The 69,816-nt window shown below is 45.1% G+C and overlaps 3 protein-coding genes and 1 long non-coding RNA gene across 7 annotated transcripts; all 4 read right to left on the bottom strand.

Annotated features, from left to right (window-relative positions):
• Positions 1 to 900: 900 nt before the first annotated feature.
• LOC138846273 (leucine-rich repeat-containing protein 37A2-like) lies at positions 901 to 22,357 on the bottom strand. Its single transcript, XM_070061611.1, has 6 exons — positions 22,263 to 22,357; positions 21,568 to 21,648; positions 13,140 to 13,211; positions 12,518 to 12,592; positions 4,473 to 4,591; positions 901 to 3,045 (listed from the first exon to the last, which is right to left on the bottom strand). Exons 2-6 carry the CDS (start codon positions 21,585 to 21,587, stop codon positions 1,244 to 1,246), a joined length of 2,088 nt encoding a protein of 695 aa, XP_069917712.1. The 5' UTR covers positions 21,588 to 21,648; positions 22,263 to 22,357; the 3' UTR covers positions 901 to 1,243.
• An 11,704-nt stretch (positions 22,358 to 34,061) lies between these two features.
• On the bottom strand, positions 34,062 to 41,608 carry LOC138846278 (leucine-rich repeat-containing protein 37A3-like). The gene is made up of 3 exons (XM_070061616.1): positions 41,470 to 41,608; positions 38,574 to 38,692; positions 34,062 to 37,146 (listed from the first exon to the last, which is right to left on the bottom strand). Exons 2-3 carry the CDS (start codon positions 38,674 to 38,676, stop codon positions 35,345 to 35,347), a joined length of 1,905 nt encoding a protein of 634 aa, XP_069917717.1. The 5' UTR covers positions 38,677 to 38,692; positions 41,470 to 41,608; the 3' UTR covers positions 34,062 to 35,344.
• Positions 41,343 to 58,560, bottom strand: LOC138846272 (leucine-rich repeat-containing protein 37A2-like). Of its 4 annotated transcripts, none has more exons than XR_011383745.1 (5): positions 57,438 to 57,553; positions 49,412 to 49,530; positions 46,219 to 47,984; positions 41,673 to 45,914; positions 41,343 to 41,583 (listed from the first exon to the last, which is right to left on the bottom strand). XR_011383745.1 is itself a non-coding variant. In XM_070061610.1 (5 exons), exons 2-5 carry the CDS (start codon positions 57,461 to 57,463, stop codon positions 45,714 to 45,716), a joined length of 2,112 nt encoding a protein of 703 aa, XP_069917711.1. In that variant the 5' UTR covers positions 57,464 to 57,512; positions 58,061 to 58,560; the 3' UTR covers positions 41,343 to 45,713. The 4 variants fall into 4 exon arrangements, 2 of the variants coding, with proteins under 2 accessions (XP_069917711.1, XP_069917710.1); XR_011383744.1 differs by having other exon boundaries at positions 41,343 to 41,809; positions 41,890 to 45,914; XM_070061610.1 differs by adding an exon at positions 58,061 to 58,560 and having other exon boundaries at positions 41,343 to 45,914; positions 57,438 to 57,512.
• A 49-nt stretch (positions 58,561 to 58,609) lies between these two features.
• On the bottom strand, positions 58,610 to 67,581 carry LOC138846290 (uncharacterized). Its single transcript, XR_011383755.1, has 3 exons — positions 67,481 to 67,581; positions 66,786 to 66,866; positions 58,610 to 58,974 (listed from the first exon to the last, which is right to left on the bottom strand). It is a non-coding gene; the product is annotated as an uncharacterized lncRNA (long non-coding RNA).
• Positions 67,582 to 69,816: the final 2,235 nt, after the last annotated feature.

Here is a 69,816-nt window from a genome sequence, read left to right as displayed (position 1 = left end):
GATGGGCTGACTTCCTCAGCATACTCTGAGGGCTGAGCTGTGGCATCGTTTTGGGTAGAGAAAGGTCCAGTCTCCTCAGGGAGATCTGAGGTCTGAGCTAGACCCTCTTGAGTCCAAGATTCCACCCTCCCAGGGAAGTCCGGAGTCTGCACTGGGGCCTCTTGTTGGGCTGAGGGGAGTCCCACTCCCTCAGGATGCCCCAGAGGCTGAGCTGGAGCCTGCTCCGTGCTTGGAGTAGACTGAACTTCCTCACCTGCCCCTGAGGCTTCTGTCAGCTCCGTGTCTGCAGGTTTCAGTGTGACGCTGGGGAAGTTTGCTTGGAGAGCTACAATCTGAGGTGAGGATGGAGTGTTAGGATCATGATACACTGATGCCTGACCTACTACTTCTGCAGTAGCAAATGGATTCTGAGCGGGGGCCTCCTGCTGCAACGGAGATGCTTCTTCCTCGGGCTGCTGCAGGTCTGCACCTGGGCCCTCTTGCTGGGGTGAAGAAAGTTCATCTGGTTCAACGGGCTGTGGAGGCGGAGCTTGTTCTTCTTGCTGTGCAGAGGAGGATTGGATGGGCTCCTGAGTCTCTGGATTTTGAGTCTGGCCTTCCATCAGGAATTGAGATGGTTCAGCCTGCTCAGAGGGCTGTGCAGGTTCTCCTGGGTTCTCCTGGGATTCTGTAGGAAAACCACCAGGATAGACCCCATAGTCAGCCAGCAAAACTTGATTTTGACCCTGAAGCTTGGCCGCTTTGTCTGGAGTTCCAACAACAACCTTAGGAAGCCGTTGACGCCGAGCTAGATCTTTCTTGGGGGTCAGGGGTGAAACAATCAACTTGTTTCCTTGTGAAGACTGTCTAGAGGCGGAACGAGTGCTTCCAATGACTGGTGAGCATTTCCTTCCAGTTGAGGAGGCAGAGCCGGAGGCTGATCCTGATCCCCGTCTAGCACGGGAATCGCCTCTGGTAGCCTCTGTTGTCGAGTCAGCCTATTGAAATACTGCTTTGGAACAGCAAGCTGTTCTGGCTCTGGGGGCAGTTCCAGAAAAAGGAAGCAAACTCACAGTGGACTCTTGAGGCGAGGTCAGCACCCGGGAGGGAGCAGAAGACCCCAGGTCATCAAAGCCGCCAGGGTCTGCCATGGGTGTGAGCGAGTCAGGCGATTCAGGTGGGACATTCAAGGAGTGGGAAGACCAGGGCTCAGAGAGCCAAGGGATCTGGACTGGGAGCCCCTGGTCTTCCCGCGTGGGGTCTCCTAAGTGATGGGAAAGTGCAGGTCTCCTGTCCTCACCTTACTCGACTCCTGCTCTTTCTGTCCACTCGGGGCTTCTGTACTCTCATTGATATAGGTCTCGGTCCTCCACTGCTCTGCGTCCCATTCTTCCTTGGCTATCTTTTCTTCCTGCTGCTCACTGAGGAGCTTCATCAGGATGCCTGTTTTGGAGGTGAGCTTGGCACAGGGCAGTTGCACCTGGGCCTCAGAGCAGTCCATTTTCAGAGTGCGGATGACGTGAGAAATGAGCTTTTTCATGTCCGTGTTGGGGATGAGGGACTGTAGCTGCGGATTCAGCTGAATTTCAAACTGTTGCCCCTGGGACAGCATCACGGGGTAGGTGAAGCCTGCGGGCGTGGTGGGGGCTTCAGTGCCCTCGCTGGGGTATTCCCACTGTGTTTCCTTGGTTTGGTCCACAGTCGGCATTAGGTCGAACTCGGTCCCAGCAGAATCTGTAGCTGAAGGATCTGTGTGCATTTTGTCGCCAGGGAGCGTTTCTTCATGTGCAGTGGTGTTTTCTGGCAAAACGTTTTCTTCAAAAACACGACCTCCGGAATGGTTTTCCTCCCTAGTGTCTTCTATAGAAGGTTCTCTCAGAGGAGGACTCCCCTGAGAATGCAGGCCTCCAGGGGATGAGAAAGCCTCTCCGGAGGGGGAGTTTATGAGACTCCGCAGTGCAGGGAACGGAGGCCTCTTCCCAGCCGTCAGCCTGTTGAGGGAATTTTTCCTTCTGAACTTCCGACTCAGTTTGGCCTTGGGGGTTCGGAGGACCAGGTGAGAGCGAGTTTTGTGAAAGCGGTAATTTTGTCTGGAATGCCAGATTGGTTTCCCTGCCGCCTTATTTTTAGCTCTAGCATTGGCATCTTCTAAGACAAAAATGGTGTAGGTTAAGTCTTTTCCTTTGTTGTTGATCTCAGAGAGAGATTTTGCAGGGGAGGTAGAAGGCCTGCCCAGGATGTGTTTCTTCAGGAAAGAGGAGGCTGCAGCCTCACGTTCCTTTGTGAGCAAGGGCTCCGTGTGCAAGGAGTTTCCGGCCACCTGCCTGGGCCTCTGAGCCACTTGAAGCTCCTTCAGCTCCCTGGAGCCTGCTCTCCCAAGCCTTCTTCCCCCAATGCTCTCCGCAAAGGGCCAGGTGCCCCGTCTCCTCCCGAGGCTCTTCCTCATCTCCTGGAGGTGCCTTTCCCGTAAGCCCTTTGGCCCCTTGATGACTTTTTTCACTCTCTGCAGCCTGTACCCCACACTTGGCATGGTTGCCAGGCTGTTCTCCTGTGACGGGGCAGTTTCTGATTTCTTTTGGAGGATTTGAGGGTTAAATTGAGGACCTAACAGGATAGGCTGCATAAGCATGGCCTTTTCTTCCTTCTTAACCTCATCGATTTTTTCTTGAATTTCTTCATCTAACAAATTCTGTAGAAAATAGAGCTTTCTCAACTTATTTCTGTAAGGATGAGAGGGCCTCCTTATGTGGGTTTTCACGTAGCTCAGGGACTTATCTCTATCTTGCACATTTGAAAAAAGCAGTGTAATGAATGGTAATAATGTTGATTCTACATTTTGTAGAATTTCCTCTGAGAAATAAGGCAATATGTAATTCAGTGCACTAATAATGTCACTTTCATTGTTGAAGTCCCGCTGTTCACTCATATGGCCTGGGAAGTCCACACTGTTTCTCTCTGATACTGGGTTCCCTGGCTCAATAGTCAGCTGCTTGCTGGTGTTGTTCTTCCGGGCTTGCAATATCTTCATGAATGCCCCCTTTGGGTTCCCTATAGATGCTTCTTCAACTGTCAAAAAAAGAAGAGACTGCTTTTTGGTACGGAAGACTGATGGGACAGCTTTATGTCAGTCCACAGCCCTACACTCTGATCAATTAAATTAGGAGTCAAATCCAATATTTGGGGTACCATTGAGACTTTAGAGAGAAAAGTAAAACCAAACTCAAACCTATGAAATGGCAACAATAAAGGAGAAAAAGATATTTTTGAGAGTGGCATTCAGAAGAGTTCGCAGTGTTAAAAAGCAGTAACTATGATCAGTATTATTTCATTGGTTTCCAATGACCAACCACTCCAGGCTTAGAATAAGGCTGGAGGACAAATGGCCCCACCCAGCTGCCCCTTCTGTGGCTCTGCCCCTGCTTCTCAGCCACATCATTCCACAGTCCTGCCTCATGCTGAGGGAGCCCAAGGCTTCCTCCCTCCCTCCCTCCCTCCCTGTGGCCCTATGTTCTTGCTGCCATCACAGGTGTCCATGGCAAAAGATAGGCATGTAAGGGGAGCGAGGGCAGAGATGGTCAAGCCAAGGGGCCTTGCTCCTCACCTCAGTGTGTTCTTTCCCACCCTTGTAAAGGGAGATTAACAATGCTTGTCCTTCTCACCTCTTGAGACGAAGGGAATAATATAATTGGTAGGAAACTGGTCTGGAAGGTGAGCAACACTGTGTAGATGGGTATACAGTTATCACTGTGCTAATGCCTCAGATCCCTGACTGAGATCCGAATTCAAGCTGTCTAAGGAAGAAAGCGGTCACATTTTGGAAGTCACGACATCAGTGGTAATAACCCTCATCTACAGAAGGATACTTAAAATTACCCGAGTGTTCTGTGGATAGAAAAGCGTGAGACTCAGAGCAGGTTCAGAGTTGGACAGTCTACAAGTGCATGGAGGAGCCTTCCGACTCCATCAGAGGAGCCAGGCAGCCATTTCTGGTTATGGAACCAGAAACTCCCCGGCTCCAAATAAAACAGCATCACTTGTACTCTTTTATACAAGTGCAAAAACAAACAACCGCGGTGAGCAGTGTAGACCTGTTCTATAAGACAGAGGGCCCTTGAGGCCCAACACGTAGAAAACCAGTTTATAGACTGTGTGCAAATGAGTTATCATTGAAAAGCAAAGCACCCAAGAGCACAGAACACCACGTGTGTGGTTCCCAACATTGCTTCCTTCCCCTTCCACCTCTTTTCCATGATCCTTTGTGCATATGTAAATTACATAGCGGTAACTATGTTATTAAATTACATAGCGGTGATTGCAAACCTGACTTTCAGCAAGGGAGCAGTGTAGCAATTTAGGGAGTTTAAATCTGAATGAATGAATAAAAATTCAGCAATTAATTACATTGTTACTTTAAACTTGACCCTAAAATTTTAAAATAAGAAATTTAAAACAAATAAATATTAAAAAAAGATCCTCAGGAAGTTCCGACTCACGGCAATGTGTCGTATTTGGCAGGCATTCATTGTCACAGTGAAGCTTGACGGTGTTGCAGACAACCTCGATAGTATGTTTAAATTGGCAGAGGCAGCAGGCCATATGGCTGGGTAAGATCCTATGAATAGAGACAGAGAATTAAGTTACCTGTAAAGGGGTTCCTTGGGTGGGTCAAACAGGTGAGCCAAGGTGCCAGCAAAGGCGTTCTTGAGGTATGTGTGTGGCCAGGGCATTTGGGTAGGAGCCTGGTGGCCAATTGTTGGTCTTGAATATGAGAATAAAGGAAGGAGGGAGAGGTGGCCCAAGGAGGCATAGGCATGGAAGTGGGTGTGGTGTATCCAAAATAAAGTCAACAGGGTGAGCATTGGGCACCATGGATCTGTCGTTTGACTCAGGGGTGTCTCCTTCCAGTTCACAAGTCTCATTGTGGGTTGGGAGTGCACAGGAGGACTTCCCCCAACCTCTGGAGTACTCTTCTCCATCCCTGTTGGAAGTGTTCACTATTAGAAACTACTCTGGTCCCAGAAAAATGACTGACTGCAGTAATTGTTGGAAAAGATGTGGAGAAAAAGGAACACTTGCTCACTGATGGGTGAGTGAAAGTAATTTGACCAGGCAGGTGTTTAGCCCAGCCATGAAGATGCTGCTTGGGACAAGCACATCCCCTTCTGGAGTGCCTGGCTCCATTTCTGATCCCTGTTTCCTGCCAGGGAGTGCCCTGGGATGTGTCAGGTGGTGCTTCCCTAAATACCCAGAAATGGAAAGGCTGCAACTTATGGTAGGTGTGTGTTTTTAAGAAACTGTCAGTCTATTTTCATTATATTTTTTTTTTCAAATTTATCATTTCGAAAGTTTCTGTGGAAGGAAGAGAGAGAAACACACACAAACACATCTTTTCTTTTTTTTTTCTTTTTGACAGGCAGAGTGGACAGTGAGAGACAGAAACAGAGAGAAAGGTCTTCCTTTTGCCATTGGTTCACCCTCCAATGGCCGCCGTGGCCGGCGCATCGCGCTGATCCAAAGCCAGAAGCCAGGTGCTTTTCCTGGTCTCCCATGCGGGTGCAGGGCCCAAGGACTTGGGCCATCCTCCACTGCACTCCCGGGCCATACCAGAGAGCTGGCCTGGAAGAGGGGCAACCGGGACAGAATCTGGCGCCCCGACCGGGACTAGAACCCAGTGTGCCAGCGCCGCAAGGCGGAAGATTAGCCTATTGAGCCACGGTGCCGACCACATGTTTTCATTAGGTAGTTTACTCCCCAAATGTCTGCGACATGCAGGGCTGGGCCAGGCCAAAGCCAGGAGCTCAGAAACTAGTTTGGTTTTCCATGTGAGGAGCAAGAACTCAAGTCCTTGGGGCATCACCCACTGCCTTCCAGGGTACATGTTAGCAGGAAGCTAGGGTGGAGCAGAGCCGGGACTTGGATCCAGGCATTCTGATGTGGGATTGGAGTATCCCAGGTAGTGGCTTAACGGCTGCACCAAATGCCTGCCATCGTAAACAGTTTAATTTTTATTTGTTTTATTTTTTAAAGCTTTTATGTAATGAATGCCAATTTCATAGGTACAACTTTAGGAATATAGTGTTTTTTCCTCCATACCTGCCCTCCCACCCCCACTCCCGTCCTACCTCCTACTCCCTCTCCCATCCCATTCTTCATTAAGATTCACTTTTGATTGACTTTATATACAAAAGAGCAACTCTATACTAAGTAAAGATTTCAACACTTTGCACCAACCCCCCACCCCACAACATAAAAAGTACTGTTTGAGAACAAGTTTTGCAGTTAATTCTCATAGTACAGCTCATTAAGGACAGAGTTCCTACAGGGGGGGTAAGTGCAAACAGCTTCATTTCTAATACCCCCAAATTGGAACAACCTAAGTGTTCACAAATAGGTGAATAGATAAACTATGGTAGGTTACACGTAGTGGGCCAGGCTCTTTCTAACCAATAGAATAACCAATGGTTGAGTTGTTACAGATGACTAATGTTACTTCTTTGGGTCCAGGGAAAGCTTCATATAGAAAGAAAAAAAAAAGAAATTATCAACTCCCAACTTGACTCTCACTGGGATTAAACATGACAATAGGTCTGATCTGATTTCATCATCATTTAAAAAAATCATCTATTATTTTTCACTTTATGTTTCTGTGTGGGAGCAAACTGCTGAAATCCTTACTTAATGTATACTAAGCTGATCTTCTGTATATTAAGATATTCGAAAATGAATCTTGATGTGAATGGAAGGGGAGAGGGAGTGGGAAAGGGGAGGGTTGTGGGTGGGAGGGACGGTATGGGGGGGAAGCCATTGTAATCCATAAATCGTACTTTGGAAATTTATATTCATTACATAAAAGTTAAAAACAAAACAAAACAAAAAAAAAAGAAAGAATGCACTCAGAATGCTAAGCTAGTGTTTTACTAGACTTCAATTCTAACAGGAAATTTTCGTTAAGTCCTTTCTACCCCTAACTTCGTATTTTGAAAATTTTCAAGCCTACAAAAATATCCGAAAGATTGGTGTCATGAGTTTACATGTTCTCTCACTTAGATTCAACTGTTGCTAACATTTTGCCACATTCACTTTCCACGTGTGTGTCTCTATGCACTTCTTGGACAAACCATTTGAGAATGAGCTGTAGATATGATGACCTTTTCTTGCTAAACCTGAAGTCTGCGTCTCCTAAGAACAAAGGCATTCTCCTGCATATCCACAACACTATTATCACCCAGTCAGCTTTAACATTAACATCACCGTCTATTGTGGTCCACATGCAGGTGCTCTCAGTTGTCCCAAACATGTCTTGGCTACTTTTAAATCAGGCATTGCATTTTATTTTCATGGCTCTTTAATTTTCTTCAGTTTAGAACTGTTCCTTTTTTGCAGTGTTTCATGGCATTGGGATTTTTGAGGCATTCAAATCAGTTGTTTTACAGCATGCACCTCAATTTATCCTTCTAAGACCAATACTGAATATAATCACCAGGGAACATTTATTTTTTTGAGTGGCTAAGATTTTTTTTAAAAAGTTTTATTTATTTGAAAGGCAGAGTGATGGTTGGGTGCAGGAGAGAGAGAGAATGAGTGGAGGGAGAGGGAGAGGGAGGGAGAGAGAGAGAAAGAATGAACGTGAATAAATCTTCCAGCCACTGGTTCATGCCCCAAATGGCCACCGCAGCTGGGGTTGGGCTGGGTTGAAGTCAGGAGCCAGGAGCCAGGAGCCAGGAACTATATTCAGGTCTCTCCTGGGTGGCAGGGGGTCAAGCACTTTGGTCATCCTGTGCTGCTTTCCCAGGTTCATTAGCAAGGAGCTGGATGGGAAGTGGAGCAGCTGGGACTTGAACTGGCACTCCCATATGGGATGCCAGCATCACAGACAACTTCACCTTATGCCACAACACCAGCCCCACTAGGGACCATTTCTGGCAGGAACACTGCATCTTGCATAGAGAATGTTGTAGTTTTGCTGCTTACTAAAATGGATGCACTAGGGATGATGTCAGTGATAAAATATTTATTTTTTAGAAGATTTTTATTTATTTGAGAGGTAGAGTTACAAACACAGAAAGGGAGAGACAGAGACAAAGATCTTCCATCTTAAGCTGGTTCACGTCCCAAATGGCCTCAATGGCCAGAGCTGGGCCAATCTGAAGCCAGGAGCCAGGAGCTTCTTCCGGGTCTCCCATGCAGGTGCAGAAGCTCAAGCACTTAGGTCATCTACTGCTTTCCCAGGCCATAGCAGAGAGATGGATCAGAAAAGGAGAAGCCAGGACTGGATCTGGTGCCCATATGGGATGCTGGCACCGCAGGTGGAGACAGCCCACTATACCACAGCGCTGGGCCCCAAATCATTATTTTCAAAAATATTGGCAAATCTGGGGCCGGCACCATGGTGCAGTAGGTTAATCCTTCACCTGCAGCACCGGCATCTCATATGGGCGCTGGTTCTAGTGCCAGCTGCTCTGCTTTTGATCCAGCTCTCTGCTATGGCCTGGGAAAGCAGTGGAAGATGGCCCAAGTCCTTGGGCCCTGCACCCGCATGGGAGACTGGAAAGAAGCACCTGGCTCCTGGCTTCGATCAGTGCAGCTCCAGCCATTGTGGCCATTTGGGGAGTGAACCATCGGAAGGCTTTTTTCTCTGTGTCTCTCTCTCACTGTCTATAACTCTTATCTGTCAAATAAATAAATAAAATTTTAAAAAATATTGGAAAATCTTTTGAAATTGCTAATGACCTGAGGTATAACTTATTCTTACTAGATAATATTTAAGTATTAAAGACCATTGCACATTAATATGCAATAAAGGGGCCAGCGCTGTGCTGTAGCAGGTTAAGCCTTCACCTGCAGTGTCAGCATCCCTTATAGGCACTGGTTCAAGTCCCAGCTGCTCCGCTTCTGGTCCAGCTCCCTGCTAATGCACTTGGGAAAGCAGCAGAGGATGGTCCAAGTGCTTGGGCTCCTGCTCCCACATGATTCAGAATAAGCTCCGACTCCTGACTTTGGCCTGGCCAAGCCCTGGCTGTTGTGGTCTTTTGAGCTAGGAACCAGCAGATGGAAGATCTTTCTCTCTCTCTGTATTTCTGCATTTCTTTTTTCTTCTTTTTTTTAACTTTTATTTAATGAATATAAATTTCCAAAGTACAGCTTATGGATTACAATGGCTCCCCCCCCCCCATAACTTCCCTCCCACCCGCAACCCTCCCCTTTCCCTCTCCCTCCCCCTTCCATTCACATCAAGATTCATTTTCAATTCTCTTTATATACAGAAGATCAGTTTAGCATATATTAAGTAAAGATTTCAACAGTTTGCACCCACATAGAAACATACCAGGGGATTCCAATTCAATCCCATCAAGGTGGCATGTACCAATGCCATCTCACTAGTTCCGGTGATCAATTTCTGTTCAAATTGATCATAATGATAGGACTAAGAGCCAAAGGGAGCACATAAACAAGACTAGTGTCTGCAAATACTAGCTGATAGAATAAAAAAGGGAGAGAACGATCCAGCATGGGAAGTGAGATACACAGCAGACCCATAGAATGGCAGATGTCCTAAACAGCACTCTGGCCTCAGAATCAGCCCTTAAGGCACACGGATCTAGCTGAAAAGCCCATGAGAGTATTACAGGCATGGAAAGCCAAAACACTCTGGCAAAAAAAAAAAAAAAAAAAAAAAAAACCCTACATGTATTTCTGCCTTTCGAATAAATAAGTAAGTCTTTAAGAATGCATTAAGGACCATCGCTTATGAGTCACGACACAAGTGAGCTGGCCTGCTTTGTCTAAACTCCTGAGGACTTCCAATAATGAACTCCAGTGTAACAATTGCTTTCAGGTTTTTATAGCCTTGGTTGCACATGGCTCCAGAAAATGCTAGCACTTTTCCTGTCCACTGATGGTCAAGTATGAAAAAAAGCAGCTAGAACACCACAGCCTTGGCTAACTGAGAAAGCTTGTTGATGATGAGAGCTTTGACTCTTTGGAGAGGAAGGCCTCTCACTGACCTGGGAGGATCCACTGTGGCAGATGCTGCCCAAGGTTGAGGAAGAGGAGGCTAGAGCAGAAACCAGTGGACTTGATGATGTGGGAACGTTAGTCAAGGAGGTGATCTGACAGAAGTGATTAGGGCAGGGTATGCTGTGAGAGGCCTTTCCCCATTCTTATCTTGTGGAGTCCGCTCAACTAGCCTTATCATAGTTTCTGTTTAGCTTGTCCAATTGGCAGGGGGGAGGTCACAATGGAAGTTGCAGTGAGTTTATGGTAAAATGTCAGAATAGGGCTCTAAGGAAATCCTTTTTAAAACTTCAAAACTTGAGATACTTCAAACTCTGCATGAAAATTAACTAGAAAGGATCATGGACCTAAATGTAACTCTACAGTTTCTACAAGAAAACAGGAGAAAATCTCTGTAACTTTAGATTAGACAATGGGTTATTTGAAAGATTTTTTTCAGGAAAGGCACAATAAAAGGACAAACCATACAAGATAAAAGTTGCTATAGGCTCATCAACATTAAAAAAAAATTAACTTCTACTCTTCAGAAGGTACACTTAGTAGAGTGAAATGATAACTCACAACCAGAGAGAAGATATTTACTAAACATACATCTGAGAGAAAGTACTCATACCCAGAGCATATAAAACACTCTTAAAACTCCCTAAGATTACCATCAAATTACTACATGGGAACAGATTTGAATAGACACTTGGTAAAGATATTTGCACAACAGTATCGTCAGTTATTAGAGAAGTCTAAGTTTAAACTGCAGTGAGTGTACCCAAGGTGCCAGCGTTAGGATGACTGAGTCCCGCATTTGAGCACTTGCATTTGATTCTTCTCTCTGGTTCCTGATTCCAGCTTCCTGCTAATATAGTTCTTCTGCCTTTCTTTGGTTGAGTAACTGGGGTTCCTGCCACCTACATGGGAGATCTGGGTTGAATTCCCAGCTGTCAATTCCAGCTTCAGCCCAATGCTGGTCTTGGTGGCATTTGGTGAGAGAACTGATTGACTCTCTAGTAACTATTTTTAAATACTAAAAAAACATATAGAGATTCCACTATTTATCTACTGGCAGAAGAGCTACATTAAAAAAAGTTTTATTTTTTAACTTATTTGAAAGAACGAGAGAGAGAGAGAGAGAGAGAGAGAGAGAGAGAGAGAGAAAGAAAGAGATTGATTGATTGACCTTCCATCTGCTGGTTCACTTCCCCAAATGCTGATAACAGCCAGGGTTGGGCCAGGACTATGCCAAGGACATAGGTCTCAATGTGTGGGTCTCCTACATGGGTGGCAGAGACCAGAATACTTGAGTTACCATCGGCTACCTCCCAGGGTGCACATTAGCTGGAAGCAGAGTAGCTGGGACTCAAACTTGGCACTCTGATACGGGATGTAGGCATCCCAAGTGGTATCTTATTTATCTATTTATTTATTTATTTATTTATTTGACATGTAGAGTTAGACAGTGAGAGGGAGAGACATAGAGAAAGGTCTTCCTTCCATTGGTTCACCTCCCAATCACCCCCCAAATGGCCGCTACCGCCGGAGCTGCGCCGAACTGAAGCCAGGAGCCAGGTGCTTCCTCCTGGTCTCCCATGCGGGTGCAGGGTCCAAGCACTTGGGCCATCCTCCACTGCCTTCCCGGGCCACAGCAGAGAGCTAGATTGGAAGAGCAGCAGCTGGGACTAGAACCTGGTGCCCATATGGGATGCCGGTGCCACAGGTGGAGGATTAGCCAAGTAAGCCATGGTGCTGGCCCCCCAAGTGGTATCTTAATGCTGTGCCACAATGTCCAGTTTCTAAATGTTTGTTAAAAAAGTTGAAATCTGAGGACTGGGACAACACATGTTGCAAGTGCCACTCTCGAACATTGTTGGTGAGAGTGCAGACTGCAGCAGCTACTTGGCAAACAGTTTAGCTGTGTGTTAAACAGTTCAATATACACTTAGTAGGTAATGAACTGTCCTACCCCTAGATCTTTACACCAAAGAAATGAAGACACATATCCACTCACAGACCTCCATGTGAGTGCTGTTAGTGGCTTTATTTATAATTGCAAAAAGTTGGAAAACACAGTTCTATAAGCTGATGAAATGGATAAACTGGTGTAACTACACAATTGGAATATTACTCAGCAATAGGTAGAGGCAGCAACATGAATAGTAGTTTAATCTCTAAAGGATTATGCTGAGTAAAGGAGCCAGACACAAGAGGCTACACTTACTACATGATTTTGCTTATAAGACACTGTGGAAGGAAAAACTACAAGAATAGAAACAGGATGAGTGGTTTGCAGGGCCTGGGTCTGGGGATGGGAGGAGACGATTGATTGGAAAGGACCATGAGGGACCTTTTTGGGTTGATAGAAATGTTCTACATCAGGAATTTGGTGGTGGTTACATAACCACGTGTTTGCCAAAACTCAGCAAACTTTACAGTGTGAATTGAAATACATAAAAATTATACCTCCATAAGCCTGACTTAAGAAAACAAGTCTACAGACTTACATGGAAATAAACCTAAGAAAAAGATAACTTACAGGTTTTCCAATTGAAGAGTCATCATGAGGATGTTCTCAACTGTGGTAAGTGGTACTTGTGTTGTTCCCAAGTCTCTGAAGGAGAAAGCCCAAACATTCATGGTATGGACCTCAATAAAAAGATCTGTCTTTAAAAAGGTTGTTTCAGGAAGATGTGGTTACATCAGTTTTGGCTTCTCTATAAAGCAAGACAGCTCAAGAGTTTGTCATGGAGACAGTTCCAGAAAGCCCTGGTTGAAATGACTTTACTATTTGCATCATCAGATTAATGACCTTGGCATTGAAGAGTGGAACCTACACCTTTTTCTGCCATTGTCTTATTTTTCATTTTATACTACATTGACCTCTTTTAATTCTTATTTTTTTCTTTAAAAAATTTACATCTATACCTCTTTGCTTGGGATAGATGGTATTCCTAACATGTATTTGCATGTAACACTGTCTCCCTCTGCCAGCTGTCTTTCCCATGATAAATTCTTTCTCAGTTCTTGCCTCAGTCAATAACTTTTTTTCAGTAACCTATTTTTTTTTCAGTAACCTAATTTAAAATCATGACTTTTTAGCCTCAATCTCAAATATTTAATGTTTGATGAAAATAAAAAAGGATTAGTTTAATACTTACAGATATTTTAATGCTGGCAGTTTAAAAAGATACGAATCTTCAACGTTTTTCAGAGGATTACGATTGAGATTTCTGAAAAATGCAATGGAATTAAAGTTATTGGCCTTTCAATAAGCACAAGATTGTATGAGAAATTATATTCTTTTTTGTGTAGACATTTTAGGCTTAAAATTACTTTCTGTGTACTTATAAATCACCCTTAGAATTCAAAAAGCACTTGTTCTTTGGGAACTACCTATGTCTCTTAGAGGATGAATGGAGAAGAGAAAGAGAAAAGATACAAAAAAATGCATAATAAACAAAAAGTATGCAAAAGAACTTTTTAGGTGAAAAGCCCTAATTAGAAGTGGAGCCAGTGTTTTGCCTAGCAATTAACACCCAGATTGGGATACCTACGTCTCAAATCAGATGCCTGGGTTTGATTCCCAGTTCCAGCTTCTAATTGCAACTTCCTGTTAATGCAGACCCTGGGAGGCAGTGGTGATGGCTCAATTGGTTGATTCTTTGCTGCCTACTTGGAGACGTGGACTGGTTTCTGGTTTCCAGCTTCAGCCTGGGCCTGGCCTAGCCTCGCCCGAGCCATTGCAGGTATTTGGGAAGTGAACTAGTGGACGGGAGCTGTCTGTGTCTTAAAAAAGAAAGATGTATAGAAGTGACCACACTGATAGGGAAGCCCTTTTTTGTGTAGGAAACACTAATCCTGTGTTCTCCATAATTCAAGGTGCTTGCCTTTCATCTTTAGAAATTTTAAACAAGCCATGACTTAATTCATTTAGTTGATGGAAAAAGAACCCACGTCAAAGCCATACTCTTGTCACATTCTTCCACTGGTGTTCTCATTTCGCATCACACATCATCACATCACATCACATCACACCACATCATCACGTCACATCACATCACATCACATCACATCACATCACATCATCACGTCACATCACATCACACTGATCATCACATCACATCACGTCACATTGCATCACATCACATCACAGTCTTTGTTACGTTGCGTGTTGGCCTGTCAGTCTCCTGGCCTGTTAGCCCCTTGAGGGCAGGGAACATATGTTATTGTCTTTGTTATGCCTGTGTGTGGCATAGTGCCTGAAATTTACTGCATGGTTAATAAATATTTGTTGAGTAAAGAAATCACATTTTGTTTCCATACCAATACAATGAATAAATTCGTGTTGTGGGAAATTTCATTCCTAAATGCTGTAATAGATTTTTAAAGTTTTTAAAGCAAGCAAACAAAAACAAAAACAGGTAAAAAAAACTGCCTTTAGTTTAACTCTACTCAAAAACGTACTGTACTGTTACAGACTGTGAAAATAATAATTCTTACAGATGATATTGATTGGGCTGCCAAGCATCTGTGTTCAGCATTCAACACTGGATGTTCCCAGTAACCTCTGTGATAGGTATTGTACCCCAGTAGCCTATTGTGATATATATTGTGCTGAGTCACAGAGGCTGTGTAACTTGTTGTAGGTCACTGCACTTGTAAGAAGCAAAGCTGGAGCTGGAGCTCAGTCCTGCCCCAGACTGTGTCTAATATGTGTGCAGAAAAGGGTCCAAATATTTGTCACTTTAATCTGAAGCTTGAGATGACTAAATATAGAAGTACTTTGAAAATTTCATCAACCTTCTCAGGATAGCGCTCATGAAAATTAGTTTCTCTTTTTATTCCTTTTCCCTAATCTTATCCCACGATTAGATATTTAGCTCAGAGTCATTGAGACTAGAGATTTAAAAGCATGTTGTAGGTGACATCAGTGGAAACCTATGTAAACAGTGGAGTGAGAACATTTGAAAATGTATCCCTTCATAAAGGGAACAACAAAATGGTAAAAGTGGTCAGAATCAAGTTTTTGATAATTCTGGAAATTTAACCAAAGGCTTGCAGCCACCTGTGGGGCATTTACTCAAGAAAATTGGCTGACTTTCTCTAAGAATAGTGAGATTTGTGTGGGTTTTGTGTATTTAACTTGCCCTAGACAGTTCCTCCCTGGCAAGCTCAGTGGTAGCCTTAAAAATAGGCTTGGCAGCTTATGACAAGAGCCTCGGGTGATAACTGACGTCATAAATAAGAGTGTCAATTGTTAAATCAACAACAGGAGTCACTGTGCACTTACTCCCCATGTAGGATCTCTGTCCTTAATGTGTGGTACTATGTGAATTAATGGTATAACTAGTACTCAAACAATACTTTATACTTTGTGTTTCTGTGTGGGTGCGAACTGCTGAAATCTTTACTTAGTATATACTAAGTTGATCTTCTGTATATAAAGAGAATTGAGAATGAATCTTGATGAAGAATGGGATGAGAAAGGGAATGGGAGATGGGATGACTGCAGGTGGGAGGGAGGTTATGGGGGGAAAAAGCCACTATAATCCAGAAGTTGTACATTGGAAATGTATATTTATTAAATAAAAGTTAAAAAAAAGAAACATCTGCTTTAGGAATAGACTGATGTCTTAGCAACATTTGGGTTTAGGTTTTTGGATTGTGGATTAATTTTATTTTTGATTTGTTGCTTCTCAAAATTTTTTAAAATTATGAGATGTATTACTTGCATACTCAAAGTCATATGTAACCATGTGAATGTTGGATAATGTTTGAACTTTGTCTAAGTTATTTTGTCTACATTTGAACCAAATCAGGAATTATAATAAGAAAAGAGAAGTATGTGTAAAATGAGCAACAACAACAAAAAAACCTCAAACTCTCCAAAAAAAAATAGCCTGTATGCCCAGTATCAGAGAGAGTGAGGGAGAGGGATAGAGGGATAGAGGGACAGAGGGACAGAGGGAGGGAAGGAGGGAGGGAGGGGGAGAGAGAGAGAGAGAGAGAGAGAGAGAGAGAGAGAGAGAGAGAATGAAAATGAATGGAGATGAGGGCCGGCGCCGTGGCTCACTAGGCTAATCCTCCGCCTAGCGGCGCCGGCACACCGGGTTCTAGTCCCGGTCGGGGCGCCAGATTCTGTCCAGGTTGCCCCTCTTCCAGGCCAGCTCTCTGCTGTGGCCAGGGAGTGCAGTGGAGGATGGCCCAGGTGCTTGGGCCCTGCACCCCATGAGAGACCAGGAAAAGCACCTGGCTCCTGGCTCCTGCCACCGGATCAGCGCGGTGCGCCGGCCGCAGTGCGCTGGCCGCGGCGGCCATTGGAGGGTGAACCAACGGCAAAGGAAGACCTTTCTCTCTGTCTCTCTCTCTCACTGTCCACTCTGCCTGTAAAAAAAAAAAGAAAGAAAAAAAAAGAAAATGAATGGAGATGAGCATGCAGAATGAAGCTGAGCCTCTCCAAAGTGCATCCCAGTGAGCTGTCAGAATCTTGGGCCATCTTCCACTGCTTTCCCAGGCCATAGCAGAGAGCTGGATTGGAAGTGGAGCATCCAGGTCTCAAACCGGCACCTATATGGGATGCTGGCGCTTCAGGCCAGGGCTTTAATCTGCTGTGCCACAGCACCAGCCGTGTCTCTGACTTTCAAATAAATGAATAAATCTTAAAGAAAAAAGTAAAAGAACAAAAAAACCCTAAAGCCAATGAAGAGAATACTTTAAGAGAAGCATACGGTGCAGAGGAAGAATTACCTTAAGAGAAAAGAAGACCTCTTGCCACACAGATGAGAATATGGTGCAGATGAAAAGATTATGAGAAGAAAAGTGTAATAGTTGCAGGAAGTGACAATGTGAAAACTTGTGAACCCTTACAAAACACCCCCAAAGGGCAGACCTGAGTTGTTCTCTTCATCTGTAAGGTTTATGCCTCTCTCTGAGTTTGGGGAGATGCTGTTTGGATTCCAGGACACACCACAGAGGGAGGACTGTGCCAGCAGTGTGCAAATGCAGGTGTATCCACAGCTTGCCTGAAGGAGGCTATGCCCATGGCTGACCTTCAGTGTACGACCACACCCAGCTCACCTACAGTGTCAACAGTGGGGCAAATATCTGAGGAGGGAGAAAGCCTGGACTCTCCTCCTAGTCACCCACAGTGCTTGTGAGTAACAGACGAGTGAGCATGTGGATGTGCTCTGTCTGGATAAGGGAGCCCCTCTCTACACTCTAGAGTCCTTCCACTACTAAACTATGAAACTTGTTTTGTGAGGACCAATGAAGTGACTAAAACAATTTTTAGAAAGAAGCCAATGAGTTAAGACTTAATGTACATGTGTGGGGAGCAACTCGGACTAGACTAAGTTACTGGAATTAAGACTTATTCTATGCATCTGCTCTCCCACAATATGGCGCTGGGAGAGGAGCAAACAGCTTCTACCCAGCTGCCTTTCACCAACTTGACAAGCTGCAGGAGCTGCTCCTGATTGGAGGAGAGCAGCGTACTCGGCGTGTGGGTAGCAGAGTTGGGATTGGTGGAAGAGGACTATAAAGGAGGAGAGAGACAACATGCACCAGGAACATCTATCTGAAGGAACACCTGTGCAGCCCCCGAGAGAGCCGGCCGGTGGTGTGCCGCTCCCCCGCAGAAGTGGGGAAAGCGGCAGGGGGAACCGCCCTTCCACGGAGGTGGAAGGGACGGTAGCCAACCCGGGAAGAACCAGCAGCAAACCTGGGGAGGGCCGAGCAGACGAAAGAACAATGCAGGGTCCTGTGTCGTTCCTCCACGAAGAGGGGGAGCGACATAATGGTGCCGTGACTCGGATAGGAAACCTAGGAGGGAAGAAGAGGGAAGAAACGGGAAGAAGTGGGAAAATACCGGAGAGAGAGACTAGCAAAGAACCTAGGGAAAAGCCGGATGGAAAAGGTGCCGGAAGAAGCTATTGAAAGCCTAGGCATAGACTCGGATACGGACTGTGGGAAAGAAGTTAGGATTTAAAGTGAAAGCAAGAAGAAACTTAGACTCAGATACGGACTGCAGGTTGAAAGCGAAAGTGAAACCTAGAAGAAACTTAGACTCGGATACGGACTGTGGGGAAAAGCCAGGAGAAATGAGAGGGGATTGTTGTTGGAAGAAAAGTTAGGAAACATACCGGGTAGAGAAAAATGTTAGGGAGGATGAAGCCGCGGGGGGGCAGGCTGAAGCGGAGACGTAAGCTAGCTTGGAATTCTTCAAGTCAGCCCGGGGAGCAAAAGGCGAAAATCTGGAACCAGAGGCAGAGACGTGGGCCGCCAGGTTGGAATCCGTCAGATTAGCCCGGGGAGCAAAAGACGGGAAGCCAAACTGGGGGGCGCAGACGTGAGCTAGGTTGAATTCACCAGGTTAGCCCGGGGAACTTGGACTGAATGCCAGTGGCGGAAACGTGAGCTGGGCTGTGTGACTCGCGGAAGCCGCCACGCGCAGAGAGAGCGCGCGGGGCACAAACGGGGAGAGCGCACGGGGTGCGAATAGAAGCCGGTAAGCTGCGCAGAGCCGGGAAGCCACCGCAGGGCGGGCCCCGGGAAGCCGCGCAGAGCCGGGAAGCCGCCGCGGGGGAGGCGCCAAGAAGCAGCCTCGGGGCGGGCGCCGGGAAACCGCGGGGATAAGAGAAACAAGTTTAGAAGTAAAATGAGAGAAATAGGAATGCTGGCAGATAGAAGTAAAATAGGAGAAATAGGAATGCCCGGAGGTAGAGAAATAGAGAAAAATAAGGCCTCCCCACAACACGGCAATGAGAGAGCTTGGATTCGGTCTGCCTGATTAGTAAGACGATAAGCACCTGCAGGCAGCTAGCAGCTTATGCGCTGCAGGTCACCGAAGACAGGCACGAATTAACATCAATAAGTCTCCCCACAATACGGCAATGAGAAGGCTTGGATTCGGTTTGCCTGATTGGTAGGGCTTGTAAGCACCTGCAGGCAGTTCTAGCAGAGCAGAGCATGCGCTGCAGGGCACCGAACACAGGCACGCATCAGCGCCTAAAAACCTCCTCACAACATGGCGAAGAGAGGACCCAGATTCAGTTTGCCTGATTGGTAGGGCTTGTAAGCACCTGTGGGCAACTCTAGCAAGCAGAGCAGTGTGTGTGCTGCGGGGCACCAAAGACAGGCGCGTATCAACGCCAAAAATAAAAAGAAAGGGGGATCTGTGGGGAGCAACTGGGAGCAACTCGGACTAGACTAAGTTACTGGAATTAAGACTTATTCTATGCATCTGCTCTCCCACAATATGGTGCTGGGAGAGGAGCAAACAGCTTCTACCCAGCTGCCTTTCACCAACTTGACAAGCTGCAGGAGCTGCTCCTGATTGGAGGAGAGCAGCGTACTCGGCGTGTGGGTAGCAGAGTTGGGATTGGTGGAAGAGGACTATAAAGGAGGAGAGAGACAACATGCACCAGGAACATCTATCTGAAGGAACACCTGTGCAGCCCCCGAGAGAGCCAGCCGGCGGTGTGCCGCTCCCCCGCAGAAGTGGGGAAAGCGGCAGGGGGAACCGCCCTTCCACGGAGGTGGAAGGGACGGTAGCCAACCTGGGAAGAACCAGCAGCAAACCTGGGGAGGGCCGAGCAGACGAAAGAACAGCGCAGGGTCCTGTGTCGTTCCTCCACGAAGAGGGGGAGCGACATAAATGAATGAAGCAGAAGAAATAAAGTATACTTAATGTTTAGAATTATCAATTACTGCTGATTTTCCATAATATATTTCATTTCTGATTTCACTGAAAGATTTGATGAGTATTACTATTCAAAGAATGTTATGTCACTGGTAAGCTCTTGGCATGTCTTTGAGGTAGATTTCATATTCACAATAGATTGATCCTACCACACTGCTGTTTTACACAGAGACTTCATTCAGAAGAATGTTTACTGGGCTGCATGTAGTACATGCAAAGTAAGGGTGAATGCAGATTTTGCTGAGCATGAGCCTAACCTAATTTGGGGAATCCCTTATAATGAAACATGCAGAATTATGAATATAAAAATTGCTCCAGCCCCTCCCAGGACCTTGGAAGGGGCACGTGCAAGCGTAAAGCCTTGAAGCTTAGGCTCCAGTTCATGATGAATCCAGCTCAGCTGGCACTCTTTTCTGGACTCTGTAATGCAGTGAACAGCATTGTTTTCACTTTAAAAACCCTCATCTTTGGTCATAAGATCACTGGTGTCTTCCTGGGGCAACGGGGATAGCAAAAGTTTCCTTGAAGCAGATTTGTCTAATAAAAGAATATGTCCCCAAATAAAGGAGACCCGCTCCCAACACACACTTGGTGTATTACAGCCATTGTGCCAATTTTTGAAGCAACCATGAGTTAGATATGTTCAGATCGCATGATAAGAGGATTAGTTTCCAATACCAGCTAGCTCTGGTTTTTGCATCACCATGAAGCAAATGCTTTTTTTCTTTGGCTTAAGATGGACACAGAAACTTGAGATAAATGAACTGGTGCCTCATGCACTGTACGCCATCCCTAGCTCTGCTCCTACTTTTTCAGCTCAACTCTCTGGCCTTGCTGCACAGATGCTAGCATGGCTGTCACTCATTTTCCCATCAATGTCCAACTTCCCCCTGCTGGCATGAAAGTCTCTGGAGACAAAGCTTCTGTCCTGTTCCAGTTTGTACCCCCAGCACTTAATACAGCACCTGGCACTCGGTGGGCCTGGCACTCAGTGAATGTTCTTAAATGAATTCATTACTTTTCATCCACTGTGATTCCACAGATTTTCTCCCTGTGTTGTCTACAGAAAGCTGTACTGGAACTCGGCCCCTTAGGAGGGAATCTAATGGAATGATATATGTTGAGGCCATTTTTACTGATGCTACCAAAACCACTTGGTGTTGGGGCTCCAGGAACCAGCTCCCGGTGTGTGGGTGAAGTAAAAACAGACTCTCAGTGTTCTTCCTCAAGATCTGCAGGCACTGTTGGTCCATCCCCAACACATCCTAAAACCTTCCCTCATAACCAGAATGAATTGTGTTTGGCTGGGATTCTGAACCACAGAACAGGTGGATAGTCTTTCAACATCAGGTTTAGTGGAGAATCTGTATCTTGAATCTAAAATTCCCTTGGGCCATTGAACATCACAGAATTGTTGAGTTGAAAGTGAATAAAACTCACTTTCTGTTGCAGTTTAGTCAGGACAAAATATGTGGGATTAGGCTAGAGCAGTGTATTTTCTTATTTTTTTAACACTACAGTTTAACATATATGCCACTTCTTCCTATTTCAAAAGTTATTAGTATCCACAGATAATTTATAAATTGAGAGCTAAATACATTTTGGAAAAAGCTTATGATCTGGGTGGGTGATGGGGAGAGATGTGACCTTTGGCTGGGTCCCAGGAATTATTTTTGCATTAGGATTTAAAAGCAGGTAACCCTGAGAAAGCACCAGAACCTTTTTCTCCCAGAGTACTTTGTGTTAGATTTTTGGAAAAAAAATGGAAATGAAGACCTTCTTTGCAGAGTTTATATACAGGGCTTAATACCTAGATAAGCATAACTATATACCATTTTTATACACAAATGGTTTTTAAATATGTATTCATCATCTATTGCACTTACACATTGTGCAAAAACTGCATTCCATGCCACGCCTGAAATGTCCCAAAGCTCAGTTCTGTCAGTAAATTGCAACCAAGATTTCTACAAAAAAAGACACGAGTGAAAGAGAATGAAGAAGAAAAAAAGAAATATTTTCAGAATACTCTTCTTTCAGGAGTGATTCTAATTTTTATAGATGAAACAATACTTCCACATTTTATCTACACACTAAAGAATTTACTGGTACTGGAAGATTTGGTTTCTGAATTATACTTGCACATTTACATTAAATTTCATCATATTATTTTCATATTACATGACATACTTGTACTGTGTGATCTTTACTTCTCTGGAACAGAGTTTCACAACTTGAATGCTATTGACATTTTGGACTCGATAATGCTTTTCTTGTGGAGGTTTGTCCTGTACATAGTAAGTGGCTTAACAGCAGGCTGGGCTTAGCTCACGCAGTGTCAGCAGCACGTGCAGGGCTGCAAGCTGTTACCTGAATGCAAAATCATGTTGGCTGAGAAGCCCTGCTCTGTGGGATTCACTCTGACTTTTGTACCTGATAGTATTTTTGCTAGAGAGGAAAAGGACCTGTTACAGAATTTTAGCAACCTTCTACTACAAATGTAAAGTAGAATCTTAACCCTATTTCAAGGTGAACAGTGAAGATTTATTAAAATTCCAAATGTGATGAAATTGTAACTTACATAGACTGCAAAAAAGGGAGTGACTCAAATGCACGTCTTTCGATAAACTCTATTTTATTGCAGGATAAATCTCTAGGAAAAGGAAAACATTGCCTTGGTTAGCTATTACCTATATAGTCAGTGGGGATAATAAAATTTGCATTTGATAATGTTGGATATGCAGTTTTTACCTAAACTGTAAAGCTTTGGACTTGTATTTGACCCTCTGGAGATACTACCCCTTCTTACAACCTCTCCTAATAGTCTCACTGTTAGAACCTTCATCAATGACATACACAACTATAGATCTTGATAGATTGTGGTGGTAAACTTTCCTGAGTGCAGAATTGATTAGATGAACTTTCATAGTCTTCATCCATTTGAAACAAGGAGCAAAGCTGTCATCTCCATTTTTAATGTCTAATATTCCAAAGAATTCTCACATTTTCACATCTTTCCTGGTTTAGTCCTAGTTTTCTAACTTCATTCAATACCAGAAAAAAAGATGCCCTTTTGAATCATTTGAAATGAAATTGGTTCTCTAATTAATTCATTATTTTGAACTGATTCAGAATTACACTTTCTGTCATACTAAAGGAAATTTATTTGTTGCTTGTTGCTTGATAGTCCATGAAAGCCATGATAGAACCGTCAGAAAACAGCATGACACTGGATTCCCACTTGAAAACACTCTTGGTGGTAGAGGACTCTTACTTCCACTGATTACAATTTGACCCTCACTTTTCACCTGCAACTCATCTGTTGGTGGCTCCATCTCTAGAATCTCCTTCTCTCACCTGTCCCACGCGCAGTCACCAGTGGGACTTGCCCTAAGTGACTCTCCGAGGCCAATATCACTAGCTGCTTACAGAAGAGGCAGATTCTCAGCCCTGTTCTAGACCGACTCAGGCAGTTACTGTGGGGGTAGGGTTCAGAGCCCCAGGTAACTGTGGTGCAAGCTCAAGTCTGTTTTAGAGCACTGCTGTGACAGCATGGTTCCCCGTGGTGACTCTTGCTCAGCATTCAAAGGCCTGGAAGACCTGGCTTCACCCTCCAGCTTTCCCTGCATCTCTGTGCCTCAGAAGCTTCCATGTTTTCCCTTTCTCCCACGATATTCTCTCCAAGACGTCTGATGATGCCCACTGCCCCCTTGGAAGTCCTGTTCAACTGGCATTGCTCCCTGGTTCCATCGTCCCTGACCCAGCCCAAAGTCTTCTCCCTCGTCTGGACTCTATATCCATTTCTTTTGATATCGTTACTTGTGCCTTCCATTTCCCCAGAGCATAAACTTCTTGAAAGCATGGATTCGGCCTTGCTCATCTACATTGCCCACTATGTTTAAAACTGACTCATGGAAATAGACTCAGGTGTTTATTAAATGAAGGAATGGTTGAGTAGGTAGAAGAAGGAAAAGTGAATTTTTAAAAAGCAGTGTGGTTTTATTATTCCCTGGTCCCTCTGCAGCACTCTGTCAGCTACATAGTGCTTATTGGGTATTGGTTTGAGCTTGTGTATTTGTTTCCCCTGCAAGATTGTGAGCTCTTGGGAAGGTGGGATCCTGTCTTACTCATTTATGTGTCTCCAGTACTAGGCAAAGTGTTTGGCTTTCTCTTTCAGCTTTAGACAATTGATTGGCATTTTGAAAATGAAGTGAATACATATGCTAGCATAAACTAATTAGGCTACAAAGGATTTTCCAGCAGAAACAATGAAGGGCCTATTCTACCAGCAGTAGTCTCATTTGTTTTTCTCCAAACCATGTTTGCAAGGTTCCGGAGCCCAGATGGGAAAGGTGCTCAAGAGGAACCATGCAGATGTGGTTGTCCCCGTATGGCCTAGAAGTTCTGATCATCATTCAAAGGAGTGTTGTGAGTATCACATGCTATGTTCCTTAAGCCTTGTACTTTTGAGACAAGAATCTATTTGCTGAAGAGGCCCAGTAATTAGCCTAATAAGGATTAATGATGTACACTTCCCAATACTATGTAGCTATTGTTTTAATTATCTATTTCCAACATGGGTATAATAGTTCCTTAATGGAAATCATTAATGCCAAATCTGTTCTCTTGGTAGCTTAGTATTCTTGATAATATTGTTTATATAATTTACCTGTTTAGCAAGTCACTTAATGGCTAAAGGTTAACTTATTCAAGATTAGATCATCTAACAACTTTCAGTTGATGGCATTCAAATTAATGTTGTTGGTTTATGTTTTCTTCCCTTTGTTGTATTAAACCAACTTGTTCAAACCTTGTTTGTAAAGGCCAGATGATAAATGTTTGAGACTTGGTCGGCCACATATTGTCTCTGTTGTATTTTCTTGTTTCTTTGTTTCTCTTTACAGTCCTTTATAAATATAAAACTCATTCTTAACTTAGGACCTGTATGAAGACAGACCTTGGATCCAATTTCATCCATTGCTTGTAAATTAAATACAAATATAATCCGCGGCTCACTAGGCTAATCCTCCGCCTTGCGGCGCCGGCACACCGGGTTCTAGTCCTGGCCTGGGCGCCGGATTCTGTCCTGGTTGCCCCTCCTCCAGGCCATCTCTGCTGTGGCCAGGGAGTGCAGTGGAGGATGGCCCAGGTACTTGAGCCCTGCACCCCATGGGAGACCAGGAGAAGCACCTGGCTCCTGCCATCGGATCAGCGCGGTGCTCCGGCCGCAGCGCACTGGCCGCGGCGGCCATTGGAGGGTGAACCAATGGCAAAGGAAGACCTTGCTCTCTGTCTCTCTCTCTCTCTCTCACTGTCCACTCTGCCTGTCAAAAAAAAAAAAAAAACCACAAAGCACATAGTAGGTATTCCATGTTAGAGATATGAGACCCTACAGTGTAGACTTCCAGAAGAAACCTTGGAGATTATCCAGCTGGGACCCATATTTGTTTTCTAGATAATGTAACTAAAATCTCATAAATAAGTATGATTAACTGACTTACAAGTGTTGGAGGGACAGCAGGCCTTCAAATGAGTCCTTATGTAATTCAGTCAAGTCATTTTCACTGAGGATTCTGGAAAATGAAAGAGGTACTTCTGAATCAAAATGACAACTGCAGCTGTTTGCTTCATAGGACTAACTCTGTATGTAGAGGAAACTTTGGTAATGGTGCTGTTTAAATACCCAGATTCTAATTTACTTCTAGGGTGGCAATGTCTGTTGTATTTTAATTTAAACCATTTTTCCCACTCTCCCTTTTTTGTCCATCTCTATACACCTATCCGTCCTTCCCACCAAATCATAAATGTAATGTCTGCTCTGTAGGTCACAATGTCCCTGTTAGAACCTAACACTGGGAGGCACCAAGATTGGCAGAACTGCCATTTCCTTCTGTTTTTTCCCCAAGCCCTACTACCGAAGCCCCATGTTTGAGGCATGCCGGGGCTACAAGTTAAGGTTGACCAGGGAGGCAGTAATGATGGCTGAGTATTTAAATCCCTGCCATCTATGTAGGAGAACAAGACTGAGTTTGAGGTTCCTGAGTTTGACTGACCCAGTCTCACCACTACAGGCATCTGGGGAGTGAACAGTGTATGATAGCATGCTGCCTTTGCCTCTCAAATAAGAAAAAATTAAATTTTCTTCCCCTTCCCTTTATCCCTTAGCCTTTCCAACTCCCGTCTTCACTCTTCAGAGGAAACTAGTGTTATTTACTTTTGTGTCAGATGACTCTGATTTTTCCTTTTTCCAAAGATTTATTTATTTATTTGAAAGTCAGAGTTACACACAGAGAGAAGGAGAGGGGAGAAGGGAGAGGGGAGAGGGGAGAGGAAGGTCTTCCATCCGCTGGTTCACTCCCCAATTGGCCACAAAGGCTGGAGCTGTGCTAATGAGGAGCCAGGAGCTTCCTCCAGGTCTTCCCATGTGGGTGCAGGGGCCCAAGGACTTGGGCCATCTTCCACTGCTTTCCCAGGCCATAGCAAAGAGCTGGATCGGAAGTGGAGCAGCTGAGACTCGAACCGGCACCCATATGGGATGCTGGCACTGTGGGTGGTGGCTTTACCTGCTATGCCACAGTGCCAGCCCTGACTTTGATTTTTCTTACAAGTTTGGGACATCTTTAAATGAAGCATAACCAAAATATATACAAACTGTGTGTATTGCATTTAAGAAACATCATAAATTAAAAGTCACAACTGCCTGATTCTAGCATTTTCCCATCAGAAATGAGATAGTAGGCTAAGGGGAAACTTTTATCTTTTTTAAAAAAGATTTTATTTATTTGTTTCAGAGTTATAATTACAGATGGAGAGAAGGAGAGACAGAAAGGTCTTCTCTCCACTGGTTCACTCCCCAAATGGCTGCAATGGCTGTAGCTGGGCCAATTGGAAGCCAGGAGCCAGGATCCATGAGCCTCTTTGGGGTCTCCTACATGGGTGCACAGACCTAAGTGCTTGGGCCATCCTCTACTGCATTCTCAGGCCATAGCAGAGAGTTGGATTTAAAGTGGAGCAGCTGGGACTAGAACTGGTGCCCGTACAGGATACCAGCGCCGCAAGTAGCAGCTTAGCCCACTGCACTACTGCAGCACTGCACAGGCCCTGGGAAAATTTATCTTAAAGTGATCATAACCCTTCTCCTTTGTCTGTTATATGTCTTGTTTGTATTCAGAAATAATTTATGATGTCTGTACAAGTTGTCCCAGTGATATAACACGCAAACTGTCGTGAAAAATGTCAATTAATTCCTTTTTTTTATTATGTTACACTCAGCACTTCAAAATTTCTAGTTCACTGGCCTAGGTGACATGATAGATTTTTATTTTTAGTTAATTACTTTGAATGTTAAGTATTTTCCCCCAAAATTGGGAGTCTAAACTGATTCCTTTCAAAAATCAGTAAGGAAAAGATAATTCAACAAATGGACAGTGGACAAAACCTCAACGAAACATAGATGTTCAATAAGTATATAAAGACATTTAAATTTATGAGTAATCAGAGAAATCCAGATTCAGCTGGGAACCCTTTTATTTGCCAGTCACATTAGCAAAAAGACAAAGAGCATCCCGAGGTGAAAAGGTGAAGGGAAGAGTCAGTGTTGGGGCATAGCAGGCTAAGCCGTCACTTGAGAAGCGTAAATTCCATATTGGAGAGCCTGGTTAAAGTCTTGGGCCCTCTGCTTCTGAGCCAGATGCCTGCTAGTGCACCTAGGAGGCAGCAGATGATGGCCCAAGTGCTTGATTCCTCGTCATCCCTGTGGGAGACCCAGAATCAAGTATTAGATCTTAGCTTTGGCCTGGCCCAGCCATGGCTGTTTTGGGCATTTGGGGAATAAAGCAGTGGATGGAAGATTCTCTCTTTCTCTCACTCTCTCATTTGCTCTCGCTCCATCTCCCCCTCCCCCCACTCCCATAGTTCAAGTAAACAAATACATCTTTTTAAAAAGGATGAAGGGAAATGAATGTTCTTATATTCTGTTAGCTGGAGTGTAAGTAAGTGTGCACAGCTTTTCTGAGGGCAATTAAAATTTCCTATTTCCGTAGTCTTCATCCATTTTCATTCTTTTTTTTTTTTTGAGATTTATTTATTTATTTGAAAGTCAAGTTACACACAGAGAGAAGGAGAGGCAGAGAGAGAGAGAGGCAGAGAGAGAGAGAGAGGTCTTCAATCCACTGGCTCACTCCCCAGTTGGCCACAATGGCCAGAGCTGTGCTGATCCGAAGCCAGGAGCCAGGAGCCAGGAGCTTCTTCAAGGTCTCCCACATGGGTGCGGGGTCCCAAGCACTTGGGCCATCTTCCACTGCTTTCCCAGGCCATATCAGAGATCTGGATCAGAAGTGGAGCAGCCAGGACTCAAACCAGCGCCCATATGGGATGCTGGCATGGCTGGTGGAGGCTTTTCCCACTATGCCACAATGCTAGCTGCCCCATTTTCTTTCTAGACTTCTATTTTGCAAAATGCTTGTCCATGTTCACAAGTGTGCACAAGGATTTTCCTTGCAGCAATACATGAGAAGTGGACATAATCGAAAATCCATCAATAGAGGGATTATTAAGTAAACTGTGAAATGGCCATCCATACTATAGAATATCATGCAGGAGTTAAATGAATAGGGTAACTGACTGAGTACTAGGAGGGAAAGAAATCCAGAAGAAACCATGAAGTGAAAGAACCAAGTTGCAGGATGTTACTATTTAGGTTAAAAAAAGAAAGAAACCACACAACACAACTATTATGCTCTATGTAAATATGTTTGTAGGTAATTTTTTGGAAGGATATATGCCAAACTCAGAGCAGTAATTATTACCTCATAGGTAGGGAGTTAGGACACAATGAAGGTCTTCACTATCCCTATCACTTTTTATCTACTAAGAATGTAATGGTATTACTGATAAAATGCAAATAAATAGAAGTAGTTTCTTATTTCAAATTCTGTGCCTTGTTAAAACAACCATAGAATTATAATCAACAGATGTTGATTGTGACATGGAGAGGGAATACTTTTTCTGACATACTGACCTCAAAATAGTAGAACAAGAAAGCTCTTACAATGCAGTTAGTTTTGTGTATTCATGTTTGGGAGCGTGTACTCACAGTGTCTCAGCCCAGCGGTATGCTTTCCATACATTTTCATCAATGAAAGAAATCGAGTTTCCTTGGAAATTTCTGTAAAGGAACACAGTTCACATCCTTGAATGGGTTGGAAAAGAATGAACAGAATGAGGAAAAAAATCATGGCACCCTCATGGGGGAGTATTGAAATACAGAAATATTATCAGCTTTCTAATAAATACCAGTGCTTTTATGTTCCGTAGCTCTCTGCTTCCCAGTTTGCTCACTCAATAAATAATGAGGGGCCACTGACATAAACAATGAAGCATCCTCTCAGAAGCTTAACTTCGTCTCTGTCCAGTCTCTTTGACAGTAAAGACAGTCAATCACTTTGAATATTAAGTATTTTCACCAAAATAACTCAGGTGTCTACACTGACTTCTATAAATCAGTGAGAAAAGGATAAATTATTCAAGAAAAAATGGGCAAAATGTATTGTCACCAATAAGAATAATGAAAACCTATGCAGGTATACTAGTGCTTTGGCCAAGCGCCCTCTGCTGAAATCTTTCCAAGTACTGAATGGATACAGACAATTTAAAATCAGAGGGACTAATGTGCTGATGTGGAAAGCCTTTTGGAATACAGCATAGGGTAAAAGTGCCGATCACTGAGCCAGGAGCCAAGCATTACCTCCATAGGAAAAAAAAAAAAGAGAGGAGGTTGGAAGGAAAGACGCACACCTGGGTTACAGGTAATAGAGTGAGGACCAGGGGATGATGAGGGTGTGTGGGGGTTCATACTTTCACATTTTATCCTACATTCTGTGCACTTTTTAAAAAGTGGAAAGGTGCTCATAATCGATACTTGTTTACAAGAAGCTGTTAAATGACTTATATTTAGCTTCAACTTTGAATTGCTGTGAGTGCTTAGCTTTAACTCTGTCCTCACTCCTCAGCAACAATGAACCTATTTGTTTTAGGTACACATTTTCCTGGAAGCAGGAGCAGCAATAAAACAGATACCTGTATGCTCACCTGCCTGGTGGATATGTCCTCTCGGGTTACTTTATGCTCATCAATAAAAAGTGCCTAACACTGAACACATCTCCCACTAACGGGCTCTTCTTTCTGACTGCTGTGCTTCTGCCTTATAGACCACCATCATTCTCGCTGTCATCCAGGGAAAGACTGTGGAGTCACGCATTTTTATTTTCTGTTACAATCCATCACACAATTCTTTAAGCCAGCTTTACAGATGAGGATATTGAATCCAAGCTAAATAACTTGTCCAAAGTCACAAAGCTAATCACTGGGAGACCTGTGTTCAAAGCCAGGCAACCTGGCTCCAGAATCTATCCTTAAATCTGTTGTATCATCTCTAATAAGTCGGGATGAGGGCTGTGTTGAAGAGTGGGATTAAAGCAATGAGGTAATAACATGGTGAATGTCAATAAATAATGAATCAGGAAAAGCAGTAAGGGCAATCACATGAGACTGTAGAAGAGACAGAAGAGAATAAGAGAAGGAGGATCAGGAAAGCTCACAAGCAAAGTGGCCACTTGGGGGTGAACCAACGGAAAAAGGAAGACCTTTCTCTCTGTCTCTCACTGTCCTACTCTGTCTGCCAAAACACACACATACACACACACACAGTCAACATAAGGTGGGGACTTGAGGAGGGCTCAGAAGATCTTGGGTAAAAGCTGCTGAGACAGGCAGGCTGTAGGGAACCATGAGGAAGGGAGATTCTTACAATATGCTGAAGGTGCCATTGTAGCTGTTGGGCTCTGGTACAGGAACTCTGTGAAGCTTCTGCACTGGGCTGAGGCCAGTGCATGAAAGTGTCTCATCTTTGCAGGTGCAGAGCTCACAGACATTTATGGTGGCAGCCGCATTCAGGGGTTGATCTGTGACTTCAGTTAGGGTTGAGTGCTGAGTCTGAACCTGGCCTGGATGTAGATCTGTAGTCTTCTTCAGGGATGGAGAATGGCCAGCTTTTGCAGTGGGTACCAGAGTTATGGTTAGCTCCATCTTGGAAGGCTGAGCTATGACACTGGTGATGTTGGGTGCTGAGCTTGATGCTGACCTGCTGTTGGAACTGTCATCTCATTGTCCCCTGGGGACTGAGTTATGAGCTCCTTTAGTGGCTCTGTAGACTGAGTTAGGGTCATTTGCATGGTAGTAGAAGGTGTAGCCTCTGTAGTACGTTGTGGAGTTTGGGTAATTTCCAGGTCCAGAGGCTTGACTGTGACTTGAGGCAGGTTTGTATACTGAGTCTGAATCTGGACTGGAGGTGAAAATGTCACCTCAGGGTACATTGGATAAGGAGGAGGAGATATAGACTTGAAGGCTGTAGAATGTTCATCCTGTGTAGTGGGTACCTGAGTTATGGTTGACTCTAACTTCGAAGGTTCAGCTGTGCCACTGGGTGACATTGGATGCGGAGTTTGATCTTGACTTGGTTTTGGAACTACCATCTCATAATAAACTGGAGGCTGATAGACCACTTCATTATGTGGCCCTGGAGGCTGCCCTGAAGTCTCCTGCATGGTTGGGAGTGGTTCACCCTCCACAATGGATTCTGGAGTTAGGGTAAGTTCTACATCAAAAGGTTGAACTGTGACTTCTGTCAGGGTTGGATGCTGAGCCTGAACCTGGTCTGGTTGTGAAAGTACCTCCTCATGGAGCACGGGAGGTACTTTAGTCTTCTTCAGGGCTGTAGAATGTTCAGCCTTCCTGGTACGCTTTGCATTTATGGTAAGCACTGTGTCCAAAGGCTGAACTGTGATGTGAGGCAATGTTGGATATTGAGCTTGATTATGACCCAGTGTTGGAACTGTCACCTCTTGATGTATTGGAGATTGGGTTACACCCTCCATGGGAGGTTGACTGGAGGTCTCCTGCATGTCTGTAGAGGGTTCAGTCACCATACTGCTGGTTTCTGGAGTTATGGTAAGTCCCAGGTCCAGATGTTGAGTTGTGACTGGAGTCAGGTTTGGAGATGGAGCTGTAGTCTTGCTCAGGTCTGCAGGATGCTCAGCCTCTGTAGTAGGTTCTGTAGTAATGGTAAGTGCCAGGTCTAAAGGTTGATTTGTGACACTGGGTGATAGTGGAGGTTGATTTTGACCCTCATGATGCACTGGTGGCTGAGCTACAGATTCTTTAGGTGGAGTCTCCTGCACATTTGTGGCAAGTTCAGCCTCTGTAATGGGCTGTGGAGTTATTGTAAGTGCCAGATCAAAAGGTTGAAATGTGATGCGGGGTGATTTTGGAAACGGAGCTTGATCCTGAGCTGGTGTTGGAACTGTCACCCCCTGATATCCTGGGGGTTGAGCTATACCTTCCTTAGATGGCCCTGGAAGCTGAACTGGGGCCTCCTGCATGATTGGAGAAAGTCCGCCTTCCATTCCAGGTTGTGTAGTTATGGTGAGTTCCACATCCAAAGGTTGACCTGTGACTTTGGTCAGGTTTGGTTGCTGAGTTTGAAGCTCCTGCTGGGTTACAGATGATTGAGTGTCAGGGAAGTCTTGTGGCTTGGCTGGGGCTACATTTTGCACTGGAGCTTGTTCTGCATTCTTGAGGGGCTCTAGAGGCTCAGCTGGAGAAAGTTCCATCTTTTCAGGCAGTGCTGGAGGCTTGGCAAGAGGAGGCCCAAGCTGGGTTGGAGAAAATTCAACTTGCTTGGTGGGAACTGTAGGCTGGGCAGGTCCTTCCTGCTGACTCCAGTAAGGATAAACTTCTGGAGTGGGCTTTAGGGTTCTGGTAAGGTCAATATCCACATGTTTTGGTTTGGTTTTAGACATCCTTAAATGCTGAGTTCTGAGTATTTCTTCTGGAATATGAGGTGAAAATGTCATATTCATTGGAATAGCATCACTCATCTCTGGGAAGATATCTGAAGGCTGGTTTGTGTTTCCCTGTTGGAGTGGTAATTGGTAAGCACTCACGGGGCGCTCTAGAGGTGGAACGGAAATCCCCTGCTGGCTTGGTGAAGGTTCCTTCAGTTGTTCAGGCTGAGCTGGGACCCCTGGAAGTGGGGAGTGCTCATCCTCTTCTGGGGGCTTTGGCTGCTGAGCTGTGTCTGCCTCCTGGTCTTTCAAAGGCTCATGCTCCGTAGGGAACACTGAGGCGTGAGCTTGGGCTTCCTGATGGATTGGAGAAGGTGCAGCCTCTTCGGGGGCCTGTAAAATTTCAGCTGTTTCCTCCTGCTGGGTCATAGAGGGTTTCTCATCCTGCATAACTTCTGGAGATTGAATTGGCAGTGGTTCAACCTCTTCAAGAGGCGTTGGAGGCAGAGCTGGGACTGAGGCCTGAGTTGTTGTGACCTCATGGCTGACTGGAAATGTTTCCACTTCTGCAGGGTTTTTTTTTTTTTTTTGACAGGCAGAGTGGACAGTGAGAGAGAGAGACAGAGAGAAAGGTCTTCCTTTGCCGTTGGTTCACCCTCCAATGGCCGCCGCGGCCGGCGCGCTGCGGCCGGCGCACCACACTGATCCGATGGCAGGAGCCAGGAGCCAGGTGCTTTTCCTGGTCTCCCATGGGGTGCAGGGCCCAAGCACCTGGGCCATCCTCCACTGCACTCCCTGGCCACAGCAGAGAGCTGGCCTGGAAGAGGGGCAACCGGGACAGAATCCGGTGCCCCAACCGGGACTAGAACCCGGTGTGCCGGTGCTGCAAGGCGGAGGATTAGCCTAGTGAGCCGCGGTGCCGGCCGTGCTGCAGGTTTTGGTGTTAGGGTCAGCTGCAGGTCTGGAGGTTTAGTAGTCACATTGGGCAAGTCGTACTGCTGAACTTGATGGTGACCTGGAGGTAAAATGGTCACTGTGTGAGGACTTGGAAGCTGGGCTGGGACTTCTGTCTTCTTTCCAGAAGATTCAACCCCCTCAGAAGACTCAGAGGGCCGCATTGGTTGCTCCTGCTCACTGATATAGGGTTCTGTCTCCACAGGAGGGCCCGGAGTCTGAGCAGAGCCCTCCTGCTGCGCTGGAGAAGAGTCCCGCTCCATGGTAGGCTCCGGAGTTATGGTCAGCGCCACATCTGCAGGCTTGATGGTCACGTTGGGCAGGTTATAACGGTGAACTTGATTCTGATCTGGAGACCAGTCCATCCCCTTCTGAATCTGTGGAGTCTGAGCTATGATAGTCTCTTCAGGAGATTCTAGCGCTTGAGCTCGGGGATCTTGCTGTACTGGAGATTTGACTTCCACAGGGAGTGCCGAAGGCTTCTCCGGGGCTTCCAGTTGGCTTCTAGAAGGTTCGATCTCAGGAGACTCAGAAGGCTGAGCAGGCTGCTCCTGATTGCTGGAGGAATATTCAGTGTTCACAGGCAGGCCTGGAGGCTGAGCTGGGGCCCCCTGCTGGGCTACAGATGGGCTGACTTCCTCAGCATACTCTGAGGGCTGAGCTGTGGCATCGTTTTGGGTAGAGAAAGGTCCAGTCTCCTCAGGGAGATCTGAGGTCTGAGCTAGACCCTCTTGAGTCCAAGATTCCACCCTCCCAGGGAAGTCCGGAGTCTGCACTGGGGCCTCTTGTTGGGCTGAGGGGAGTCCCACTCCCTCAGGATGCCCCAGAGGCTGAGCTGGAGCCTGCTCCGTGCTTGGAGTAGACTGAACTTCCTCACCTGCCCCTGAGGCTTCTGTCAGCTCCGTGTCTGCAGGTTTCAGTGTGACGCTGGGGAAGTTTGCTTGGAGAGCTACAATCTGAGGTGAGGATGGAGTGTTAGGATCATGATACACTGATGCCTGACCTACTACTTCTGCAGTAGCAAATGGATTCTGAGCGGGGGCCTCCTGCTGCAACGGAGATGCTTCTTCCTCGGGCTGCTGCAGGTCTGCACCTGGGCCCTCTTGCTGGGGTGAAGAAAGTTCATCTGGTTCAACGGGCTGTGGAGGCGGAGCTTGTTCTTCTTGCTGTGCAGAGGAGGATTGGATGGGCTCCTGAGTCTCTGGATTTTGAGTCTGGCCTTCCATCAGGAATTGAGATGGTTCAGCCTGCTCAGAGGGCTGTGCAGGTTCTCCTGGGTTCTCCTGGGATTCTGTAGGAAAACCACCAGGATAGACCCCATAGTCAGCCAGCAAAACTTGATTTTGACCCTGAAGCTTGGCCGCTTTGTCTGGAGTTCCAACAACAACCTTAGGAAGCCGTTGACGCCGAGCTAGATCTTTCTTGGGGGTCAGGGGTGAAACAATCAACTTGTTTCCTTGTGAAGACTGTCTAGAGGCGGAACGAGTGCTTCCAATGACTGGTGAGCATTTCCTTCCAGTCGAGGAGGCAGAGCCGGAGGCTGATCCTGATCCCCGTCTAGCACGGGAATCGCCTCTGGTAGCCTCTGTTGTCGAGTCAGCCTATTGAAATACTGCTTTGGAACAGCAAGCTGTTCTGGCTCTGGGGGCAGTTCCAGAAAAAGGAAGCAAACTCACAGTGGACTCTTGAGGCGAGGTCAGCACCCGGGAGGGAGCAGAAGACCCCAGGTCATCAAAGCCGCCAGGGTCTGCCATGGGTGTGAGCGAGTCAGGCGATTCAGGTGGGACATTCAAGGAGTGGGAAGACCAGGGCTCAGAGAGCCAAGGGATCTGGACTGGGAGCCCCTGGTCTTCCCGCGTGGGGTCTCCTAAGTGATGGGAAAGTGCAGGTCTCCTGTCCTCACCTTACTCGACTCCTGCTCTTTCTGTCCACTCGGGGCTTCTGTACTCTCATTGATATAGGTCTCGGTCCTCCACTGCTCTGCGTCCCATTCTTCCTTGGCTATCTTTTCTTCCTGCTGCTCACTGAGGAGCTTCATCAGGATGCCTGTTTTGGAGGTGAGCTTGGCACAGGGCAGTTGCACCTGGGCCTCAGAGCAGTCCATTTTCAGAGTGCGGATGACGTGAGAAATGAGCTTTTTCATGTCCGTGTTGGGGATGAGGGACTGTAGCTGCGGATTCAGCTGAATTTCAAACTGTTGCCCCTGGGACAGCATCACGGGGTAGGTGAAGCCTGCGGGCGTGGTGGGGGCTTCAGTGCCCTCGCTGGGGTATTCCCACTGTGTTTCCTTGGTTTGGTCCACAGTCGGCATTAGGTCGAACTCGGTCCCAGCAGAATCTGTAGCTGAAGGATCTGTGTGCATTTTGTCGCCAGGGAGCGTTTCTTCATGTGCAGTGGTGTTTTCTGGCAAAACGTTTTCTTCAAAAACACGACCTCCGGAATGGTTTTCCTCCCTAGTGTCTTCTATAGAAGGTTCTCTCAGAGGAGGACTCCCCTGAGAATGCAGGCCTCCAGGGGATGAGAAAGCCTCTCCGGAGGGGGAGTTTATGAGACTCCGCAGTGCAGGGAACGGAGGCCTCTTCCCAGCCGTCAGCCTGTTGAGGGAATTTTTCCTTCTGAACTTCCGACTCAGTTTGGCCTTGGGGGTTCGGAGGACCAGGTGAGAGCGAGTTTTGTGAAAGCGGTAATTTTGTCTGGAATGCCAGATTGGTTTCCCTGCCGCCTTATTTTTAACTCTAGCATTGGCATCTTCTAAGACAAAAATGGTGTAGGTTAAGTCTTTTCCTTTGTTGTTGATCTCAGAGAGAGATTTTGCAGGGGAGGTAGAAGGCCTGCCCAGGATGTGTTTCTTCAGGAAAGAGGAGGCTGCAGCCTCACGTTCCTTTGTGAGCAAGGGCTCCGTGTGCAAGGAGTTTCCGGCCACCTGCCTGGGCCTCTGAGCCACTTGAAGCTCCTTCAGCTCCCTGGAGCCTGCTCTCCCAAGCCTTCTTCCCCCAATGCTCTCCGCAAAGGGCCAGGTGCCCCGTCTCCTCCCGAGGCTCTTCCTCATCTCCTGGAGGTGCCTTTCCCGTAAGCCCTTTGGCCCCTTGATGACTTTTTTCACTCTCTGCAGCCTGTACCCCACACTTGGCATGGTTGCCAGGCTGTTCTCCTGTGACGGGGCAGTTTCTGATTTCTTTTGGAGGATTTGAGGGTTAAATTGAGGACCTAACAGGATAGGCTGCATAAGCATGGCCTTTTCTTCCTTCTTAACCTCATCGATTTTTTCTTGAATTTCTTCATCTAACAAATTCTCCAGAAAATAGAGCTTTCTCAACTTATTTCTGTAAGGATGAGAGGGCCTCCTTATGTGGGTTTTCACGTAGCTCAGGGACTTATCTCTATCTTGCACATTTGAAAAAAGCAGTGTAATGAATGGTAATAATGTTGATTCTACATTTTGTAGAATTTCCTCTGAGAAATAAGGCAATATGTAATTCAGTGCACTAATAATGTCACTTTCATTGTTGAAGTCCCGCTGTTCACTCATATGGCCTGGGAAGTCCACACTGTTTCTCTCTGATACTGGGTTCCCTGGCTCAATAGTCAGCTGCTTGCTGGTGTTGTTCTTCCGGGCTTGCAATATCTTCATGAATGCCCCCTTTGGGTTCCCTATAGATGCTTCTTCAACTGTCAAAAAAAGAAGAGACTGCTTTTTGGTACGGAAGACTGATGGGACAGCTTTATGTCAGTCCACAGCCCTACACTCTGATCAATTAAATTAGGAGTCAAATCCAATATTTGGGGTACCATTGAGACTTTAGAGAGAAAAGTAAAACCAAACTCAAACCTATGAAATGGCAACAATAAAGGAGAAAAAGATATTTTTGAGAGTGGCATTCAGAAGAGTTCGCAGTGTTAAAAAGCAGTAACTATGATCAGTATTATTTCATTGGTTTCCAATGACCAACCACTCCAGGCTTAGAATAAGGCTGGAGGACAAATGGCCCCACCCAGCTGCCCCTTCTGTGGCTCTGCCCCTGCTTCTCAGCCACATCATTCCACAGTCCTGCCTCATGCTGAGGGAGCCCAAGGCTTCCTCCCTCCCTCCCTCCCTCCCTGTGGCCCTATGTTCTTGCTGCCATCACAGGTGTCCATGGCAAAAGATAGGCATGTAAGGGGAGCGAGGGCAGAGATGGTCAAGCCAAGGGGCCTTGCTCCTCACCTCAGTGTGTTCTTTCCCACCCTTGTAAAGGGAGATTAACAATGCTTGTCCTTCTCACCTCTTGAGACAAAGGGAATAATATAATTGGTAGGAAACTGGTCTGGAAGGTGAGCAACACTGTGTAGATGGGTATACAGTTATCACTGTGCTAATGCCTCAGATCCCTGACTGAGATCCGAATTCAAGCTGTCTAAGGAAGAAAGCGGTCACATTTTGGAAGTCACGACATCAGTGGTAATAACCCTCATCTACAGAAGGATACTTAAAATTACCCGAGTGTTCTGTGGATAGAAAAGCGTGAGACTCAGAGCAGGTTCAGAGTTGGACAGTCTACAAGTGCATGGAGGAGCCTTCCGACTCCATCAGAGGAGCCAGGCAGCCATTTCTGGTTATGGAACCAGAAACTCCCCGGCTCCAAATAAAACAGCATCACTTGTACTCTTTTATACAAGTGCAAAAACAAACAACCGCGGTGAGCAGTGTAGACCTGTTCTATAAGACAGAGGGCCCTTGAGGCCCAACACGTAGAAAACCAGTTTATAGACTGTGTGCAAATGAGTTATCATTGAAAAGCAAAGCACCCAAGAGCACAGAACACCACGTGTGTGGTTCCCAACATTGCTTCCTTCCCCTTCCACCTCTTTTCCATGATCCTTTGTGCATATGTAAATTACATAGCGGTAACTATGTTATTAAATTACATAGCGGTGATTGCGAACCTGACTTTCAGCAAGGGAGCAGTGTAGCAATTTAGGGAGTTTAAATCTGAATGAATGAATAAAAATTCAGCAATTAATTACATTGTTACTTTAAACTTGACCCTAAAATTTTAAAATAAGAAATTTAAAACAAATAAATATTAAAAAAAGATCCTCAGGAAGTTCCGACTCACGGCAATGTGTCGTATTTGGCAGGCATTCATTGTCACAGTGAAGCTTGACGGTGTTGCAGACAACCTCGATAGTATGTTTAAATTGGCAGAGGCAGCAGGCCATATGGCTGGGTAAGATCCTATGAATAGAGACAGAGAATTAAGTTACCTGTAAAGGGGTTCCTTGGGTGGGTCAAACAGGTGAGCCAAGGTGCCAGCAAAGGAGTTCTTGAGGTATGTGTGTGGCCAGGGCATTTGGGTAGGAGCCTGGTGGCCAATTGTTGGTCTTGAATATGAGAATAAAGGAAGGAGGGAGAGGTGGCCCAAGGAGGCATAGGCATGGAAGTGGGTGTGGTGTATCCAAAATAAAGTCAACAGGGTGAGCATTGGGCACCATGGATCTGTCGTTTGACTCAGGGGTGTCTCCTTCCAGTTCACAAGTCTCATTGTGGGTTGGGAGTGCACAGGAGGACTTCCCCCAACCTCTGGAGTACTCTTCTCCATCCCTGTTGGAAGTGTTCACTATTAGAAACTACTCTGGTCCCAGAAAAATGACTGACTGCAGTAATTGTTGGAAAAGATGTGGAGAAAAAGGAACACTCGCTCACTGATGGGTGAGTGAAAGTAATTTGACCAGGCAGGTGTTTAGCCCAGCCATGAAGATGCTGCTTGGGACAAGCACATCCCCTTCTGGAGTGCCTGGCTCCATTTCTGATCCCTGTTTCCTGCCAGGGAGTGCCCTGGGATGTGTCAGGTGGTGCTTCCCTAAATACCCAGAAATGGAAAGGCTGCAACTTATGGTAGGTGTGTGTTTTTAAGAAACTGTCAGTCTATTTTCATTATATTTTTTTTTTCAAATTTATCATTTCGAAAGTTTCTGTGGAAGGAAGAGAGAGAAACACACACAAACACATCTTTTCTTTTTTTTTTCTTTTTGACAGGCAGAGTGGACAGTGAGAGACAGAAACAGAGAGAAAGGTCTTCCTTTTGCCATTGGTTCACCCTCCAATGGCCGCCGTGGCCGGCGCATCGCGCTGATCCAAAGCCAGAAGCCAGGTGCTTTTCCTGGTCTCCCATGCGGGTGCAGGGCCCAAGGACTTGGGCCATCCTCCACTGCACTCCCGGGCCATACCAGAGAGCTGGCCTGGAAGAGGGGCAACCGGGACAGAATCTGGCGCCCCGACCGGGACTAGAACCCAGTGTGCCAGCGCCGCAAGGCGGAAGATTAGCCTATTGAGCCACGGTGCCGACCACATGTTTTCATTAGGTAGTTTACTCCCCAAATGTCTGCGACATGCAGGGCTGGGCCAGGCCAAAGCCAGGAGCTCAGAAACTAGTTTGGTTTTCCATGTGAGGAGCAAGAACTCAAGTCCTTGGGGCATCACCCACTGCCTTCCAGGGTACATGTTAGCAGGAAGCTAGGGTGGAGCAGAGCCGGGACTTGGATCCAGGCATTCTGATGTGGGATTGGAGTATCCCAGGTAGTGGCTTAACGGCTGCACCAAATGCCTGCCATCGTAAACAGTTTAATTTTTATTTGTTTTATTTTTTAAAGCTTTTATGTAATGAATGCCAATTTCATAGGTACAACTTTAGGAATATAGTGTTTTTTCCTCCATACCTGCCCTCCCACCCCCACTCCCGTCCTACCTCCTACTCCCTCTCCCATCCCATTCTTCATTAAGATTCACTTTTGATTGACTTTATATACAAAAGAGCAACTCTATACTAAGTAAAGATTTCAACACTTTGCACCAACCCCCCACCCCACAACATAAAAAGTACTGTTTGAGAACAAGTTTTGCAGTTAATTCTCATAGTACAGCTCATTAAGGACAGAGTTCCTACAGGGGGGGTAAGTGCAAACAGCTTCATTTCTAATACCCCCAAATTGGAACAACCTAAGTGTTCACAAATAGGTGAATAGATAAACTATGGTAGGTTACACGTAGTGGGCCAGGCTCTTTCTAACCAATAGAATAACCAATGGTTGAGTTGTTACAGATGACTAATGTTACTTCTTTGGGTCCAGGGAAAGCTTCATATAGAAAGAAAAAAAAAAGAAATTATCAACTCCCAACTTGACTCTCACTGGGATTAAACATGACAATAGGTCTGATCTGATTTCATCATCATTTAAAAAAATCATCTATTATTTTTCACTTTATGTTTCTGTGTGGGAGCAAACTGCTGAAATCCTTACTTAATGTATACTCTGCTACTACTGCTTTCCCAGGCCATAGCAGAGAGCTGGATCAGAAGTGGAGCAGCTGGGACTTGAACCAGCTCCCATATGGGAGGCCGGCACTGCAGGTGCCAGCTTGACCCACTACGCCACAGCGCTGGCCTCTGCTCATTGTTATTAGTACCATTTCATCTTATATTTTAGACTCAGGAATACTGGTAGCTTGCTGAAGTGCTTCTCACTCCCAGTGACAAACTTTGGACAGTGACTTGGGAGGTATTAAGATCCAAATATTCTGACCACCCCAAGGCCCTCCGAGACCGACCAGAGGAAGCGGGTCCTCTGTGAGCTGGAGGTCTAATCCCCCTCTGTTGATTGGTTCTCAGTGATCCAGGGGAAAGAAAGCACCAGAACACCCGGTATTTGATTTAAAAGTCTACACCTTGGGGATGTGTTTTCGGGTTCTTGGAGACTGACTTAATGGAAGAAGAGAGGTGAGAGTTCTTGCTGGTGCTGTGCCCCTGGGGAGGGCTTGACTCCCTCGGAGGCTTCTAGAAGCAGTCCTGCTTTTCTTGCCTGTGGCCCCTGTTACTGCATACAATAAATATTTGACAACATTTTAATTTCTCGCCACCTGGCTAGAATTGCTTACGAATATCACACCCATGAATGTAAGCAATTAAGTATTTTATAAGCACCGCTGAGATGCCAATATCAGAAAACAGGACTTGCAGGTGACAGAGGCGGGACGGTCACTCCGTGTTTTCCTCGGGGGCTTCGCTCTCTTCACCTTCTGCCGAGGACTCTGGAGGGGGCGTTTTCTTGGCGGGGGCCTCGCTGAGCTCCCTGTGGGAAGAGAGCAGAGCAAGGCTTCCACTCCTGCCACTCTCCCCGCCTCCCCAAACTCAGTACGGTGAAGTGGCCCTGTCAAGGACCCTGCGTCCTTGTCAGGAAACTCTTCCTTTACGGAAGGCTCCTTGTCTGGGGGCAAGTCCTTGGCTTTCTTGCGTGTGCCACCGAAAGGGCTGAGCAGACGCCTCAGCCAGAGTGGCCACCTCAGCCGGAAGAAGCCCTAGGAAAGACAAAAAGACATGTGAATTGAGCATTTTCCCTGCTGTCTCCAGCCACACGCTGCAGCCTCCTCCCATTTACCTGAGTCTCATCTTCCGAACACTTTCTAGGCACTGATTGGTGAAAGCTCCTTGGGGAAAAACACACACAAGACCATTAGAGACGAGTGCCATTGTTCACTTCTCACAGTGTGCATCTCCGGTCTTCCTGGGACGACACATGCACCTCAGCCATCACTGCAGTGAGTGCTCACTACAAGCCTGGGGTCTCAGATGCAGTACCCAGGGCGCTGGGCTTCCAGGAGCCCTCTGTCCCTACAGACCTGCAGTGTCTCTGGGGAGACTTTTGTCTGTTGTCAGTCCCAGTGCCTTTCTCAGCCAAGTGTGCTTGCGCAGTGGGACACACTGCACCACCACACGGGGCAGAAGTATTTTCTCTCTCCAGAGGCATTTGACACCTGCCCCTTTAGGATTTAGCCTCACAAGCATCATTCACTGGGGTGTAGGGAGAAAATGCTTGTGTTTCCATAGCTGCTCTAGTCCCCTATAAATTGAATCCTATGAAGCAATGTCCGAGTCCAATAGCAACGTTACCCAGCTCAAAGATTTTTCTCACTGCAGGGTGTCTGTCACTGATGGAAGATTGAGTTGTGAAACCAGTTTAAAGGGCAAAACCAGTGTGGAAATACAAGGTACCCTTTTTGAATATGATTAAAACAGAAAAAGAGTGCATTGTTTCAGCAACTGCTTGTGTCTACAGAGCGTGTGGGTATTGATTTGCAATAGAAATTGTAGCACACAGCCCAAGCTCACTATGACCAAGGGAGAAGTCCCTGGCTGGGGAGGAACCTTCCTCTCTGTAATACTCACTGGCAGTGTGACTATGGGACCAGTATTGTCCCTTTCTCCTTGTATCCTTACCATAACAGGGAGAGACAAACGGTCTGAGAAGGTGTGAATAAAAGGCATAGGCAGCGGGGGTCTGGAAACCAGTAAGTTTTCCAGCCACCTCATACGTTTTACTCTCCAGCAGCCTTGAGGGCGACTGTCCCCCTTCCCCCAGTGTCATGTGTCTTTCCATAGCCCTTCTCCGAGCCTCTGGAAAGGCCTCTGAACTGGCCAGATGCCACCAGCAGCAGGAACAGCACAAACAAAGCCCCTCCCTAGCTGCTGTGTCTCGGAAGGACCACTGACAGCACATGTGTCCGTGCTGGTGCCGTCTCCCCAGCCATGGCTGGGGACCAGATTTGCTGGAATCAGGCAAAACACTCAGATGGATAGTCTTCTGCCTCTGGCAATGTCCTCATTCTAAAATGAGCAGGTTTAAATAGATGAGTTCTCAGTACTCCTCTACTTCTAAAATTCTAATGTAACAATTGTCAGACTGATACTTACGTTGAAGATTTTTCTAACAATTGTCAGACTGATACTTACGTTGAAGATTTTTCTATGTCTTCTCTTCCTCTTCCTCTATGAGAGTAAATCTTTTTTGTAAGGAAAAGCAATCATTATTCACCATAATGATTCTATCTCCAAATCATTTACCTTCCCTTTCTTTCTCTAAAAGCCTTGCCTGCCCAATAAGATAACTTTTTTGAGGACAGGAATTCTGTCTTGTTAATAGTTCTCACTCTTCCACAGTCCTTGGTCTTGAATGCCTCTGGGACTTAATACATTCTATTGACAGCCAGTCATCAGTGAGTCCTCTTAAAAGTGGAATGGGAGTGCAGCGTCATGCATTTAATCTATACTAATTTGGGAACATGGAAGTTGTAGTCCTTAAACAAAATTTAAAAAATCTGGAAGAAAAAAAAGTGGAGTAGTAGGAAACACCCTTAACCTGCTGAAAGTATGGACCAGAAACCTAAACAATGGTGTTTTAAAGGCAAGAACAGGAGTAGGATACTTATTAGACTGCTACTAGTCATCATTGTTGAAAAGGCTGAAATTAGTGCAATAAGAAAAATAAATGGGGTATAATTACTGCAAAGGAAGAGACAAAACTGTCATCATTTGCATAGGAGATGGTGGACAACCTAAAAAAAAAAGCCCAAGATAATCAGCTGACATTTTGTTGGACGTAACGTGTGGGTCCGGGGAGGTGACTAGGTGCTGAGTCAGGAGAGTAGTACAGTGAATCTCCTGTTTGTTGTGCACCACCAGTGACTAGAGGGAAAATGGAGTACAGAGCCCTTCTTTAATAGCAATAGAAAGGAATAAACTATCTTGGAATAAACTCAACGAAAGTTGTGTAAGATTTATGTGATTAGGATGCTCTTCTGAAGTCCATAAAATGTCATGTTTCTAGGGTATCATAAAGACGTCAGTTCTCAAATTAATCTACAAATTCAAGGCAACTTAACTCAAACCCCAAGAAAACTTTTTACAAAATCTGACCAGCTGCCATCTTTTAGGAAAAAATAGATGATAAAAACTACTAAATTTATGAAGCAGGAGCTGCCCTACACTGAAACTGTGTAGTGTTAGGGTGGGCACTGCCCATGCTGGTCTCTTTCTCATCTCTATGCTGTGATCACTTACTTCTTGTGGCTAGACATGTCTTTTAAAAAACTTTCATTGAAGATAGACAGATTTCATGTATACAGATTCAGGAACATAGTGATACTTTCCACCTTACCCTCCCTCCTGCCCACACTCCCATCCCTTATTCTTCCCCCCTCTCCTATTTCCATTCTTATTTTTTATGAAGATCTATTTTCAGTTAACATTATACTCATAAGATTAACCCTACACTAAGTAAAATGTTCAACAACTAGTATGAAGAAAAAAATTCACTGTTCTTCAACAGTTCACACAAGGGCTATTTAAAATCATCACATCTCAGGGATTTTTCAAGATGGTGGCATAGGGAGGCAGCTTGCTGCTCTAGTCTGGGGGTGGATAGTTTAAAAAAAGTGGAAGGAGTGCAATCTCAGGGAAGGTTTAGGGAGAAAATGGTAGAGGAAACTCCATGCAAATTGGATGGACGCTGTGGACCTATGTGGAGGGTGTGGACTTGCACAGTTTGAGACCCCAGCAGCTGAGAGCCTCAGCACCAGCTTTGGAATGAGGCAAGACCATACTGCAACAGCTCAAGCCACTGGCAATAAAGCTGTGGGAAAAGCCTGGCATGGGTCTGGCTTGGAGCTCTGTGGGGGATGATGTACCTGCCAACCTAGAGCAAAAAAAAGTGGGGGAGTTCACGTTTCTCTCTGCCCGACCTCAGGCACTGGCATGCTGTAACTAGCCAAGAGAGGGCAGGCACCATTTTGGAGATATGTAACAGCTGCTCCAGCTAGTGACCGTGAACCCAGAAACCAACCTAGAGGAGATGCCAGACTCTGGGAGAATTGACAGGGGGCTGGGTGCTTGTGGCTGTGGGAGCCTTGTGTGGTGGGACTGTGAAAACACTGGGCTGTGTGGGAGGGTGCAGGCAAGCTCCAGGGAGGGAACACATCTTAGAGCAGCTTGATGCAGGAATCAGCTGCAGTGCATCAGCTGAACTCATTTAGACAAAGTCTTAGACATTGGAGCAGTGGGATGCTACGTAGATCTAATGACTCTGTAAGACAATACTTTTGTCTTTCGGCTGCATCCTTTCTCCCAAGGGCAGAGACAGTTCCTCGAGGGTGGAGAGTATATAATCTCATCGTTTCAGCAATGAGGAAAGAAATCAGTGGTAGAAGAGAGTACATCAAATCCCTGACACAATTTTGGAGAACTTCTGCCACTTTACTCTGGCCTTCTTACACTTAACCTCTCCAAATGTCCAGTCCCTTGTTATCTCGGTTCCAGTTGCACAGAGATTTCCCACAAGTGGGGTTCCTTTAAAAATCTGTGGAATGTGCTTTTCAAGGGAAAGAGTAAAGCGCATCTCGGTCTTGGTGACTAAAGAGGAAGGTCAGCTCATGGTACGTGGAAAGTGGCATTGATGTACAGTCTGTGGATTCCGAATCTATTACAAAGGAAGGATGCACTCTGGCAACCTGAATGAGTCGTCCCTACCTCAATGAGACAGAAGATGATAACCAGCATTGTGACCACTGCCGTCACAGATATTGCCACGATGAGCTTGTGATGGCCGTGTTCTTGAGCTCCTTTTGCGAGCTAAGAAAGAGCACAGTTTAAAAAGACAGAATAAAGAGCTGGAAAATATGGATGCTAAATATTCAGAACCCCGTTCTTCAGGTGAGTGGCGTAAAAGATCTTAAAAGACCATACAAAATCTGCTGTATTATATATAATCTTGGTATTACTCATTTTCTCTACAGTGTGTTAGGTCTGCCTCCTAACAAAGTGTCACCGTCTTGGCAAAAGTTACATTACTGAGACAAGATCTGGACTGGGAGCCCCTGGTCTTCCCGCGTGGGGTCTCCTAAGTGATGGGAAAGTGCAGATCTCCTGTCCTCACCTTACTCGACTCCTGCTCTTTCTGTCCACTCGGGGCTTCTGTACTCTCATTGATATAGGTCTCGGTCCTCCACTGCTCTGCATCCCATTCTTTCTTGGCTATCTTTTCTTCCTGCTGCTCACTGAGGAGCTTCATCAGGATGCCTGTTTTGGAGGTGAGCTTGGCACAGGGCAGTTGCACCTGGGCCTCAGAGCAGTCCATTTTCAGAGTGCGGATGACGTGAGAAATGAGCCTTCTCACGTCCGTGTTGGGGATGAGGGACTGTAGCTGCTGGTTCAGCTGAATTTCAAACTGTTGCCCCTGGGACAGCATCACGGGGTAGGTGAAGCCTGCGGGCGTGGTGGGGGCTTCAGTGCCCTCGCTGGTGTATTCCCACTGTGTTTCCTTGGTTTGGTCCACAGTCGGCATTAGGTCGAACTCGGTCCCAGCAGAATCTGTAGCTGAAGGATCTGTGTGCATTTTGTCGCCAGGGAGCGTTTCTTCATGTGCAGTGGTGTTTTCTGTCAAAACATTTTCTTCGAAAACACGCCCTCCGGAATGGTTTTCCTCCCTAGTGTCTTCTATAGAAGGTTCTCTCAGAGGAGGACTCCCCTGAGAATGCAGGCCTCCAGGGGATGAGAAAGCCTCTCCGGAGGGGGAGTTTATGAGACTCCGCAGTGCAGGGAACGGAGGCCTCTTCCCAGCCGTCAGCCTGTTGAGGGAATTTTTCCTTCTGAACTTCCGACTCAGTTTGGCCTTGGGGGTTCGGAGGACCAGGTGAGAGCGAGTTTTGTGAAAGCGGTAATTTTGTCTGGAATGCCAGATTGGTTTCCCTGCCGCCTTATTTTTAGCTCTAGCATTGGCATCTTCTAAGACAAAAATGGTGTAGGTTAAGTCTTTTCCTTTGTTGTTGATCTCAGAGAGAGATTTTGCAGGGGAGGTAGAAGGCCTGCCCAGGATGTGTTTCTTCAGGAAAGAGGAGGCTGCAGCCTCACGTTCCTTTGTGAGCAAGGGCTCCGTGTGCAAGGAGTTTCCGGCCACCTGCCTGGGCCTCTGAGCCACTTGAAGCTCCTTCAGCTCCCTGGAGCCTGCTCTCCCAAGCCTTCTTCCCCCAATGCTCTCCGCAAAGGGCCAGGTGCCCCGTCTCCTCCCGAGGCTCTTCCTCATCTCCTGGAGGTGCCTTTCCCGTAAGCCCTTTGGCCCCTTGATGACTTTTTTCACTCTCTGCAGCCTGTACCCCACACTTGGCATGGTTGCCAGGCTGTTCTCCTGTGACGGGGCAGTTTCTGATTTCTTTTGGAGGATTTGAGGGTTAAATTGAGGACCTAACAGGATAGGCTGCATAAGCATGGCCTTTTCTTCCTTCTTAACCTCATCGATTTTTTCTTGAATTTCTTCATCTAACAAATTCTCCAGAAAATAGAGCTTTCTCAACTTATTTCTGTAAGGATGAGAGGGCCTCCTTATGTGGGTTTTCACGTAGCTCAGGGACTTATCTCTATCTTGCACATTTGAAAAAAGCAGTGTAATGAATGGTAATAATGTTGATTCTACATTTTGTAGAATTTCCTCTGAGAAATAAGGCAATATGTAATTCAGTGCACTAATAATGTCACTTTCATTGTTGAAGTCCCGCTGTTCACTCATATGGCCTGGGAAGTCCACGCTGTTTCTCTCTGATACTGGGTTCCCTGGCTCAATAGTCAGCTGCTTGCTGGTGTTGTTCTTCCGGGCTTGCAATATCTTCATGAATGCCCCCTTTGGGTTCCCTATAGATGCTTCTTCAACTGTCAAAAAAAGAAGAGACTGCTTTTTGGTACGGAAGACTGATGGGACAGCTTTATGTCAGTCCACAGCCCTACACTCTGATCAATTAAATTAGGAGTCAAATCCAATATTTGGGGTACCATTGAGACTTTAGAGAGAAAAGTAAAACCAAACTCAAACCTATGAAATGGCAACAATAAAGGAGAAAAAGATATTTTTGAGAGTGGCATTCAGAAGAGTTCGCAGTGTTAAAAAGCAGTAACTATGATCAGTATTATTTCATTGGTTTCCAATGACCAACCACTCCAGGCTTAGAATAAGGCTGGAGGACAAATGGCCCCACCCAGCTGCCCCTTCTGTGGCTCTGCCCCTGCTTCTCAGCCACATCATTCCACAGTCCTGCCTCATGCTGAGGGAGCCCAAGGCTTCCTCCCTCCCTCCCTCCCTCCCTGTGGCCCTATGTTCTTGCTGCCATCACAGGTGTCCATGGCAAAAGATAGGCATGTAAGGGGAGCGAGGGCAGAGATGGTCAAGCCAAGGGGCCTTGCTCCTCACCTCAGTGTGTTCTTTCCCACCCTTGTAAAGGGAGATTAACAATGCTTGTCCTTCTCACCTCTTGAGACAAAGGGAATAATATAATTGGTAGGAAACTGGTCTGGAAGGTGAGCAACACTGTGTAGATGGGTATACAGTTATCACTGTGCTAATGCCTCAGATCCCTGACTGAGATCCGAATTCAAGCTGTCTAAGGAAGAAAGCGGTCACATTTTGGAAGTCACGACATCAGTGGTAATAACCCTCATCTACAGAAGGATACTTAAAATTACCCGAGTGTTCTGTGGATAGAAAAGCGTGAGACTCAGAGCAGGTTCAGAGTTGGACAGTCTACAAGTGCATGGAGGAGCCTTCCGACTCCATCAGAGGAGCCAGGCAGCCATTTCTGGTTATGGAACCAGAAACTCCCCGGCTCCAAATAAAACAGCATCACTTGTACTCTTTTATACAAGTGCAAAAACAAACAACCGCGGTGAGCAGTGTAGACCTGTTCTATAAGACAGAGGGCCCTTGAGGCCCAACACGTAGAAAACCAGTTTATAGACTGTGTGCAAATGAGTTATCATTGAAAAGCAAAGCACCCAAGAGCACAGAACACCACGTGTGTGGTTCCCAACATTGCTTCCTTCCCCTTCCACCTCTTTTCCATGATCCTTTGTGCATATGTAAATTACATAGCGGTAACTATGTTATTAAATTACATAGCGGTGATTGCAAACCTGACTTTCAGCAAGGGAGCAGTGTAGCAATTTAGGGAGTTTAAATCTGAATGAATGAATAAAAATTCAGCAATTAATTACATTGTTACTTTAAACTTGACCCTAAAATTTTAAAATAAGAAATTTAAAACAAATAAATATTAAAAAAAGATCCTCAGGAAGTTCCGACTCACGGCAATGTGTCGTATTTGGCAGGCATTCATTGTCACAGTGAAGCTTGACGGTGTTGCAGACAACCTCGATAGTATGTTTAAATTGGCAGAGGCAGCAGGCCATATGGCTGGGTAAGATCCTATGAATAGAGACAGAGAATTAAGTTACCTGTAAAGGGGTTCCTTGGGTGGGTCAAACAGGTGAGCCAAGGTGCCAGCAAAGGAGTTCTTGAGGTATGTGTGTGGCCAGGGCATTTGGGTAGGAGCCTGGTGGCCAATTGTTGGTCTTGAATATGAGAATAAAGGAAGGAGGGAGAGGTGGCCCAAGGAGGCATAGGCATGGAAGTGGGTGTGGTGTATCCAAAATAAAGTCAACAGGGTGAGCATTGGGCACCATGGATCTGTCGTTTGACTCAGGGGTGTCTCCTTCCAGTTCACAAGTCTCATTGTGGGTTGGGAGTGCACAGGAGGACTTCCCCCAACCTCTGGAGTACTCTTCTCCATCCCTGTTGGAAGTGTTCACTATTAGAAACTACTCTGGTCCCAGAAAAATGACTGACTGCAGTAATTGTTGGAAAAGATGTGGAGAAAAAGGAACACTTGCTCACTGATGGGTGAGTGAAAGTAATTTGACCAGGCAGGTGTTTAGCCCAGCCATGAAGATGCTGCTTGGGACAAGCACATCCCCTTCTGGAGTGCCTGGCTCCATTTCTGATCCCTGTTTCCTGCCAGGGAGTGCCCTGGGATGTGTCAGGTGGTGCTTCCCTAAATACCCAGAAATGGAAAGGCTGCAACTTATGGTAGGTGTGTGTTTTTAAGAAACTGTCAGTCTATTTTCATTATATTTTTTTTTTCAAATTTATCATTTCGAAAGTTTCTGTGGAAGGAAGAGAGAGAAACACACACAAACACATCTTTTCTTTTTTTTTTCTTTTTGACAGGCAGAGTGGACAGTGAGAGACAGAAACAGAGAGAAAGGTCTTCCTTTTGCCATTGGTTCACCCTCCAATGGCCGCCGTGGCCGGCGCATCGCGCTGATCCAAAGCCAGAAGCCAGGTGCTTTTCCTGGTCTCCCATGCGGGTGCAGGGCCCAAGGACTTGGGCCATCCTCCACTGCACTCCCGGGCCATACCAGAGAGCTGGCCTGGAAGAGGGGCAACCGGGACAGAATCTGGCGCCCCGACCGGGACTAGAACCCAGTGTGCCAGCGCCGCAAGGCGGAAGATTAGCCTATTGAGCCACGGTGCCGACCACATGTTTTCATTAGGTAGTTTACTCCCCAAATGTCTGCGACATGCAGGGCTGGGCCAGGCCAAAGCCAGGAGCTCAGAAACTAGTTTGGTTTTCCATGTGAGGAGCAAGAACTCAAGTCCTTGGGGCATCACCCACTGCCTTCCAGGGTACATGTTAGCAGGAAGCTAGGGTGGAGCAGAGCCGGGACTTGGATCCAGGCATTCTGATGTGGGATTGGAGTATCCCAGGTAGTGGCTTAACGGCTGCACCAAATGCCTGCCATCGTAAACAGTTTAATTTTTATTTGTTTTATTTTTTAAAGCTTTTATGTAATGAATGCCAATTTCATAGGTACAACTTTAGGAATATAGTGTTTTTTCCTCCATACCTGCCCTCCCACCCCCACTCCCGTCCTACCTCCTACTCCCTCTCCCATCCCATTCTTCATTAAGATTCACTTTTGATTGACTTTATATACAAAAGAGCAACTCTATACTAAGTAAAGATTTCAACACTTTGCACCAACCCCCCACCCCACAACATAAAAAGTACTGTTTGAGAACAAGTTTTGCAGTTAATTCTCATAGTACAGCTCATTAAGGACAGAGTTCCTACAGGGGGGGTAAGTGCAAACAGCTTCATTTCTAATACCCCCAAATTGGAACAACCTAAGTGTTCACAAATAGGTGAATAGATAAACTATGGTAGGTTACACGTAGTGGGCCAGGCTCTTTCTAACCAATAGAATAACCAATGGTTGAGTTGTTACAGATGACTAATGTTACTTCTTTGGGTCCAGGGAAAGCTTCATATAGAAAGAAAAAAAAAAGAAATTATCAACTCCCAACTTGACTCTCACTGGGATTAAACATGACAATAGGTCTGATCTGATTTCATCATCATTTAAAAAAATCATCTATTATTTTTCACTTTATGTTTCTGTGTGGGAGCAAACTGCTGAAATCCTTACTTAATGTATACTAAGCTGATCTTCTGTATATTAAGATATTTGAAAATGAATCTTGATGTGAATGGAAGGGGAGAGGGAGTGGGAAAGGGGAGGGTTGTGGGTGGGAGGGACGGTATGGGGGGGAAGCCATTGTAATCCATAAATCGTACTTTGGAAATTTATATTCATTAAATAAAAGTTAAAAACAAAACAAAACAAAAAAAAAAAGAAAGAATGCACTCAGAATGCTAAGCTAGTGTTTTACTAGACTTCAATTCTAACAGGAAATTTTCGTTAAGTCCTTTCTACCCCTAACTTCGTATTTTGAAAATTTTCAAGCCTACAAAAATATCCGAAAGATTGGTGTCATGAGTTTACATGTTCTCTCACTTAGATTCAACTGTTGCTAACATTTTGCCACATTCACTTTCCACGTGTGTGTCTCTATGCACTTCTTGGACAAACCATTTGAGAATGAGCTGTAGATATGATGACCTTTTCTTGCTAAACCTGAAGTCTGCGTCTCCTAAGAACAAAGGCATTCTCCTGCATATCCACAACACTGTTATCACCCAGTCAGCTTTAACATTAACATCACCGTCTATTGTGGTCCACATGCAGGTGCTCTCAGTTGTCCCAAACATGTCTTGGCTACTTTTAAATCAGGCATTGCATTTTATTTTCATGGCTCTTTAATTTTCTTCAGTTTAGAACTGTTCCTTTTTTGCAGTGTTTCATGGCATTGGGATTTTTGAGGCATTCAAATCAGTTGTTTTACAGCATGCACCTCAATTTATCCTTCTAAGACCAATACTGAATATAATCACCAGGGAACATTTATTTTTTTGAGTGGCTAAGATTTTTTTTAAAAAGTTTTATTTATTTGAAAGGCAGAGTGATGGTTGGGTGCAGGAGAGAGAGAGAATGAGTGGAGGGAGAGGGAGAGGGAGGGAGAGAGAGAGAAAGAATGAACGTGAATAAATCTTCCAGCCACTGGTTCATGCCCCAAATGGCCACCGCAGCTGGGGTTGGGCTGGGTTGAAGTCAGGAGCCAGGAGCCAGGAGCCAGGAACTATATTCAGGTCTCTCCTGGGTGGCAGGGGGTCAAGCACTTTGGTCATCCTGTGCTGCTTTCCCAGGTTCATTAGCAAGGAGCTGGATGGGAAGTGGAGCAGCTGGGACTTGAACTGGCACTCCCATATGGGATGCCAGCATCACAGACAACTTCACCTTATGCCACAACACCAGCCCCACTAGGGACCATTTCTGGCAGGAACACTGCATCTTGCATAGAGAATGTTGTAGTTTTGCTGCTTACTAAAATGGATGCACTAGGGATGATGTCAGTGATAAAATATTTATTTTTTAGAAGATTTTTATTTATTTGAGAGGTAGAGTTACAAACACAGAAAGGGAGAGACAGAGACAAAGATCTTCCATCTTAAGCTGGTTCACGTCCCAAATGGCCTCAATGGCCAGAGCTGGGCCAATCTGAAGCCAGGAGCCAGGAGCTTCTTCCGGGTCTCCCATGCAGGTGCAGAAGCTCAAGCACTTAGGTCATCTACTGCTTTCCCAGGCCATAGCAGAGAGATGGATCAGAAAAGGAGAAGCCAGGGCTGGATCTGGTGCCCATATGGGATGCTGGCACCGCAGGTGGAGACAGCCCACTATACCACAGCGCTGGGCCCCAAATCATTATTTTCAAAAATATTGGCAAATCTGGGGCCGGCACCATGGTGCAGTAGGTTAATCCTTCACCTGCAGCACCGGCATCTCATATGGGCGCTGGTTCTAGTGCCAGCTGCTCTGCTTTTGATCCAGCTCTCTGCTATGGCCTGGGAAAGCAGTGGAAGATGGCCCAAGTCCTTGGGCCCTGCACCCGCATGGGAGACTGGAAAGAAGCACCTGGCTCCTGGCTTCGATCAGTGCAGCTCCAGCCATTTGGGGAGTGAACCATCGGAAGGCTTTTTTCTCTGTGTCTCTCTCTCTCTCTGTCTATAACTCTTATCTGTCAAATAAATAAATAAAATTTTAAAAAATATTGGAAAATCTTTTGAAATTGCTAATGACCTGAGGTATAACTTATTCTTACTAGATAATATTTAAGTATTAAAGACCATTGCACATTAATATGCAATAAAGGGGCCAGAGCTGTGCTGTAGCAGGTTAAGCCTTCACCTGCAGTGTCAGCATCCCTTATAGGCACTGGTTCAAGTCCCAGCTGCTCCGCTTCTGGTCCCGCTCCCTGCTAATGCACTTGGGAAAGCAGCAGAGGATGGTCCAAGTGCTTGGGCTCCTGCTCCCACATGATTCAGAATAAGCTCCGACTCCTGACTTTGGCCTGGCCAAGCCCTGGCTGTTGTGGTCTTTTGAGCTAGGAACCAGCAGATGGAAGATCTTTCTCTCTCTCTGTATTTCTGCATTTCTTTTTTCTTCTTTTTTTTAACTTTTATTTAATGAATATAAATTTCCAAAGTACAGCTTATGGATTACAATGGCTCCCCCCCCCATAACTTCCCTCCCACCCGCAACCCTCCCCTTTCCCTCTCCCTCCCCCTTCCATTCACATCAAGATTCATTTTCAATTCTCTTTATATACAGAAGATCAGTTTAGCATATATTAAGTAAAGATTTCAACAGTTTGCACCCACATAGAAACATACCAGGGGATTCCAATTCAATCCCATCAAGGTGGCATGTACCAATGCCATCTCACTAGTTCCGGTGATCAATTTCTGTTCAAATTGATCATAATGATAGGACTAAGAGCCAAAGGGAGCACATAAACAAGACTAGTGTCTGCAAATACTAGCTGATAGAATAAAAAAGGGAGAGAACGATCCAGCATGGGAAGTGAGATACACAGCAGACCCATAGAATGGCAGATGTCCTAAACAGCACTCTGGCCTCAGAATCAGCCCTTAAGGCACACGGATCTAGCTGAAAAGCCCATGAGAGTATTACAGGCATGGAAAGCCAAAACACTCTGGCAAAAAAAAAAAAAAAAAAAAAAACCCTACATGTATTTCTGCCTTTCGAATAAATAAGTAAGTCTTTAAGAATGCATTAAGGACCATCGCTTATGAGTCACGACACAAGTGAGCTGGCCTGCTTTGTCTAAACTCCTGAGGACTTCCAATAATGAACTCCAGTGTAACAATTGCTTTCAGGTTTTTATAGCCTTGGTTGCACATGGCTCCAGAAAATGCTAGCACTTTTCCTGTCCACTGATGGTCAAGTATGAAAAAAAGCAGCTAGAACACCACAGCCTTGGCTAACTGAGAAAGCTTGTTGATGATGAGAGCTTTGACTCTTTGGAGAGGAAGGCCTCTCACTGACCTGGGAGGATCCACTGTGGCAGATGCTGCCCAAGGTTGAGGAAGAGGAGGCTAGAGCAGAAACCAGTGGACTTGATGATGTGGGAACGTTAGTCAAGGAGGTGATCTGACAGAAGTGATTAGGGCAGGGTATGCTGTGAGAGGCCTTTCCCCATTCTTATCTTGTGGAGTCCGCTCAACTAGCCTTATCATAGTTTCTGTTTAGCTTGTCCAATTGGCAGGGGGGAGGTCACAATGGAAGTTGCAGTGAGTTTATGGTAAAATGTCAGAATAGGGCTCTAAGGAAATCCTTTTTAAAACTTCAAAACTTGAGATACTTCAAACTCTGCATGAAAATTAACTAGAAAGGATCATGGACCTAAATGTAACTCTACAGTTTCTACAAGAAAACAGGAGAAAATCTCTGTAACTTTAGATTAGACAATGGGTTATTTGAAAGATTTTTTTCAGGAAAGGCACAATAAAAGGACAAACCATACAAGATAAAAGTTGCTATAGGCTCATCAACATTAAAAAAAAATTAACTTCTACTCTTCAGAAGGTACACTTAGTAGAGTGAAATGATAACTCACAACCAGAGAGAAGATATTTACTAAACATACATCTGAGAGAAAGTACTCATACCCAGAGCATATAAAACACTCTTAAAACTCCCTAAGATTACCATCAAATTACTACATGGGAACAGATTTGAATAGACACTTGGTAAAGATATTTGCACAACAGTATCGTCAGTTATTAGAGAAGTCTAAGTTTAAACTGCAGTGAGTGTACCCAAGGTGCCAGCGTTAGGATGACTGAGTCCCGCATTTGAGCACTTGCATTTGATTCTTCTCTCTGGTTCCTGATTCCAGCTTCCTGCTAATATAGTTCTTCTGCCTTTCTTTGGTTGAGTAACTGGGGTTCCTGCCACCTACATGGGAGATCTGGGTTGAATTCCCAGCTGTCAATTCCAGCTTCAGCCCAATGCTGGTCTTGGTGGCATTTGGTGAGAGAACTGATTGACTCTCTAGTAACTATTTTTAAATACTAAAAAAACATATAGAGATTCCACTATTTATCTACTGGCAGAAGAGCTACATTAAAAAAAGTTTTATTTTTTAACTTATTTGAAAGAACGAGAGAGAGAGAGAGAGAGAGAGAGAGAGAGAAAGAAAGAGATTGATTGATTGACCTTCCATCTGCTGGTTCACTTCCCCAAATGCTGATAACAGCCAGGGTTGGGCCAGGACTATGCCAAGGACATAGGTCTCAATGTGTGGGTCTCCTACATGGGTGGCAGAGACCAGAATACTCGAGTTACCATCGGCTACCTCCCAGGGTGCACATTAGCTGGAAGCAGAGTAGCTGGGACTCAAACTTGGCACTCTGATACGGGATGTAGGCATCCCAAGTGGTATCTTATTTATTTATTTATTTATTTATTTATTTATTTGACATGTAGAGTTAGACAGTGAGAGGGAGAGACATAGAGAAAGGTCTTCCTTCCATTGGTTCACCTCCCAATCACCCCCCAAATGGCCGCTACCGCCGGAGCTGCGCCGAACTGAAGCCAGGAGCCAGGTGCTTCCTCCTGGTCTCCCATGCGGGTGCAGGGTCCAAGCACTTGGGCCATCCTCCACTGCCTTCCCGGGCCACAGCAGAGAGCTAGATTGGAAGAGCAGCAGCTGGGACTAGAACCTGGTGCCCATATGGGATGCCGGTGCCACAGGTGGAGGATTAGCCAAGTAAGCCATGGTGCTGGCCCCCCAAGTGGTATCTTAATGCTGTGCCACAATGTCCAGTTTCTAAATGTTTGTTAAAAAAGTTGAAATCTGAGGACTGGGACAACACATGTTGCAACTGCCACTCTCGAACATTGTTGGTGAGAGTGCAGACTGCAGCAGCTACTTGGCAAACAGTTTAGCTGTGTGTTAAACAGTTCAATATACACTTAGTAGGTAATGAACTGTCCTACCCCTAGATCTTTACACCAAAGAAATGAAGACACATATCCACTCACAGACCTCCATGTGAGTGCTGTTAGTGGCTTTATTTATAATTGCAAAAAGTTGGAAAACACAGTTCTATAAGCTGATGAAATGGATAAACTGGTGTAACTACACAATTGGAATATTACTTAGCAATAGGTAGAGGCAGCAACATGAATAGTAGTTTAATCTCTAAAGGATTATGCTGAGTAAAGGAGCCAGACACAAGAGGCTACACTTACTACATGATTTTGCTTATAAGACACTGTGGAAGGAAAAACTACAAGAATAGAAACAGGGTGAGTGGTTTGCAGGGCCTGGGTCTGGGGATGGGAGGAGACGATTGATTGGAAAGGACCATGAGGGACCTTTTTGGGTTGATAGAAATGTTCTACATCAGGAATTTGGTGGTGGTTACATAACCACGTGTTTGCCAAAACTCAGCAAACTTTACAGTGTGAATTGAAATACATAAAAATTATACCTCCATAAGCCTGACTTAAGAAAACAAGTCTACAGACTTACATGGAAATAAACCTAAGAAAAAGATAACTTACAGGTTTTCCAATTGAAGAGTCATCATGAGGATGTTCTCAACTGTGGTAAGTGGTACTTGTGTTGTTCCCAAGTCTCTGAAGGAGAAAGCCCAAACATTCATGGTATGGACCTCAATAAAAAGATCTGTCTTTAAAAAGGTTGTTTCAGGAAGATGTGGTTACATCAGTTTTGGCTTCTCTATAAAGCAAGACAGCTCAAGAGTTTGTCATGGAGACAGTTCCAGAAAGCCCTGGTTGAAATGACTTTACTATTTGCATCATCAGATTAATGACCTTGGCATTGAAGAGTGGAACCTACACCTTTTTCTGCCATTGTCTTATTTTTCATTTTATACTACATTGACCTCTTTTAATTCTTATTTTTTTCTTTAAAAAATTTACATCTATACCTCTTTGCTTGGGATAGATGGTATTCCTAACATGTATTTGCATGTAACACTGTCTCCCTCTGCCAGCTGTCTTTCCCATGATAAATTCTTTCTCAGTTCTTGCCTCAGTCAATAACTTTTTTTCAGTAACCTATTTTTTTTTTCAGTAACCTAATTTAAAATCATGACTTTTTAGCCTCAATCTCAAATATTTAATGTTTGATGAAAATAAAAAAGGATTAGTTTAATACTTACAGATATTTTAATGCTGGCAGTTTAAAAAGATACGAATCTTCAACGTTTTTCAGAGGATTACGATTGAGATTTCTGAAAAATGCAATGGAATTAAAGTTATTGGCCTTTCAATAAGCACAAGATTGTATGAGAAATTATATTCTTTTTTGTGTAGACATTTTAGGCTTAAAATTACTTTCTGTGTACTTATAAATCACCCTTAGAATTCAAAAAGCACTTGTTCTTTGGGAACTACCTATGTCTCTTAGAGGATGAATGGAGAAGAGAAAGAGAAAAGATACAAAAAAATGAGCCGGCGCCGTGGCTCAATAGGCTAATCCTCCACCTTGCGGCGCCGGCAAACCGGGTTCTAGTCCCGGTTGGGGCGCCGGATTCTGTCCCGGTTGCCCCTCTTCCAGGCCAGCTCTCTGCTATGGCCAGGGAGTGCAGCGGAGGATGGCCCAGGTGCTTGGGCCCTGCACCCCATGGGAGACCAGGAAAAGCACCTGGCTCCTGGCTCCTGCCAGGATCAGCTCTGCCTGTCAAAAAAAAAAAAAAAAAAAAAAAAAAAAAAAAAAAAAGAGATACAAAAAAATGCATAATAAACAAAAAGTATGCAAAAGAACTTTTTAGGTGAAAAGCCCTAATTAGAAGTGGAGCCAGTGTTTTGCCTAGCAATTAACACCCAGATTGGGATACCTACGTCTCAAATCAGATGCCTGGGTTTGATTCCCAGTTCCAGCTTCTAATTGCAACTTCCTGTTAATGCAGACCCTGGGAGGCAGTGGTGATGGCTCAATTGGTTGATTCTTTGCTGCCTACTTGGAGACGTGGACTGGTTTCTGGTTTCCAGCTTCAGCCTGGGCCTGGCCTAGCCTCGCCCGAGCCATTGCAGGTATTTGGGAAGTGAACTAGTGGACGGGAGCTGTCTGTGTCTTAAAAAAGAAAGATGTATAGAAGTGACCACACTGATAGGGAAGCCCTTTTTTGTGTAGGAAACACTAATCCTGTGTTCTCCATAATTCAAGGTGCTTGCCTTTCATCTTTAGAAATTTTAAACAAGCCATGACTTAATTCATTTAGTTGATGGAAAAAGAACCCACGTCAAAGCCATACTCTTGTCACGTTCTTCCACTGGTGTTCTCATTTCGCATCACACATCATCACATCACATCACATCACATCACACCACATCATCACGTCACATCACATCACATCACATCACATCACATCACATCACATCATCACGTCACATCACATCACACTGATCATCACATCACATCACGTCACATTGCATCACATCACATCACAGTCTTTGTTACGTTGCTTGTTGGCCTGTCAGTCTCCTGGCCTGTTAGCCCCTTGAGGGCAGGGAACATATGTTATTGTCTTTGTTATGCCTGTGTGTGGCATAGTGCCTGAAATTTACTGCATGGTTAATAAATATTTGTTGAGTAAAGAAATCACATTTTGTTTCCATACCAATACAATGAATAAATTCGTGTTGTGGGAAATTTCATTCCTAAATGCTGTAATAGATTTTTAAAGTTTTTAAAGCAAGCAAACAAAAACAAAAACAGGTAAAAAAAACTGCCTTTAGTTTAACTCTACTCAAAAACGTACTGTACTGTTACAGACTGTGAAAATAATAATTCTTACAGATGATATTGATTGGGCTGCCAAGCATCTGTGTTCAGCATTCAACACTGGATGTTCCCAGTAACCTCTGTGATAGGTATTGTACCCCAGTAGCCTATTGTGATATATATTGTGCTGAGTCACAGAGGCTGTGTAACTTGTTGTAGGTCACTGCACTTGTAAGAAGCAAAGCTGGAGCTGGAGCTCAGTCCTGCCCCAGACTGTGTCTAATATGTGTGCAGAAAAGGGTCCAAATATTTGTCACTTTAATCTGAAGCTTGAGATGACTAAATATAGAAGTACTTTGAAAATTTCATCAACCTTCTCAGGATAGCGCTCATGAAAATTAGTTTCTCTTTTTATTCCTTTTCCCTAATCTTATCCCACGATTAGATATTTAGCTCAGAGTCATTGAGACTAGAGATTTAAAAGCATGTTGTAGGTGACATCAGTGGAAACCTATGTAAACAGTGGAGTGAGAACATTTGAAAATGTATCCCTTCATAAAGGGAACAACAAAATGGTAAAAGTGGTCAGAATCAAGTTTTTGATAATTCTGGAAATGTAACCAAAGGCTTGCAGCCACCTGTGGGGCATTTACTCAAGAAAATTGGCTGACTTTCTCTAAGAATAGTGAGATTTGTGTGGGTTTTGTGTATTTAACTTGCCCTAGACAGTTCCTCCCTGGCAAGCTCAGTGGTAGCCTTAAAAATAGGCTTGGCAGCTTATGACAAGAGCCTCGGGTGATAACTGACGTCATAAATAAGAGTGTCAATTGTTAAATCAACAACAGGAGTCACTGTGCACTTACTCCCCATGTAGGATCTCTGTCCTTAATGTGTGGTACTATGTGAATTAATGGTATAACTAGTACTCAAACAATACTTTATACTTTGTGTTTCTGTGTGGGTGCGAACTGCTGAAATCTTTACTTAGTATATACTAAGTTGATCTTCTGTATATAAAGAGAATTGAGAATGAATCTTGATGAAGAATGGGATGAGAAAGGGAATGGGAGATGGGATGACTGCAGGTGGGAGGGAGGTTATGGGGGGAAAAAGCCACTATAATCCAGAAGTTGTACATTGGAAATGTATATTTATTAAATAAAAGTTGAAAAAAAGAAACATCTGCTTTAGGAATAGACTGATGTCTTAGCAACATTTGGGTTTAGGTTTTTGGATTGTGGATTAATTTTATTTTTGATTTGTTGCTTCTCAAAATTTTTTAAAATTATGAGATGTATTACTTGCATACTCAAAGTCATATGTAACCATGTGAATGTTGGATAATGTTTGAACTTTGTCTAAGTTATTTTGTCTACATTTGAACCAAATCAGGAATTATAATAAGAAAAGAGAAGTATGTGTAAAATGAGCAACAACAACAAAAAAACCTCAAACTCTCCAAAAAAAAATAGCCTGTATGCCCAGTATCAGAGAGAGTGAGGGAGAGGGATAGAGGGATAGAGGGACAGAGGGACAGAGGGAGGGAAGGAGGGAGGGAGGGGGAGAGAGAGAGAGAGAGAGAGAGAGAGAGAGAGAGAGAGAGAATGAAAATGAATGGAGATGAGGGCCGGCGCCGTGGCTCACTAGGCTAATCCTCCGCCTAGCGGCGCCGGCACACCGGGTTCTAGTCCCGGTCGGGGCGCCAGATTCTGTCCAGGTTGCCCCTCTTCCAGGCCAGCTCTCTGCTGTGGCCAGGGAGTGCAGTGGAGGATGGCCCAGGTGCTTGGGCCCTGCACCCCATGAGAGACCAGGAAAAGCACCTGGCTCCTGGCTCCTGCCACCGGATCAGCGCGGTGCACCGGCCGCAGTGCGCTGGCCGCGGCGGCCATTGGAGGGTGAACCAACGGCAAAGGAAGACCTTTCTCTCTGTCTCTCTCTCTCACTGTCCACTCTGCCTGTAAAAAAAAAAAAGAAAGAAAAAAAAAGAAAATGAATGGAGATGAGCATGCAGAATGAAGCTGAGCCTCTCCAAAGTGCATCCCAGTGAGCTGTCAGAATCTTGGGCCATCTTCCACTGCTTTCCCAGGCCATAGCAGAGAGCTGGATTGGAAGTGGAGCATCCAGGTCTCAAACCGGCACCTATATGGGATGCTGGCGCTTCAGGCCAGGGCTTTAATCTGCTGTGCCACAGCACCAGCCGTGTCTCTGACTTTCAAATAAATGAATAAATCTTAAAGAAAAAAGTAAAAGAACAAAAAAACCCTAAAGCCAATGAAGAGAATACTTTAAGAGAAGCATACGGTGCAGAGGAAGAATTACCTTAAGAGAAAAGAAGACCTCTTGCCACACAGATGAGAATATGGTGCAGATGAAAAGATTATGAGAAGAAAATTGTAATAGTTGCAGGAAGTGACAATGTGAAAACTTGTGAACCCTTACAAAACACCCCCAAAGGGCAGACCTGAGTTGTTCTCTTCATCTGTAAGGTTTATGCCTCTCTCTGAGTTTGGGGAGATGCTGTTTGGATTCCAGGACACACCACAGAGGGAGGACTGTGCCAGCAGTGTGCAAATGCAGGTGTATCCACAGCTTGCCTGAAGGAGGCTATGCCCATGGCTGACCTTCAGTGTACGACCACACCCAGCTCACCTACAGTGTCAACAGTGGGGCGAATATCTGAGGAGGGAGAAAGCCTGGACTCTCCTCCTAGTCACCCACAGTGCTTGTGAGTAACAGACGAGTGAGCATGTGGATGTGCTCTGTCTGGATAAGGGAGCCCCTCTCTACACTCTAGAGTCCTTCCACTACTAAACTATGAAACTTGTTTTGTGAGGACCAATGAAGTGACTAAAACAATTTTTAGAAAGAAGCCAATGAGTTAAGACTTAATGTACATGTGTGGGGAGCAACTCGGACTAGACTAAGTTACTGGAATTAAGACTTATTCTATGCATCTGCTCTCCCACAATATGGCGCTGGGAGAGGAGCAAACAGCTTCTACCCAGCTGCCTTTCACCAACTTGACAAGCTGCAGGAGCTGCTCCTGATTGGAGGAGAGCAGCGTACTCGGCGTGTGGGTAGCAGAGTTGGGATTGGTGGAAGAGGACTATAAAGGAGGAGAGAGACAACATGCACCAGGAACATCTATCTGAAGGAACACCTGTGCAGCCCCCGAGAGAGCCGGCCGGCGGTGTGCCGCTCCCCCGCAGAAGTGGGGAAAGCGGCAGGGGGAACCGCCCTTCCACGGAGGTGGAAGGGACGGTAGCCAACCCGGGAAGAACCAGCAGCAAACCTGGGGAGGGCCGAGCAGACGAAAGAACAATGCAGGGTCCTGTGTCGTTCCTCCACGAAGAGGGGGAGCGACATAATGGTGCCGTGACTCGGATAGGAAACCTAGGAGGGAAGAAGAGGGAAGAAACGGGAAGAAGTGGGAAAATACCGGAGAGAGAGACTAGCAAAGAACCTAGGGAAAAGCCGGATGGAAAAGGTGCCGGAAGAAGCTATTGAAAGCCTAGGCATAGACTCGGATACGGACTGTGGGAAAGAAGTTAGGATTTAAAGTGAAAGCAAGAAGAAACTTAGACTCAGATACGGACTGCAGGTTGAAAGCGAAAGTGAAACCTAGAAGAAACTTAGACTCGGATACGGACTGTGGGGAAAAGCCAGGAGAAATGAGAGGGGATTGTTGTTGGAAGAAAAGTTAGGAAACATACCGGGTAGAGAAAAATGTTAGGGAGGATGAAGCCGCGGGGGGGCAGGCTGAAGCGGAGACGTAAGCTAGCTTGGAATTCTTCAAGTCAGCCCGGGGAGCAAAAGGCGAAAATCTGGAACCAGAGGCAGAGACGTGGGCCGCCAGGTTGGAATCCGTCAGATTAGCCCGGGGAGCAAAAGACGGGAAGCCAAACTGGGGGGCGCAGACGTGAGCTAGGTTGAATTCACCAGGTTAGCCCGGGGAACTTGGACTGAATGCCGGTGGCGGAAACGTGAGCTGGGCTGTGTGACTCGCGGAAGCCGCCACGCGCAGAGAGAGCGCGCGGGGCACAAACGGGGAGAGCGCACGGGGTGCGAATAGAAGCCGGTAAGCTGCGCAGAGCCGGGAAGCCACCGCAGGGCGGGCCCCGGGAAGCCGTGCAGAGCCGGGAAGCCGCCGCGGGGGAGGCGCCGAGAAGCAGCCTCGGGGCGGGCGCCGGGAAACCGCGGGGATAAGAGAAACAAGTTTAGAAGTAAAATGAGAGAAATAGGAATGCTGGCAGATAGAAGTAAAATAGGAGAAATAGGAATGCCCGGAGGTAGAGAAATAGAGAAAAATAAGGCCTCCCCACAACACGGCAATGAGAGAGCTTGGATTCGGTCTGCCTGATTAGTAAGACGATAAGCACCTGCAGGCAGCTAGCAGCTTATGCGCTGCAGGTCACCGAAGACAGGCACGAATTAACATCAATAAGTCTCCCCACAATACGGCAATGAGAAGGCTTGGATTCGGTTTGCCTGATTGGTAGGGCTTGTAAGCACCTGCAGGCAGTTCTAGCAGAGCAGAGCATGCGCTGCAGGGCACCGAACACAGGCACGCATCAGCGCCTAAAAACCTCCTCACAACATGGCGAAGAGAGGACCCGGATTCAGTTTGCCTGATTGGTAGGGCTTGTAAGCACCTGTGGGCAACTCTAGCAAGCAGAGCAGTGTGTGTGCTGCGGGGCACCAAAGACAGGCGCGTATCAACGCCAAAAATAAAAAGAAAGGGGGATCTGTGGGGAGCAACTGGGAGCAACTCGGACTAGACTAAGTTACTGGAATTAAGACTTATTCTATGCATCTGCTCTCCCACAATATGGCGCTGGGAGAGGAGCAAACAGCTTCTACTCAGCTGCCTTTCACCAACTTGACAAGCTGCAGGAGCTGCTCCTGATTGGAGGAGAGCAGCGTACTCGGCGTGTGGGTAGCAGAGTTGGGATTGGTGGAAGAGGACTATAAAGGAGGAGAGAGACAACATGCACCAGGAACATCTATCTGAAGGAACACCTGTGCAGCCCCCGAGAGAGCCAGCCGGCGGTGTGCCGCTCCCCCGCAGAAGTGGGGAAAGCGGCAGGGGGAACCGCCCTTCCACGGAGGTGGAAGGGACGGTAGCCAACCTGGGAAGAACCAGCAGCAAACCTGGGGAGGGCCGAGCAGACGAAAGAACAACGCAGGGTCCTGTGTCGTTCCTCCACGAAGAGGGGGAGCGACATAAATGAATGAAGCAGAAGAAATAAAGTATACTTAATGTTTAGAATTATCAATTACTGCTGATTTTCCATAATATATTTCATTTCTGATTTCACTGAAAGATTTGATGAGTATTACTATTCAAAGAATGTTATGTCACTGGTAAGCTCTTGGCATGTCTTTGAGGTAGATTTCATATTCACAATAGATTGATCCTACCACACTGCTGTTTTACACAGAGACTTCATTCAGAAGAATGTTTACTGGGCTGCATGTAGTACATGCAAAGTAAGGGTGAATGCAGATTTTGCTGAGCATGAGCCTAACCTAATTTGGGGAATCCCTTATAATGAAACATGCAGAATTATGAATATAAAAATTGCTCCAGCCCCTCCCAGGACCTTGGAAGGGGCACGTGCAAGCGTAAAGCCTTGAAGCTTAGGCTCCAGTTCATGATGAATCCAGCTCAGCTGGCACTCTTTTCTGGACTCTGTAATGCAGTGAACAGCATTGTTTTCACTTTAAAAACCCTCATCTTTGGTCATAAGATCACTGGTGTCTTCCTGGGGCAACGGGGATAGCAAAAGTTTCCTTGAAGCAGATTTGTCTAATAAAAGAATATGTCCCCAAATAAAGGAGACCCGCTCCCAACACACACTTGGTGTATTACAGCCATTGTGCCAATTTTTGAAGCAACCATGAGTTAGATATGTTCAGATCGCATGATAAGAGGATTAGTTTCCAATACCAGCTAGCTCTGGTTTTTGCATCACCATGAAGCAAATGCTTTTTCTCTTTGGCTTAAGATGGACACAGAAACTTGAGATAAATGAACTGGTGCCTCATGCACTGTACGCCATCCCTAGCTCTGCTCCTACTTTTTCAGCTCAACTCTCTGGCCTTGCTGCACAGATGCTAGCATGGCTGTCACTCATTTTCCCATCAATGTCCAACTTCCCCCTGCTGGCATGAAAGTCTCTGGAGACAAAGCTTCTGTCCTGTTCCAGTTTGTACCCCCAGCACTTAATACAGCACCTGGCACTCGGTGGGCCTGGCACTCAGTGAATGTTCTTAAATGAATTCATTACTTTTCATCCACTGTGATTCCACAGATTTTCTCCCTGTGTTGTCTACAGAAAGCTGTACTGGAACTCGGCCCCTTAGGAGGGAATCTAATGGAATGATATATGTTGAGGCCATTTTTACTGATGCTACCAAAACCACTTGGTGTTGGGGCTCCAGGAACCAGCTCCCGGTGTGTGGGTGAAGTAAAAACAGACTCTCAGTGTTCTTCCTCAAGATCTGCAGGCACTGTTGGTCCATCCCCAACACATCCTAAAACCTTCCCTCATAACCAGAATGAATTGTGTTTGGCTGGGATTCTGAACCACAGAACAGGTGGATAGTCTTTCAACATCAGGTTTAGTGGAGAATCTGTATCTTGAATCTAATATTCCCTTGGGCCATTGAACATCACAGAATTGTTGAGTTGAAAGTGAATAAAACTCACTTTCTGTTGCAGTTTAGTCAGGACAAAATATGTGGGATTAGGCTAGAGCAGTGTATTTTCTTATTTTTTTAACACTACAGTTTAACATATATGCCACTTCTTCCTATTTCAAAAGTTATTAGTATCCACAGATAATTTATAAATTGAGAGCTAAATACATTTTGGAAAAAGCTTATGATCTGGGTGGGTGATGGGGAGAGATGTGCCCTTTGGCTGGGTCCCAGGAATTATTTTTGCATTAGGATTTAAAAGCAGGTAACCCTGAGAAAGCACCAGAACCTTTTTCTCCCAGAGTACTTTGTGTTAGATTTTTGGAAAAAAAAAATGGAAATGAAGACCTTCTTTGCAGAGTTTATATACAGGGCTTAATACCCAGATAAGCATAACTATATACCATTTTTATACACAAATGGTTTTTAAATATGTATTCATCATCTATTGCACTTACACATTGTGCAAAAACTGCATTCCATGCCACGCCTGAAATGTCCCAAAGCTCAGTTCTGTCAGTAAATTGCAACCAAGATTTCTACAAAAAAAGACACGAGTGAAAGAGAATGAAGAAGAAAAAAAGAAATATTTTCAGAATACTCTTCTTTCAGGAGTGATTCTAATTTTTATAGATGAAACAATACTTCCACATTTTATCTACACACTAAAGAATTTACTGGTACTGGAAGATTTGGTTTCTGAATTATACTTGCACATTTACATTAAATTTCATCATATTATTTTCATATTACATGACATACTTGTACTGTGTGATCTTTACTTCTCTGGAACAGAGTTTCACAACTTGAATGCTATTGACATTTTGGACTCGATAATGCTTTTCTTGTGGAGGTTTGTCCTGTACATAGTAAGTGGCTTAACAGCAGGCTGGGCTTAGCTCACGCAGTGTCAGCAGCACGTGCAGGGCTGCAAGCTGTTACCTGAATGCAAAATCATGTTGGCTGAGAAGCCCTGCTCTGTGGGATTCACTCTGACTTTTGTACCTGATAGTATTTTTGCTAGAGAGGAAAAGGACCTGTTACAGAATTTTAGCAACCTTCTACTACAAATGTAAAGTAGAATCTTAACCCTATTTCAAGGTGAACAGTGAAGATTTATTAAAATTCCAAATGTGATGAAATTGTAACTTACATAGACTGCAAAAAAGGGAGTGACTCAAATGCACGTCTTTCGATAAACTCTATTTTATTGCAGGATAAATCTCTAGGAAAAGGAAAACATTGCCTTGGTTAGCTATTACCTATATAGTCAGTGGGGATAATAAAATTTGCATTTGATAATGTTGGATATGCAGTTTTTACCTAAACTGTAAAGCTTTGGACTTGTATTTGACCCTCTGGAGATACTACCCCTTCTTACAACCTCTCCTAATAGTCTCACTGTTAGAACCTTCATCAATGACATACACAACTATAGATCTTGATAGATTGTGGTGGTAAACTTTCCTGAGTGCAGAATTGATTAGATGAACTTTCATAGTCTTCATCCATTTGAAACAAGGAGCAAAGCTGTCATCTCCATTTTTAATGTCTAATATTCCAAAGAATTCTCACATTTTCACATCTTTCCTGGTTTAGTCCTAGTTTTCTAACTTCATTCAATACCAGAAAAAAAGATGCCCTTTTGAATCATTTGAAATGAAATTGGTTCTCTAATTAATTCATTATTTTGAACTGATTCAGAATTACACTTTCTGTCATACTAAAGGAAATTTATTTGTTGCTTGTTGCTTGATAGTCCATGAAAGCCATGATAGAACCGTCAGAAAACAGCATGACACTGGATTCCCACTTGAAAACACTCTTGGTGGTAGAGGACTCTTACTTCCACTGATTACAATTTGACCCTCACTTTTCACCTGCAACTCATCTGTTGGTGGCTCCATCTCTAGAATCTCCTTCTCTCACCTGTCCCACGCGCAGTCACCAGTGGGACTTGCCCTAAGTGACTCTCCGAGGCCAATATCACTAGGTGCTTACAGATGAGGCAGATTCTCAGCCCTGTTCTAGACCGACTCAGGCAGTTACTGTGGGGGTAGGGTTCAGAGCCCCAGGTAACTGTGGTGCAAGCTCAAGTCTGTTTTAGAGCACTGCTGTGACAGCATGGTTCCCCGTGGTGACTCTTGCTCAGCATTCAAAGGCCTGGAAGACCTGGCTTCACCCTCCAGCTTTCCCTGCATCTCTGTGCCTCAGAAGCTTCCATGTTTTCCCTTTCTCCCACGATATTCTCTCCAAGACGTCTGATGATGCCCACTGCCCCCTTGGAAGTCCTGTTCAACTGGCATTGCTCCCTGGTTCCATCGTCCCTGACCCAGCCCAAAGTCTTCTCCCTCGTCTGGACTCTATATCCATTTCTTTTGATATCGTTACTTGTGCCTTCCATTTCCCCAGAGCATAAACTTCTTGAAAGCATGGATTCGGCCTTGCTCATCTACATTGCCCACTATGTTTAAAACTGACTCATGGAAATAGACTCAGGTGTTTATTAAATGAAGGAATGGTTGAGTAGGTAGAAGAAGGAAAAGTGAATTTTTAAAAAGCAGTGTGGTTTTATTATTCCCTGGTCCCTCTGCAGCACTCTGTCAGCTACATAGTGCTTATTGGGTATTGGTTTGAGCTTGTGTATTTGTTTCCCCTGCAAGATTGTGAGCTCTTGGGAAGGTGGGATCCTGTCTTACTCATTTATGTGTCTCCAGTACTAGGCAAAGTGTTTGGCTTTCTCTTTCAGCTTTAGACAATTGATTGGCATTTTGAAAATGAAGTGAATACATATGCTAGCATAAACTAATTAGGCTACAAAGGATTTTCCAGCAGAAACAATGAAGGGCCTATTCTACCAGCAGTAGTCTCATTTGTTTTTCTCCAAACCATGTTTGCAAGGTTCCGGAGCCCAGATGGGAAAGGTGCTCAAGAGGAACCATGCAGATGTGGTTGTCCCCGTATGGCCTAGAAGTTCTGATCATCATTCAAAGGAGTGTTGTATCACATGCTATGTTCCTTAAGCCTTGTACTTTTGAGACAAGAATCTATTTGCTGAAGAGGCCCAGTAATTAGCCTAATAAGGATTAATGATGTACACTTCCCAATACTATGTAGCTATTGTTTTAATTATCTATTTCCAACATGGGTATAATAGTTCCTTAATGGAAATCATTAATGCCAAATCTGTTCTCTTGGTAGCTTAGTATTCTTGATAATATTGTTTATATAATTTACCTGTTTAGCAAGTCACTTAATGGCTAAAGGTTAACTTATTCAAGATTAGATCATCTAACAACTTTCAGTTGATGGCATTCAAATTAATGTTGTTGGTTTATGTTTTCTTCCCTTTGTTGTATTAAACCAACTTGTTCAAACCTTGTTTGTAAAGGCCAGATGATAAATGTTTGAGACTTGGTCGGCCACATATTGTCTCTGTTGTATTTTCTTGTTTCTTTGTTTCTCTTTACAGTCCTTTATAAATATAAA

The sequence above is a fragment of the Oryctolagus cuniculus genome, chromosome 17 (assembly GCF_964237555.1).
Source record: "Oryctolagus cuniculus chromosome 17, mOryCun1.1, whole genome shotgun sequence".
Lineage (NCBI taxonomy): Eukaryota > Metazoa > Chordata > Mammalia > Lagomorpha > Leporidae > Oryctolagus > Oryctolagus cuniculus.
This window is presented reverse-complemented; position numbering and strand designations above follow the sequence as displayed.

Coding starts and splice junctions, on each gene's coding strand:
- LOC138846273 (XM_070061611.1), bottom strand. CDS start 21,587: ATGCAGTTTTTGCACAATGT. Junction 12,593..13,139: donor CTGCCAGCATTAAAATATCT/GTAAGTATTAAA, acceptor TTTCTCCTTCAG/AGACTTGGGAACAACACAAG. Junction 3,046..4,472: donor GCCAAATACGACACATTGCC/GTGAGTCGGAAC, acceptor TTTTTTTGACAG/TTGAAGAAGCATCTATAGGG.
- LOC138846278 (XM_070061616.1), bottom strand. CDS start 38,676: ATGGCCTGCTGCCTCTGCCAATTTAAACATACTATCGAGGTTGTCTGC. Junction 37,147..38,573: donor GCCAAATACGACACATTGCC/GTGAGTCGGAAC, acceptor TTTTTTTGACAG/TTGAAGAAGCATCTATAGGG.
- LOC138846272 (XM_070061609.1), bottom strand. CDS start 57,538: ATGAATGTTTGGGCTTTCTCCTTCAGAGACTTGGGAACAACACAAGTA. Junction 49,531..57,437: donor ACTCTTCAATTGGAAAACCT/GTAAGTTATCTT, acceptor CTCTATTCATAG/GATCTTACCCAGCCATATGG. Junction 47,985..49,411: donor GCCAAATACGACACATTGCC/GTGAGTCGGAAC, acceptor TTTTTTTGACAG/TTGAAGAAGCATCTATAGGG.